We start from the raw sequence: 70,906 nt of genomic DNA on the forward strand, positions 1-70,906 counted from the left end.
AGGGCTCTGTGGACAAGGGTGAATGACCTGGCGGCTCCCAAACTGGTGCTGGAGAGGAGGCGCAGAGCCCTTCAGCAGGTTTCTGGCTGTCTTAGCAAAAAAAGCTTCTGAGCGAGGGCTGAGCAGCATCCACTGATTTGCAGGGTTGTTGTGAGTGCCGACAGATTTCCTTGGAGGGAGCGTGAGCTCTGTTGGCCAGCCCCTGTCCCCGCGTGGTGGCAGACAGCAGGGCATCTGCCAGCCTGAAGCATGTCAGGATTGCTGGCTGGCTGACATCCAGGGCTGGAAGCAACAGGCTGCTCCCTGCCAGCGTGGGCCAACATCAGCCTCGATACTGCTGCCCTCCTCTTTGCAGGGAGTGGGTGCTGGTGGGTGGGAGCAAGCACAGAGAGGTCTCTGCTCTCGTACCTGTAGCAAATGGGACAATTCTGCTGCTTCTAGAGAAAAAAAGGTCTTAAACTGTCCTTGCAGTGATGCAAGGACCAACACTAAGATGAAGAGGAGGAAGACCACCAACAAAAATAACAGCAAGTGGATAGAACTGAGCGCCTGCCCTTTCCTACCACAGAGGAAAAATAAATAAATAAATAGATTTCTAGGCTAAAAATGGGTGGAAGCTGGGATTATTGCCAGACTAGAAGTTTTAATACTTAAAGGAGGTAGGGAGGAGGTAGGGAGGAGGAAGGTATAGTGAGTTCAGAGTGTCTGGATGATGGAAAGAAAAGGAGAGTAAAACTGCCACGGTGATTTCCACGTGCAGCCTCCCCAGTGCTGTCCTGTCTTGTTCCACAGGTCGATTTGTGACAGGTGAGGAGCTCCAGGATGAATCCAGCGTTCATCCACGGCATATGTGTGAGTATGACAGTAAGGGCTAACCTGTTCCTGAGCCCGTGGCAAAAGACAGACCTGCACATTCTAACCATGAGCAGCCTGCACTTTTGCCTGAAAAGGATAGCTGGGGGTTTCGTTTGTTTTGTTTTTCAATATTAAAACGATGGCTTAGCTCTCTTGAAGTCTTATCAGCACAGATACAGAGCATGCCATTCGTTACTGCAGCACAGCCAAAGTAAACTACCCCAGTGCCGTATCAAGTTGTGCAAAGGGAGTGGGAAATGCTCTGATGTGGAGTGGAAAATGCTGTGACACGGTAGGTTTACCCAGAGCAAATGGCTGCTTGCCAGTAAAGGAGGAACCGACAATCGCACGGAGGCAGAACGTACCCTAAAGGTAGCAAACAAAGAACACAACCTGGAAATGTGTGACCTAGGGTTTATGAAGATCTGAGCAAGTGTGGATGTGGAAAGCAATTTTTTTTGCAAGTAAATGCGTGAAAGTTAATGACAATTTCTGTACCTGCTGGTGTAACAAGCCAGCCACAATGTCAGGTTTCAATGTAGGGAAGTAGTAGCCCCCTGGAGAATACCTGCAGCCTTTTATCACTTCACCAATACATTTATCCCTCTCAAGGCGATGCAGACATCAGAGCACACGCTTGGTTTTGCTCTGTAACAACATCAACATCACAGAGGAGTGTATCCATGCAAAATCTTTATTTGGAGAACGTCTCCTGTGGGACAGCAGCACCCCTCCAGTTTACAGGTAAGCATAGAAGCACGGTATTTGCATTGTGCAGAAAAAATAATACAAAGAAAATTCTTAAAACGCATTCATCTGCTGACATAATATAAACACTATTGAAACTGCTTGCCTCCGTTTTCTCTTTATCCCTCCAGCTCCCTGCCCTTGGGCTACCTAGCGCAGAAAGTTGTGGAAATGAGCTGGTATTAGTTTTGGAGATAGGCCACAGCAGCTTGAAAGTCAGTATGGAGAGTTATCCACAATGTGTAAGGAAAAAGGCATGAGGATACTCTGCCTGTTTTCCTTACAGGTTAGGAACAGCTTTTGGAGTAGTTCTGATTATTTTCTCTGCCAGTCCAGATCTGGAAGGAAGGCTGAGATTGCTGCTGCTCGCGGTGGAAAGTTCCTCCTTCGTTTTATAATCTGTATGTTATTGTGGTTTCTCCTGGCTGGGAAACTTCATTTTTATTTCTAATCTCAGCCATGTGTCAGTCAGTTCTAACTTAAGTTCCCTTCACCCTCTCCCTGCTGAGCAGCTCTGCAAGCCATATTGCAAACATATTTTTCAGCATGGGTGGGAGGTAGCATTGTGGTTTGGGGCTTTGCTATTGATATCAGGATTTCCCTTTTTCTTTGTTTCAAACATTTTTTTCCTTTTAAAATAGAGTTGATGGTAAACAGCTTTCGTTTAGCTCCCAGGGGGAGGCAGAGTGAACACTTTTTCATGCAAGTTTGAATGAAAACACGAAGTCACAATTTCCCAACTCTTCTAAGGGATTCAATGGCATAATCATCTCATGAAATCTCCAGCTTCATTCTTTACTGGGACTGTGCAGAAGAATACAACTTTAAACTCCGTGGTCTACACCTGTAAGTAAATCTCACTCCAGTAAATTAGGACTGCAGCATCGTGGCTTATTGCCCGGGGAATGGAATTAGGGGGGTGTTGATCCTTAACCAAGAAAATATCAGCGTCCTGCAAAAGGACAGCTTTACAGGAAACATTCAAAGGGCCAACAATTAAAAAGCTCATTTATTTCATCTGATGGATCCTGTCAAGTAAAGATGTGCTTCTCAGATACACTTGCCTCAGTCAGATTGTGAGCTTGGACAAAATGCCTACCTTGCAATTGCAAGAACTGCTATTTAAAATGCAAGAACATCTCACTTGTACTTTTCTCCCAATTGCTTTTCTTTTGAAAAGGGGCAGTGAAGAAAATATCAACACTTTAACCAGCCCAGAAAGTCCACTATTGTAAAACTAACATTCAGCTGGCTGGCTGTGTGCTAAAGGCAACAGAGTATTGACCCAAGATATTAATACTGATTTATGATATTAAACAGAAATATTTCACTAAACTCAAATATTTATATAAATAAGCTCTATGGGACTGGTTATTTTTAAAGGGTGCCCACTTGACAGATTAATTGTATTACTTGACCACTTTAAGCACATATTGTCCTTTTTTTATTTTTATTTCCCAGCAGTTGTTGGCTGTTTCAGCGTATAGAAGCTCCCACCATCCTTTCATTTTTACGTGTTCCATCAGGAGCGGAGACAAGGGAGCTCGATGGGTTTGATGCAGTTTGCAGTTGTTTGCAGTAAAGACTAATCTGTGGCACGAAACACAAGTCTTTCCTACGCCTAAGGAAAGCTTTTTTGAGTCAGTAGCTGACCAGTGGTGCTTGTTCAGGCCTCCTGCTGGGCATTTCAACTACCGATGATTGTGAGTCATGCGAAGGGATTTCCCTCCTTTGCCTCTCTCGTCCCACCCTATTTGTCAGTGATGACAGTGGGATTTCAGAGACAGGAGCATTTCTCATTGCACTCTTCTGTCTAGTTCAAAATGCCTCTAGCAAGGCCTGGGGTGGGATCAGGGAACCGTGGCTCTTCCTGCAGACCAACTCCTGACTCGTGCTCAGGGGAACCACACGAGGGAGCACTCTCACCTTCCAAAAATGACATTCCCATCAGGGAGTCCCTGAATACCTTCTTGCTTAGCACCTCTCTGCTCCAAACCCGAGGGGACTGGCTTTTCTTGGTCAGCAGCTGCGAGCAATGCTGGAGACTGGTGTGACTCTTCTTTCTCAGACAGAAGATGAGAGCCTCAGGCTGCGGGTTCACCATGTCCCTCCCTGGCACCAGCACTGGTACCGTAGCACAGCCACCAGGTGCTGTTATCTCACTAACCCCATAAATTGGCTTTTTACCCTAGGAACAGGCTCCACATCCTCCTCCTCCTCTGCATCCACTCAGCCCTGAGCTCCTGCCCTGGCCACTGCCAGTGACAGCTGTTGCCATGACAGCTTTATTGAAACAGGCACTGAAAATCACCATTAACTATTTTTTAACTGCATCTGGTGCAGAAGGAGCTTTCTGATGACTATTTGCAACTGCCAAAGGGCTTCTAGAAAGGTGTTAATCTATGGTATCATCCCCCAAGCCCATTCAGATAGCTGATATGGCACAGGTGCCATAGAAACACTAAGTCATAGTCATTCCTATGTCACAGTAGGAATATCTAGTGTGGTTAAACTAGCACACCATGTTTAAAGCAGTGCTAACTCTAGTCTTCCATTCATTGGTCAGCCACATTGCTGCAAAATAAAGCTTATTAATGTTTTAAGTTTTAATTTCTCATTGTTGGCCAGTAAAACCAATTCTTCTTGTTGCCTTTTTTTTTAAAAAAAAAAAAAAAAAAAAAAAGATTTTGGCTGTTCACATGTTTTGGAAAAGTAATTACTTGACATGAGTGGTGAAACAGACGCTGAAGAATCAGTTAACCCCTCCCCATCAGAAAGAAAAAAAAAAAAGCACAAAAACTTCATGTTCCACACAGACATGAACTGAAGGTAGCAGGACCAGAGATATGTGACATTTACAGTTCTCCAGAAATCCAGGGTAAATTAAATCCCTCAAGTTATTGCCAGGCATCTCAGCTTTGCTAGTAAGTGGGATGGTAAGAACTGGAGCAATTCTTTTTAGGAAGTGGCTCTTTATGGACGGAATTAGCAGTGGGAAACATGTTTTACAGCCACTTACCAGCCCCCAGATGTGCTAGATGGAGATAGACGATTATTTTGAAACAAAGGTGATTATAATAAGGATGGTAGGAACAGCTTGTCAACAAGCATTGCTAGACAGCATGCACAAGAGTTAATAAAATAAATTATACACCAGTTTCTTTTCAAACAAGCTTTAAATAGTCCATATGTAACAGAATCGTGTTACAGACAAGAAATTCTTTCTGCCAAAACACAGGATGAGTGTTCCTTCCAAAGTACAGACTTAGGAAAACATATTTCAAGAAATCAGATTTTAGAAAATAAAATTATGCTACAAAACCAAAAAAAAAAAAAAAAAAAAGGATAGTAGAATAGACCAGTGATGTACATGAACAAGTCACCTGAAGAATGTTAATGACCAGATACTTACAAAAACTGCACAGGAGTGGACATAAAGGCTTTAAAGACACAGATCCTATGCAGGCTAATTCAGTATCAAAGAGCAGAATGCATAGGCTTTATTATAAACTCTGTAAGTCATGCATTTGTGTGTGCAGATAAAATACATTAAAGCCATGTATTTGAATGCCTCAAAGAAGACATCTGAACTCCTCCCCGGCACCATCAGTGAGCTGCAGGGAAGAACTGAACCCGGGTTTATTTATTTTCATACACTGGCCCAATCCAAAACCACAATGTGCAAAAAGAAGTTAAGTGAAAGAAAGAAACCAGGTATTTCATCTGAGCTGCTCAAGGACACTGGGATGAAGATCCAAACCCTTTTTTTTTTTTGGTAATCACAGTCACTGGAATGTTATGGCAGCAACACCAGCCCAGACGGTTCTCAGCTGCGCTTCAGAAAGTTGCTCCAAGCAGAGCGATCCAAGGGTTGAGTGGGGAAAAAACAGAAATTAACCCTGTAGTACATACACACATACATACATGGATGGCTCTTTTCCCAACAAAATAAGGGAGCACTACTGGATCTGTGGCAATACGGCGTGTGCATTAAGATACACAAGTGAAATCTGCTTGGGTCACCTTCACTCAGACGGATAAGTCTTCTTAAAATATAATAATAATAATAATAATACTTCTTTATACTTGCCACTTGTTAGCAATTGTTTACATCGTAGAAAAATAGATAGTATTCTGTAACAAGAAATATAGTTACTTTGTTAAAATGGGCTATTTTAAACCAGCTACTATTCTTTCATATAAAGAATTTCTAAACAGCAAAACAAAAATAGGTAATACTGAGTGCAAAACAGCCAGTGGTATACTTTGCATTGGTCTGAAACACTAGTTGCCAGCTACTATAATTACACGTTCTGTACATTGTACTACAAAAGTCTCCATCTTTTAGAAGCTTTGGGGTTTTTGCTTTTCTTCTCTCTAGGTGGCAAGTAAGTATTTAATCCGAGTAAATTCAAACTCTGGAAGTCAGAAATAATTTCACAATCAGCCTTCGCTCCCATTGTCTCACATTCCTTCCCCCACTTTGTGCAGCAGCACTTTCTACTTATGGCCAAAAATCCCTTAAGTTAAACAAAGTTTAGACTATAGAGACTGAGAAGTTTAGCTTATAAATTCACATTCTTTTCAAAATCATTTCACTAATCTCCCACGTTTACATTTACACCAAAGAGAAAGCTCAAAAGCCTCGCTTTATGCACTTCATCATCCCTGCTGAAGACTGAAATGCTGCTCAGACAAAAACGCTTTGCCAACTGTAGGCATTAAGTCTTAATGCTACAAAGCCAGATGGTCCCAATGTAGAAGTCAGACTTTTCTGCGCTCTCCGCAACAGTTTCAGACACAAATAGCTAATTCCTAGTGCCAGTGGTAAAGGCATTACCAGTACACCATGAACACCACGAATGGAGGCAACTTCCAAGCATCAAAGAACAAAAACATACAAAAAGCACCCAGCAAAAAAAAAAAAAAAAAAAAAATCAGTGAAACATTCTTAGTAGAGCAGGAACCTCTGTTCTCCTCTCCGTTCATCTCACACCTTTTCAACTTTGGTGGGGTCATACGTGTCTGAAAAAGAGAAGAAAACACCATCAATAAGGTACTGTGAATCTTATTTAACACTGATAGGTACAGCAAGCCATGGAAATATGTAATCTTTTTCCTAATTTTAATACAAAAAGGGAAGCTAAAACTACTACATTCCTGACCCAAATTCTGTATTTACACCGGTGTAACCTGGGAGCAACTCAGCTCAAATGCATCGAGGTAAAATTTGGGAAGCCTTGGGTAGGTAGGAGCAAGCTCACTGGCTGCTAAATGATTACATCTGTTTTTCAGATGCTTCGAGAGGGAAGGACATAAGATTTGCCCTCCTTGTATTGAAGACTCAGGACAGGCAGATGCTGCAAGCTCTTTTCATCAAGATCTTTTCGTCTGATTGTGTGTCCCCAGCCCAAGGTTCACTCAGTGGTGTAGCAGAAAGCACTGCTCTTACATCCCTGTGGTCAGACCGACCTGCTTCAGCCTGCACAACCGCAGCTCACGGTTCGAATGTTACTCACTGAAGTGAGAACTGGTTCACTAACACTGGTCTTGGCTTTTAGCCTACCTCTCCTCAGGTCACAGGACACGCCTCACTTTGCATTTCTTCTCTGAATGCCCAAGGACGCTCTTCCATCTTTTATGTTGATGTGAGGGAATGTTTTCATTCCAACGGGCATAGAAATCCTCAGAGGGGGATTTCTGCTTTAGGTGCAAGTGTCCATCTGCAGCACCCAGACCCACGCCAAGGCTAAGAAGGAGCTTCTGGGTATGGCCCTAGTGGGTGGATTCGTGGGGAGGGATCTGTGATTGTTTTTCTTGCCTTCTCTCCTCAAATTGCTAGGCCAGCTAAGAAAGGAGCCTGTGCTGTGCCAGCACTACCTCTGTTTTCTGAAGTGCTTATCACTATGCAGCCTCTTCTGGTATTTCCAGACTTCAAGGACAGACACCACATGAATAATAAAAAAAAAAAACTCAAGGGGAAAATAGTGTTCGAGGGCCAGTGCACTCCAGGACAATGCTTGAAGCATCTTTCTAAGCTTCAGGCATTGATGGTGCGAGAGGATGTCTCCAAAGCAGCAATACTTTTTCAATTGCAAGTGTTTTTTCCCACCTAACCTACAAGAACATCCACAACTTCTCAACTGCTCTGCATGAGGTTGACCTAAGGATAAAAATGGATTCACATTTCAGAAGTCTGATTTTCCTAAGGCCTCCACGGCCCCATTTTCACACACGTTCACGCTGTGAGGGCTCACCACAACACGGAGGTGCTGCCCGTTTGGGGGAGAGGAAATCAGGCCACAAGATTTGGAACTGCGTGGCCCAATTTATTCCCTGATAGCTTACCCAGATCTTCAGCATCTAAACCAAGGCCACAAAAGGCCCAGACTGCCAGGAAGACTCTTGGCTGCCTCAGACTGTATCTGAGGGGCAAATACAGGAACTCCTGCACTGCTGCACAAACATTTATTCAACATTTGGTTAAGCTAACTCGAAATACTCTCTACAGAAACAAAGCCAGATCATTAGCCTCACAGAAGCAGTCTTCAAACAGCAAAGGAGAAAAGACATCGAGTGCATTTGGGAACATTTGGAGATCAGATTGTAAGACCAGCTTCTTGCACTGAGTTTCAGGAGAGGTCTTACTCTGAGATGACTGTTGGAGCAGGAGTTAACTACGACAAACATCAGGCTAAAAAATCTGTGATTTTCTACACAGAAATCTTCAGGCCTGCCTCACTCAGGTCAGACAAACACCTCGTGGCTGTTGCAGCTGCAAGGGAACTGCTGCAATGGGAGCACGCTGTAGAATGCACGCCTGGCATTGTCAGCAGGAAGGATAAAATTAGACCTCATTTACTGCAGAATAACTCCAAGACTCCAATAAAACACACACAATCTGTTTTGGTACATCCCTGAAGTCATGTCACCACAAGAGTTATTTTCTTTACGCCGGCAGAAACCCCCCGGGAGGAAAGCGTATGGGAGGCGTGTGGGGCGTGCTCGCCCTGATGGATACGAGGAAGCTGAAGGAACCCACTTGGAAAATTGGGTCTAGAGAATACAATTCAGAGCAGAAAGAGCTGCAGATCTGAGGGATAAGGAGAAAGACATGGAGGAAAAGGCTGCAAGACTGCAGGAGTCAATGCTCTGAACTCATAAAAACACATTTTTTTGTCAGAAAGAAAGAAATACTTGCACTTTGAAGTATGCTCAGTTTAGTTTCAGTCCCTCTGTACTGGAAAACTGTGAACAGATTTGCATCGATGGGGTTTAATGAACAACCTGGGCAAATTTCAAGGCAGAGTGTCAGCTGTTGCAGACGGGATGGAAGAATGGAGGAGGAGATTAACAGTGATTGAACACTCTTCGCACCATACACTTGCTCACTCCAATTCATTTCATGTAGCAGACAGGTGGCCTGGGACATTTGTCCCTTCGTGCAGATCTATGGCAACGACTGGTTTTCAGTTGCTCACATGCCATATGAAAACTGCTTTGGAGAGAGAACAGCTCGTGCTGCTCTGGGGATGCATATGGACTACACAAGTTTATATGCTCTTGAGAGATGAGGAACATCAGAAAAAAAGAAGAAAAAAAAAGGTGTTCACTGAAAAAGACAACTTTCCTTTTGACCTAGGAGTAACAGCTATTCTCAACATATGATCTGGAAAATATTCATGAGAGAGAGAGAGAATTTTCCAGGCCCCTTAATGCAGCCTTTTCCCAGAGGCTTCCCAGAGGAACATCAGATTTTTATTTTTAGTTTCTCTTGAGCTCTGATATGGTATGCGTCTACTGAAGTATCAGAGAGGGAAAAAACGTGTATTCAGGGAGAGGCTGTGAGTAACTCACCACGTGTTCCCAAGCACTGGCACAAGAGTGGCTGTCTTTGAACCCCGCTGGTTGAAGCTGGCAGCTCCCTGAAACAATTCGACGGAGAACAGACCGCAGGGAGCGCGCCCGTCGCGGTGAATGAGCTTCAGCGTCACAAGTTGGCTTTACAGCAACTTGTCCTAAAATAGGCTCCCTCCTTACCTCTTCCGCAGGGGGTGGCAGCCAGATGGGGACAGTACCACCTACAGCCTGTTGCTATTTGAGCCTCGTTACGTGGGCACAGGCAGAGCGACGGTGCCCCTTACATAAAGCAGCTCCCCCTTGGCTCTCCAACAAGAGGGTCTTACCTAAAGAAAAATCTCTGTCCATCTTCTTCTTGTCCACTCCAGCTAAATAGCCGTTTTCGCCGAGGGAGATGACACGCTTGGACACAGCTCCGGAGTTTGCCACTTTGCTTCCTCTCTCCTCTGGTGCCCTCGACAGCTTCTCCTCGTCCACCTCCTCTCCCGAGTCCGCGCTTTTAATGCTCAGGCGCCGCATCCGGGACACGGAGTCCACTTCCTTCATGCGCACCAAGCGCTCCATGGCAGTCCGGCTCGGGGGAGACGTGAGCTTGCCTTGGAGCGTCTCGATCACTTTTGAGGTGCTCCTCACTCTCTTCTCCGAATGCTGAGACACCGATGGCTTGGGCACTGAGTTTTGGTCTTCGTTTTGGCTGGGACTCGCAGGTTGTTCAAACGCTTGCTCCCTCACCAATGTTTTAGGGCCGCCTTCGCGGTGCGTGGCCTGGCATTCATCAAGGTACCTCTCTCGGTTCCTCTCTCCAACAAAGAGCGCGCTCTCTGTCCACCCACACTTACGCCTGCCTTCGTAAGAATCATCTTTTTTTCCTTCTTTGCCACTTTCTGTGCTCTCCGCTGATGACTCAAAGTCCTGGGCACCGTTCGCAGGGCTCGCGCCTGGATGGGGCCCACCGTGGTCATCTGGAAGGAGAGACTCCACTGCTATCTCTATGCCTAAAATTCTTGCAGCTCTCGCCTGCAAGGACTCATTCACGGGGATTTCCACTGCGTTCGCATTTGAAGAGTGATCAGAATTGTTAGCACCTGGTCCTGGGGCTACATCAAGTCCCACCGACCTCAAATCCGGCTCAGAGCGCCCTTGGCTCCTCTTCGTTAAGGACAAGCGTACCACTGAGCCTCTCTCTAATACTGGATCGTTTTGAGGAGCTGCCCCTTTGCTGAGTTTCACAAAGTCCAAGTAATTTTGGTCTTCGCTCATCTCCTGTAAAAGGGGATTATTGAAAGGATTGCCATGGTAGCAACTGCTTGGGCTGCTGGACAAGAATCTCTTGATAGGTCCCGCGCGAACGGGCTGCTTGTTTGCTCTGCTCTTGGCTTCCTCTGCCCTCATTTCTGTTATCAGGCTTCCATCTGCTGGCCTGACTCCTTCACTGCTCCCTCCTGGCTGCGAAGAGCGTTGAGAGCCAACGCAGCCCGGCTCGCCACCGTGCTCGGTCGCCACGCTCCAACTTTCAGACTTGCTTTTAACTCTCCCTGACTTCAACACGGGCACCTCTGGCACACCCGTTTCCAACCTCCCACCACGTTTTGGCTCCTGGTTCTCATTCTTGGACGCCCTTCTCTGCGGAAGGGCATGTGCCAGCGGAGAAGCCGCGGCGCTTTCCAAGTCTTCTTCACTGCTCGTGCTCTCCTCCTGCCCCTGCAGCTCCTTGTTGAAACTCTCCAGCTCGCTTATCGCGTCCCAGGGGCGGCGACTGACGGGCTTCAGAAGGAACTGCCCAAACAGCTCCTTACTGTTGCAGGGAGCGCCTGCTTCTCCCTTAACCACATCGCCCTTGGGAAGAAGGCCGTTCTCCCTCTCCTGGGCGTGCAGGGGCTGGCTCTGGTGGCCCTTTGGCGAGGAGGCCTGCAGGATGGAGGTGGCAGTCCTGGAAAAGGCGCTGTTGCTGGACTGGCTGAGGTACGTCTGGCCCTTCATGCCGTAAGAGCTCTGCCTGCAGCCCCTCTCGTCGGAGGGCGACCCCGATTGTTTCGACCTTGTGGTGGATGCTGCACATCCCAGCTGCTTCGGAGACAGCAGCCTGGTGCTGTCGGGCTGCCCAGGCTTTGTACCACGGCAAACCTGCGGGCTCTGAGGTTCTTCGGAAAAACTGGTCTGTGTCTGCTGGTCTTTGTACTGATCACCTGGCCAGGAGCCAGAGTATTTGAGCTCTCTGTGTTTTGCAGGCTGAATAAATCTGAGGTCATTCATTTGTTTGAACTCTTCTGGTCTCCACAGCTCTTGTTTTTGTAACTCATTTTTATTGGTCATGCTTCCTGTAAGCGCCTGTAACTCCAAGTCCGTCGAAGACATACTTAAGAGACTTTGTTCTTGCAAAGCCCCATTGTTATCAAACCCGTTCTTATCAGGGCTCTGGGTTATGTTGTTGTTCCTATCTGTATCTGGCAGATTTGACTCTGATTTAACTGGGATGGAGACCAAACAAAATATAGTTTCATTCATTTTTTTCTTTGAACTCTTTTTGCTCTGCATCCCAGTTCCAGGTTCAAACTTCTTCACTTTCGTAACGGTCTCGCAGGTGCTGTCCATATGTGAGCTCCTCGCAGAAAGCCTGCCTCTCGTGTACTCCGTGCCGGCTTCGTTACGGGGGCTGTGATTAGTTGAGCTACAACCGTCTCTTTGGTCCAGCAAGGCACAATGGTCCTGATCGCGGATGGACGGCGCCAACCACCTGCAGCTGGGAGTGGAGCTGTCCGAATTTCTTTCTCCCTTTGCAGAAGCCGGGGAGTGTGCTGCATCCAGAAAGGCACTGTGGTGCTGCGCGCCGAGATCTCGCTCCTGCGACGTGCCAGCACTGGGACTCCGCGCGTTTTCACCGCGCTTGGTGCTGTCCTGCAGCCCTTCGGGAGGGGGGGCGATTTTAATGTGCCGTATCCGAGGGTCGTCGAAGGGGATGTACTGCACAGAACGCAGGTGCTCGGCGGGGCGTCTCGGGTGGCTCTGCTTCCCGCGAGGAGGGTGGCTGTCTCTGCAGGGGTCGCCCCCTCTTTCGACGCTATTCGCAGGCGGTCGCTGGCAGGTGACAAGCCGCTCCGCCGCGTCCTGCGGGCTGCTGCTGGCATGCGTGGCATCGGTAGGCACTTCGCTGGGGGAATGTGGAGTCACGGCGTGGTGGGGAGGGGATTTGTAGGATGGGGGAGGTACATAGACCGGGGGCTCCAAACCCGGGTCTTGAACGCAGGCGTCTGGCCTCGGCTCGTGTGCTTTGGCTAAGTAGGGAGCGGGGTCGTCCTTCTGGGGGTGGTCCTGAAAGCCAGCGGTGTCAGCGGGTGCCCTGCTCTGTCGCTGCAGTTCGTAGGAGGGAGGCATCAGAGGCCTCCCGTACTTGGGTTTCACCAGGGGCAGGAAATGGCTCCCCGATTCGTGGTGTTTGGCCGATTCCACAGCCGGCCTGCTTGGGGGGTAGGACGGGGCTTTACTTGTGCTGAGGGAGCTGTTGCTGTTGGTCAGGGAGGGCATCTCCACGCACCTCATGCTGTCTGGAGACAGGACTCTGGGCAGGGACTGCGATTTGCCCTTGCTGTGGGCACTCAGCACGTCGTCTCGCAGGGTCAGCGCATACAGCTCCTGGAGCAGTTTCTCCCTCTCGCCGTCCGACATTTGCCTTCCGACTTTTTTCGGCTGGTTCCAGCTTTCCAGCCTCAAACCTTGCCAGCTGCAGTCGCCGGGCACCTCACAGTTCTCCGGCAGGCCACCTCTCCTGACGTACTCTGCTCCAAGCCCTGCCTTCAGCTGAGCGTCCTTGGGGTGCCGGGGCACCCCGTGGGCTGCCGCCAGCCCTTGCATTTCCACTCCTCCTTTCTGGGAGTAGCCCAGCAGCACGCTGAAGTCTTGTCCTCGCCGCCGCCAGTAGGCCAGGTCCTTGTCAGCCTTGGGCTGGGAAGGCCATGCTAGTTGAGGCCTGTCATAAGTCCTGAAAAAGAAAGGCAGTGTCACAGGCACGTTTCCACAGCCGCCCCTTCCTTCCCTCATGGGTGATCCCGTTAGGAGGTCGAATGCTGAGTTATGCCAATGGGGTTTCTGTAATTACTTTCAACCACGACACTTTATGATTTTAGTGAGAGGATTTAGGTCAGTCGTTAGCACGAGCAGAGGAATGGCGAAGGAACTGATGCTCTGCTGGCATGTTGTTAGCTGTGCAAAGCTGTTAGAAAGAGACACGAGTGCACACGGTTACACGCTCTGCGAACACGTACAGCCCTCCTCGACTGGCAGACAGAAATAATTACGTTGAGTTTACTTCTGCACTCTGTTACACCAAAACCTAGAAACTTTAAGGGGACTACTGGGATAGGTGAGTTTAATAGGGATCTAAAACTAAAAAGTAGAGGGTAGGGGGCTATTTCTTAAGATACATTCTGTAAGAAGCACGATTTGCATCCTAGTGCAAGAGCTGAAATTAAACATGTCATCTCCTGCACTGATTCTCGTTCATCTTGCTGAGGAAACAAATCTCTTTAAAGGGCTTTGGACGAAAGGATACATGCCACAACCGTGGTGACATATTAGCACAGCTCTGAGTAAGGTGGAACCACTCTTTAAACCTAAAACACACCAAAAGAAGTATAACTTTTTTATTTTTTAACAAAAGAGGGATGACCTTCAACAATCCATTACTGAAATACGAAACATGTCACACATTTTATTGCAAATTACAGATTCAGAACACAGGTTTCCATGAACAGACCATTTTTTTCATGTGTTCTGAACAGACTGCAAACTATTTTGTATATTACTGCTGAACAAAATTGGTATCCTTTCATATAAATAATTAAGCTTCTACTTGAACCATGTCCTGCTATCCTTGTGCCTAAGGTGTCCAACAGTGTAGCTGCTATTACACTCCATAGCTGCCACCAGCATACGACTAGAATGAAAAATCAAAATTGACATAAATAGGACAAGGATGTAGAGAGAACCCAAGAATTTCTTCCTCTTCCCTCAACCTCAAGGTACATAAACACTGTCATCTAGCTCGTTTTTCTACTAAAAGCACCCTATTTGAGTAGTAGTTTGTGAAAAGATAATATAATTTAAAATTCAGAATGAGAATTGCATCATCCATCTCCACAGTAATTTTCTTTTATGTAGATTAACTTCATGCTCTGACTACAAAAGTTTAAAACTAAGCTGGGATAAGGAGCATCTTGTTCACATTAACTCAACCGAATTAAGACTTAACATCTGAGCAAAGCGTTTTGCTTCTGAAGCACAAAGCACAGCTCAGTTGCTGAGCCCCACGAAGTAATAAATGTCTTAATTAATCAATGAGATATAACGGGACGCCTCCTATACTGGAAAGTTGATTGCAGTACCAACAAACATTTCTATGCATTTCAGCGTGTAAAAACATGCAGCTGAACAAAAGCTGCCTTCTTCTGAAATTGGTCACGAGGGGATGGGCAGCTTGCTCTTTCGGTTCCGTCAGATCTGCTAGGAACACAAAATACCTGGTCTGATTTCACCATTCATCATTAAAGGGACTATAAAAAAAATCCCAGAAAGTACAGAGTCATAGATTCCGAGACCAGAAGAGACTGTTACGATTATCTGGCTTGACATCCTGTTCAATGCAGGCCAGCAGAACTCCCTGAAATGGTTTCTGCTTCGCTGGCAGCAGGTCTTCTAGAAAAGCATCTAAAGTCTGGATCTTTAAATTTCCGGAGATGGCGAATCTATCACAATTATTGCAAAGGTTAATTCAGAGTTAAAAACAAACAAACAGGAAACAAAACAAAATGAAACATTGAATATAAAGTGCAAACAAGTTCTTATCAACCTAACTATGAGAACACTGGGGGAAGGAGGTATGGGGGACAATAATGCTGCGATTTGCAACAACTGCAGCTAACACTACAGGAACGAGGTGGGCTGCCTGTTTAAAGGATTTAATGGGAAATTGGGAATAGGGAAGGAAGCATTACTCAACCCTTTCCTAGGAAACCACTGAAAGAACAGTTTGGGTTAGTTTGCTTTTTTAAAGACAAACAAAACCCAAGCTCGGATATTCGTTGAAGTAAATTTGCTCTAAGTTAGGACAGCTTCAGTTACAGAAAGGATGTTCCTCCATTTATTAAAGCTATTTGAAAGATTTAATTTATTTTTAAAGAGGAAAAGATTAACAGCTAGGCTCCGTAATAAATTTCTGAGCACGATACAAACCACCACGTGACCACCACTGCAGCATGAGTGCAGAAAAGACGTTTAAAAGGCTGTATTTAGGGCATTTTAAAGCTGATCTTTCCTATGGTCTATTCATTCACGAGGCAGAGAATCTCATTCTCTCCAGTGCCTGACCCAAGGAGCTGGGGATGGTTACACACAGCCTGCTTCCCAGGCCCTGTAAGCCTCTGGAGAGGATGGCACCACACTGTGCAGGGTAAGGGGACACTCCACAGCCTCCTGATGGGCCTCCAGCCTAGCACAGCCTGAGGACACCTCTGCTCCTGAGGATTTAGGGGATCTATGGCACTGCTGGGTGATCTAATGAAGCGGTGGAAAGGGGAAGCATCCCCAAGTTGCCTCAAGTTCAAAATGCTGCCTCAGCAGTGCCACAGGTCGGGATGGTGAATGCCAGTCGTGCTGTGGTCTTTGCATCCAGGACATATCACCAACGAAGAGCTCTCACGGTACCTCTTATCACTCTCTGTCCATGCTGCTCCCAGTGCACAAGTCTGCCTTGCTCCGGGCTGCAGCCACGCTGGTGCACGAAGAAATGTGCTTCTGGCCACAGGGAGCTTCACAGCTGGCTCTCTGGTGGCAGCCAGGGACAGAGGGGTCCCACGGGACCAAGAGGAAGATTTAATCATTGGGAACTTTTTCTACAAGGCCTGCTTCTAACAGACATCACGACTGCTGTCATAAAGTGCTTTGAGCTGAATCTATATAAAATTAAGCTAATAAAGCATTCTAAAAGCATAAACTCGTGCTGGCTCTCTACGAATCTTGGGCCTCTGCAAGAAAGGAGGCTGTCAGCCCACCCTGTGCTGGCTGCACGACCACATCTCACCCAGCTGCTGCTCTCACCGCAGCAGGGCGAAGCTGCCCAGAGGCCGGAGCAGGACCCACCAGAAGTAAAGGAGCATGGCACAGAGTATTTAGTCAAAACCCTGCAGGATGAGGCCATTGTAGGGCCATCTAACAACAGCATGGCAGTTTCAGTCCTCGTTTTTTTGGCTTCTAGTGGGTAAACAGAAGGCATTAGGCACCCAGCTGCCCAGGGTGCATGAGATTTTTTCACCAGGACAGACTTTGTGCCCAGCAGGGAGGCACTGTGAAGAACTTATTTCCAGGATTTTGCCAGCAAGGTGGAAAAAATTCAGAGCTCTGTTCCGGACACTGGCAACTTCTGTTCTATTTTGGGCTCCTATCCTCACAGCATCTCATCCACGTTGCAACACCAGCACAGTTGTCTAAGTTTTGCAGCAGGTGATCTCATTAATGATGCTATCTGCTTATCTCTAAATTGGCTAGCTACCAACACAGTTCCTCCCACACAAGCAAGGAAGCGAAGTGCATCTCCTCCACGCTCAGATGAGATGCAGTTCTGCAAACCGTCTCGTCTCTACCCGTAGGGGCAGCTTCCTCGTTTTCTTTGCCTCACAGCCTCTTCCAAACCTTTCCCGCGTGGCCTCCTGATGCTTGGCTAAACCAGGACAGCCAGGACAGCACTCCCATCACCACATGGAGGTTATGCTCCCCCATAACCTGCCTGAAGAACACCAGGGTGGAGCAAAGCACGTCAGCAGAGCAGCGGAACAATCCCAATGTGTGGAGACAATAGCAGCACCTCCTGACCTCACAAAAGCTGGACAACACCCCATATTTCTGGGGTGCTTGGAGGCTCATCAGCTCTTCTACACCCAGCACTCTGAGCATGAGTTGGGACACACGCCTTTGCCACGTTACTGAAGGTCTTTGTCGGAGGACGAGGTCCCGAGGCGAGAGCCTTGCGTCCTGCTTTCAGTTTCAAGCCCGTTCCGCCAGAGGAAGGGGCTTTTCCTCACGAAGCACCCCCGTCACAGCTGGGCTGGCTTCCAGTCCTGCTCTCGCCCCTTTCCTTTGTTGATCGGGAGCACTCAAATAGCCACGAAACAATGCCCGAGCCGTGCTGTATACACACAGCTCTTCCTGCCCGGCCTGCCCCGGCCCCGCCGTGCACGTACTCGGCGGTGAGCACCCCGCGGCTGTGCAGGCACGGGGTATGGGGCGACGGCCAGAGCTCCCACTGGCTGTGAGCTGCTTTGAACAGAAACACACGGGCACCTTCGCCTGTTTACTCCACGAGAGCAGCCTTCGGAAAACCAGAAAGTGCCCTGTGCGTGGAGGAACCCACCAGATGGGTGAACCCACCACAAAACCAGGCCATGTACGTGGCAGAAGAAGCTGGGCTCTCTTTTTTTAAACTACTCACAAAAGGAAGAGCTTCTGCCTCTCTTTTTTATTTTTATTGCGCTTGGACCGAGCTTTCCCCAGCCCCTCAGCAAGGCCCTTCTGTGACAGACCACATGAGTAAATGGCATTTCCCCTCAGGTGGCCACTTCCCACCACCCCGGTACCCTCAGGGGCCTCCCCGAGCAGGAGGCGAGCAGACGTGGACCTGCGGGCATGGAAATGGTCACTAGCAGGAAAGGATCACAGGAAGACGGTGTCACGGGTTAGGGACATGCTCAGTTACCCGCCCGGAACCCCAAAGGAAGAGAAAGCAAAGCCATGGCATGATGCTGAAACTTACCCCCCTTCTGAAGTATGAAAAGTGGACAAACCCTGAAGGCCATGGTGGTAACCAGGACCCGCTCGCCTCCCGTGGCTCCCATGGCTGCCCTCGGTGCTGCTTGAGTTGGTTTTCACCAAAGGCTTCTTGCTGTAAGCTCTCGAGTCTGCTTCGAACCCGTTCAGCGGCCTCTGAGCAGGCCTGGTGCCCGCGCTTTCACGCCGGTATCCATCGTATCTGTCCTCGTAGGAAGCAGGGGGGTTTCTAGACAATTTGTATCCATGGGAAATCAGGAGGTCCTCCACACTGAACATATTGCGCTGCTTTCACTCACAGCTGCGCCATCAGGGAGCTCTCTCCAGCAGGACCCATCACTGGAAGAAAAAAAAATCACACAAACTGCTTTAAGCACGGGAAGGCATCCTTCATCAGCCGGTGGGCTGCTGGCTCAGGCCGGCTCACCGACGGATCCAGCACTCATTGCAGCTTTCAGATCTCCTCCAAACCCTTGCACCAGAGGTAAACCCACTGTTTGACTCAGGCGTCTGCTTCAAAACCAGCTTTCCTCTGGCGTGCTCTGTAAGCCAGGAGGAGGAGACGGGTTAGAAGGCAAGCCGCCTCTCCCAGCAGCTCTGCATATTCCAATTAAGAAGAAATGTTCACATGGAGGACAATGTATGCATGAGAACAAAAAGTCATTAAGCGACCACATGAGAAACCCAGGTAATGTCATGCAATACCTTAAATAGCCTATTTTACAGATTATTTTCTATTTGGCCTAGGCTGACCTGCTGGAAACCAGTAATTCTCAGCTAGAATGACACGAAGCCTAAAGTTTCGAGCGTGCTCTATTTTTACAGCAGGCTTTCCCTGCAAAAAACGACTGAAATCAAGCTGAGGTGCCTGTGTCTGTTGTGTCTCAGTGATTCCCAATCCAAGATTTTTCTCTCCGGTGACAGTCCTCAGTTCAGGACTCCAGCGGAGCTTCAGCAAACTGCATTAGCTGGCCAGAAACAATCTCTGTTGTCCGTGCCCCCCTCGCTGCTAGTTATGGCGATTACAGAAAACCCATTCTTCCGTAGTTTTAAAATGCCCGGGAGGTGTTCGTCTATTCTGCAGGTCGTGCCCAGCAAGGGACTGACCTGGAGATACTCCTCTGGGCTTGAACTGCGTTACCAAAAAGAAAAAGTGCACAAATGAGAAGTGAAACACGCAGAAATAGACTTGTTATGTAAAACATAAACCACTCCAGAGGGTTTTTGCTGCGTAAGGACTTCATCTGGCACACCTGGTGAGCGGTGTGCGTCCTTCAGAGCAGCAGGCCCACCTGAGGGACAGGAGCCCAGCGTTAGCAGCCACCCAAAAGGAGATCATCTCTGCAAAGATCACGAAAAACAAAGCGTGTTTTATACACAGGGCTCTAATGCTCTTCTTGGGCGAGAGGTAAGGGAGAGCCCTCTTCACTGCTATTAACAATAATTTGGATGGAGCAACTACCGGGGTGGCTGCTGCGCATTTATTAGGGCTAAACCTCTCGGGCTGCCTACCCACAGAAGCCGATGGGTTGCCTTAGTACCTAAACCAGTTTCTGTGGCACAGTGCTCCACGTACTGCAGCCACCCTGCAGCTCTCCAGCTTTATCCCCATCCCCTTATTGCTCACGCCCTGTCTGCTGGATGCCCTGGGGCCATGGGTCCAGCCCCCTACGTGGCTCCAGGCGTGTGGAGAGCCCCTGGAGAGCACCAGGGCAGCCCACGGTGTGGAAAAGCAGTGTTTTAAGGCAGAAAAACATGCACGTTTTAAATGCAGAGCCACGATTTAGCCGGTAACCTGCAAGGCTGCAGAAGTGGCTTTGCAGCCTGCGAGCCTGCTTAGCATTGAAACCGGTTTGTCTCTGGAGCTTAATGAATCTCTTCCCTTTTCACGCAGGCAGCGCTACACACCCTTTAAAAACAGAGGAATAAAGCTCTGCGCCGAAAATATTTGAGGAGTCTCCCTTGCTAGGACAGGACTCCAAATTCTCAGTGAGTGCTCCGGGTATCGGAGCCAGCAAGCAGGCAGAAAGCAGGGAGGAGCAGGACCCTTCCCTGCTGGAGGGGAGGGAAGGCTTTGTGGTTTATTTTTGAGTGCTGACCTAAAAAGCTGATTTTCCATCCTCCCCCTGCCCTGGACCGTGCGAGGAGCCAGGTAGGAGCAGAGCAAGGGGAACAGCTGGCTGCTAGAGCTGCTCAGCCTCTAACGAGAGGAAGATCCGATGTGACTACCAGGGACGGCAGAAAGCCCATCGCAGGTGCAAGGAAGAAATGTGCTTTTCCTGCTATTATTGTCAGGCTGGAGCACGGCTTAACCCCCTCGCTGCCTCCTGCTGCAGCCACAGGGACATCGGGGAGGCAAAGGCAAAGGGACAAGGCACCCCCAGCCGTGGGGCTCACTCTGATCCCTTTTGGTGAGGAGGAGCAAAGCCCACAGGACATCAACCCTGTCAGCACCCGATGCCCACAGGGACACCGGGCATCTTTCCAAAACTGGCTGCAGCGCTGGGACACTCTTCCCACCCTCCTTTAGATAAATAAATCTAAAAAAAAAGCTAAAATCAAAGGGATCGGACCGGCAGGAGTAGCAAAACCATGGCTGCGGTGCCGTCCTGTAAATAATCCGTGAGACTGGGCCAAAGAGTAAAGGCTGCGCAGAGCTTCTAATTCGAGGCAAGATCAACAAGGCTGCAAAACAGTTTGTTTTTCCAGCGCTCGGTTGTTTTGTTTGCCAATGACATCAGTGCTTTTCTGATAGGGTTTGCTTCCTGAGGATGCCTGCTATCTTGCCAGGGTTTCCGACTTGTCCCCGTCAGCCGGTACAGCCCCGCACCGAGCTGCAAACCGGGGCCAAGCTTTTCTCTGGAAACTTCTTCACGGTGCTGTCAGATGGAGAGGAGCGAGCGCGGGCTGAGCTGCGGAAATCTGCGTGGCCTGTGTGCCACTGAGCCCTCTGTGGCCTTCAGGGCAGGCTCTCGGCGTGCTCCTTCGCTTGGTGCTGATCCTGGGGGAGCACCCATGCAGTTCAGCGGGATGCCAGAAGGGACAGGGAAGTGGCCCGGTGCTGGCTGCCCTCTGTCACACCTCTCCCTCCCTCCGTTACTTCAAGTGGAAGGTGGCAACCCTCAAACTGTTCGAACACCACCCCTGGAAGTCCTTCTTGCACCCAACTCTCCCTATTCCACCTCTGCGTCACTATTTATACTATTTTGCAAGCAATTCTGTGCAACTTGACAGAAAGGACAGTAACCTAGGGGCATTGCTCACGTTGCAAAACGAAGTGCTCAACCATCACGAATTGCCAAAATCAAGGCACCCTGAACAACCCAACGGCTTGCTGCTGGCTGTGATTTCGTGCCTCCGGGCTGCTGAAGTCTGCAGGACTCCTGCCTCTGCTGATGCACGGGGCAGGTGATGCTGTTCTTCACGGGCTTTATCCACAGCAGCTATCCAGACGCTGCTCTGAAGACGGAGCTACTAACAGGCATCTGAATTACAAAGCGTATTATCTAGATGGGTCACACATTAAGCTAGCTTATCTTCACTCACTTCTCTTAGCGTGCGCAGTGATTTTATTCTCATTTTATATCAGACACGTGCCAGACAGCAGTATTTATGTAGACAGACTAAAGTGAAAACAGCCCTCTCTGTTCTAGGAGCCCAGCCTGAAGTGGCTGCAAGCAGATTTTTCTGAAGCACAGTGTTAAAACGGAACGAGGTATGTTGAAAGCAACAAGCAAGAGGCCAAGGGGCTGCAAGTTGTGCCACGTGTGGCCAGCCAGGTGCCCACACAATGAAGGAAACCATGGGGTGACCCAACAAGCTGGTTGCAGTAATTTGTCTAACTCCATCCCTCTGCCCACCTAATCCAGCACCAACACATCTCCCTCCCACCCCAGTAGTTTCTCACCTCTCTGCACACCGCTGCCTTCATTCCCGGTTCCTTGGGAAACCGAGGAAAAGTTTCCCTGGGCAAAGCTGGGGCTACGCAGGCACACTCTGCTCACACATCCATGGGAGCAACGAGGGCACCAGCACTGCACCAGAGGCTGTGAGATGCTGATGGATGTGAGGAAAAAAACTTGGGAAAACGGAGCAGCTGGAATCAGAGACAGGTCTGCTGAGAACAACACGCAGACGTCTCTGAGCCTTGTAACCATAGATCCTGCTCCTGAGCGTGATGGCACCACAGCTCTCAACCAAGAAGCTGGAAGGTTTCTTTTCTTTCCCCGTTTTAATGTGGGCAAAACAACATTCCTCCTCTCCTTCCTCCTCTCCCTAGTTTTTCTTGGAAATGGTTGAATTGGTTTGGCTGACGCTATTAGAATAAATTTAGCCTGAGAGAGACACACAACCTGAAAGTCTCAGATGAAGCGATAAAAGCCCGACAGAATACAGCAATGGAGAACAGGTTCTTGGAGTTGAAGTTACAATACTAGATGGTACTACGAGCTCAGACTAAATATAACCCTGAGCTACATCCCAGGAGAATATCCAAGCCTTTGTCCATTGTAATCTCTCCTGTTTTCTCACTCCGGTTTTGCATGTGTGCATACAAGACAGCTTATCAAAACCACACACACTCCGTGAGACGTTTACCTTGATCCTTTTGGAGAGAGATGGAGCTGCAAAGGGCAGGCTGCTTCACAGCTGAACCTGGCGTGCCGAGCCCCTGCCCTCTGCTCAGAACCACGGGTGATGTGGAAAGAGCTGGCACCATGTTTGCTTGCCGACAGACAGACGTTCAGATGGTAAAGAAGAAATTCATTAATGGAAGTCGGATGCATTCAGCTCAGTGGGCCCTAATTAAGTGCAAGCCTGGAGTAAGGAGGGAGCAGGGATGTAGGCAGAGCAGCCTCCAAGCCATTAGCAAATACCTCCTAGAAGCTCTCAGAGGATGGGCGAAGGGCGAGCATTATCTAACTTCAAACAAAACGGGGAAACAGACAGATCTGAGGTATCGTAGACCAAACAGCCTGGCTTTGATACCAACTCAGACAGATTATTCAAGCCACTTGTAAATACTTCTGGTAGGTGTTGATTTATCACGGAGCAGGAGGGAGAGGGGACGAGCGTGCGGCCCAGCAGGAGCAGTGCGATTTCCAGCTCCCTGCAACCCTGCAGCTGCATCCACTCCCACATGATAAAGTTGTAAGAAAACAGAAAACACAGACTTGTCAAGAGCAAATTAAGTCTAATCAATGTAATTTTCTTCTTCAGCAGAGTTGGTAGCGTAGTGACTAGGGGGAAAATACAGAAGTTGCACGTTGGAAGGAGGAAAACTTTTGACGGATGCATGTGACAGTTTTATATGCAAAGCAGGTGAATACGATTTATGTATAATATATTATCGTAGGTGGATATACAAATGTTCCAAATCTGCACTCAAGGAATAGTGAGTAAATTAAATGTCAGCCTGAAAAGACACACAAGGGCTCTGCCGGGGGTTTTGCTCTATTCAGTATTTCCATTAATAACTTGTAAATTAGAATAAGGATTACAATTACAAATCAGTAGGGAGTGCTACGAGCATTTTCAGAGATTACAATTAGAATAAAATCTTAATAAATTAGAGAACCTATCCGAAGCGAATGACAGATTCAATACAGGCAGGTGCAAAGCACCACGCCGAAGAAGGAAGATGTGTAAGTACAAAACGGAGCGGTACTGCAGGAGGGTCTCCGGGCCTAGAGCCACACAGAAAAAAGGCATCAAGAGCAGTGCAGGATTTGGCACCCAGAGGCGAGTACATCTGGAAATACCCCAGGAGGAGCACCTCATGTCAGGCTGTCCTGCTCCTCTCTGTGCCCGGCCCCGCACCCAGTCCTGGGCCCTGCCTCCAGCTGCTCCCTGCCAGCCGCTGGCAGGAGTGATAAAAGGGTTACGGAGTGCGACCCCTGGAGAAAAGGCTACAAGAAGCGGCCTTGTTTAGCCAGAGGACAAGGGAGGAGGGATTGGGGTGAGAGAACGAGACGCGATAACAGGTTTCAGAGATGTCAGGCTGCTAGCAGGCAGCGATAATCTTGTCCCGCTCCCTGCTGATGTAGGAACCTGAAGGAATTGCCTCAGCAGGCAGCATGGGAGGTTTGGGTTAGGCATCAGGAGAGACTGTCTAGCCCTGAGGATAGTCAGACACTGGAAAGCTACAAATCTCTACCAACAATGGTCTTCGAGAACAGGCTGAAGGGACATCTATCAGCAACAGTGGAAATAAAGCAGATCCTGACCTAGACACCAGGGATTGGGACAGACACTAAACAGTTTGACATTCCTCCACCCTCCCCCCCATCCCCAAAGGTATTGTTTTGTTGAAATGCCCCACACCTGTAATTCTGAATATTTGACTAGACGACGTATTTCTTGTTTCCCTCTTGATTCCTCAGCTGCAGCTTGCTGGCCTCCACGCTCTCCTAGGGGCCTACCCTCACACGAGCGCCATTGTGCCTCCACCACGAGCCTCATGCAGATGAGGAGGACCAGCACACGGCTCTTTGGGACGTGAAGTCCCAAAACGAGCACAAGGCACAAGAAACACCACACGCTGAAGGAGCTTGCACACAGAAGAGGCAGCAGATGACCTGAGAAGAGGCACAAGGACGGTACCCGACCAGAGGACTGGGGTCAGATCTGGACACACAGCACCAGACAGAGCTTCAAGGCCGTTCCCACTACAGCCAACACCACACCAAGGGTTTCAAAGCCACTCGTGCTAAATGCATGATCAGCTCTGCTGACCACACGTGAAGACGTGCCACAGTCATTGCTGGGAGATAATTCAGTGTTAGGGCGGCTCCACAGGCCTTCCCAAGCGAGTCTCTCTCATTCACCTCACAGAAACGAAAAAGAAATCTGTGAATTTTGTGTTTAATCCTCATTACCTATGGGCAGGAGGGTTCACATTTTTTTTCTGTAACACAGAGGTTCACAGAAAGGGAAAATTATAGCTCACGTCCTCTCTGCAGTCTTCGAGCAAGAAGTCCTCACTGAAATCACCAAGGAGCCGAGCCAGAGAATAAATGAATGATCCAAGGTGGCTCCAATAAAATTAGGAAGTGGGAAGGAGGAGAGGAGTGAGCGTTAAAGAGTTTATCTATCTGGAAGAAGGTAGTTATTCCTGTCTTTTATCTCACTGGCACAGATGTATCAGCAAACCCACCAGGGCATGAGAGAGAGCACCGAGCGCCTCCTCTGCTGGGGGAGGCCGTAATGAGTGACTGCTGCTCTCCCCCTCTGCTGGGTTTCAGGTCAGGTTTTGAGGCTTGCCTTCTTGGATTTGCCAAGAAAAAATGGCACAGAGCTTGATTTATTTTTTTTAAGTGCTATGGGTGTTTGAGTATTGGGTTCACATGATGATGAAATACGTGTCTGATGGTGCGTGGCTGGGAGGTTGGAGCTGAGCTAGTGCTGATTTTTAAATTTGCTGTAGCCTAACCCAGCGCTGACTGAGCATTCATTTGCTCAGGCTCCGAAGCATCCGAAGAGAAATAAAGGCAGAAACGGGGAGAGGAAACGTCCAGGCATGCACAGACACCACTGCTCGTGTTAGCTGGTTTTCAAAACGTCAACAGCTCGCTCCCACCGAGGACAGAGCAGCACACTGCTGCACTGAAATCCGTCCAGATTTTCTTCAGAGAAGGAGCAATTGTTAAAGAGCACTCGCTGCTACTCTGCACGGCAGATATAACGAGTTCTTAGACCAATTGGCAGCATATGGTATATTTCCCCAAATGACAGCTTTTGTTTGTCGCAAGAAGAGAACAAAATAGTACATTTATTAAACAAAGCGTAATTAGCTAACTCTTTCCCTGCCCAAAAGGAGCAATAGAGAATATTTTTTAAAACCCAGACGAATGTTTCCGTGCAGTTATGACGCTTCTGTACGGCAAGATCCATCAGGGTTGTGGTGGAACAAAGCAAATGTAATCACATTTGTTGTTCACATCCTAAAATCAGGCTGCTAGGGGCTAATCATCTCACCTCAAATACCTGTGGGCAAAGTGCTAATAAGCAACTCCCACACTAAGACTGCGTGAGCTTTTTTTTTTTTTGTAATTGTTTTTTTAACAGAAACACTCTCATTTGTATAAAGCAAAAAAAAAAAAAAAAAAAAAGGATGTCAATAATAACTGTATTGAATGTTTATAAGTAAAAATTTCTAATAAGGGATCCATCACGGGGCCGAATGTCTTTGAGGTGACGGTGACATGACTTACAGAGCCTGGGCTTTGTGATCAAAAGGATTACGCACATTAGCATCCTACTAATCACAGCAGGACGGGCCGGCCCATCAGGCCAGGGCTCACGGAGGAGCGATCCGCAAACAAACACTTTCTCCCGCTCACAACCGAGGCTGGGAGCGGAGGCGCTCCAAGCTTGGCATGGTCTTCTCCTCTTTCAAAGAGATAAGGATTGTGTCTGCTGGGGTAAATAAATTCTCAGCGTAGCCTTATACGTCTGTTTGTTTACTCATTTTCAGACATTACCATCCTCTCCTGTGCTGTTATCCCTTTTATATTACCCTTGTATGTATAATTGAGTGCCCTCTCTTCTGGATTGACCCTTTGCTTCTTCCTGTATTATAGACATCTTTGATCTTTCTTTCTTGCGTCTGTGTGTCCTGCCTTGTAGTCTCAGCAGGATTTCCCCCCGACCCTTTGCACTACTAGAAAATAAAAGCCAAGTAGCACTTGAGAGCATTAGTGTTAGAAAAAAAGTAAGACAGGCACCTCTCCTGTACACTGGTAGGGTACATACAGAGGGGTGAAAGGTGGCACAGATCCTGAGCACAGAGCCCCAGGGACCAAAAAGTCCAGCAGCAAGCAGCGTGGTGGGGTAAGAGGACCTATCCTAAAGCTTCAGAAATGGCTGGTAAATTTTCCCTTCCCTTGCCCCACCATCTGAGATGGTCCAAGTTACGGCTGACAACTTCTATTAATATCCCAACTGCAATACACTTGGGCGACAAAGAGTCTGCTGCCCATTTTTGTTCTCTGCAGGCACTGCCAGTACCAGAAGAACAGCGGGTTATCTCTACGTAGATGTGAAAAGATGCCATCCGTTCACATAGAGACCTTAACGACCACATCAAGACCACTGGAAGGCTGACCAGCCCCTTCCTTTGTCGCTGGAACCGGTGAGTAAGCTTCCCCAGCAAGCCCCAGTCCACTGGCTCTTAAAACAAAGCACAATAGCAAGGTTGCAGAAAGTGAGATAACCCTTTCCACTCAAGCAGTGAAAAACAACATCTGTTAAAAAACAAATAAACTGGTGTAATGGCTTCAGCAAGAGACCCAGAGGATTTTAGAGATGCAGCGCTTGTTTGGGTCGACACATTGTGAAAAGCAAATTACAAGAGAACAATTGTTTCATACCAAGCTCTCCCACCCCTGAACTCCCTCAAGGTTAATTAGGATGGCCTTTGGCCAAATTAATTAGAAGATCTGGACAGGACTTTGCTCTGCACTCACAACTAGTTCCAAGGTGACCGAGAAGTTCAGAAATGCATCACCTCCCAAATAAAGTCTGCTTGGCAAAAACCAAGCCCACATGTGCCATGTCATTTCTCTGGCAATCAGGAGCAACGCTTAAAAGTAACCTTTTCCTAACCAGGCGGTGAAGGGCAGAAGATTTTCTGCACCCTTCCCACTGAACAATATGCCCTTGTTTATTTTCTGTGTGCTTTTTAGGTCACAAGAGGCCAGTGAAATTATGCATCGAAAGAACAATATACCAGTGTGACATGCCACTTGACACACACGGCCAGGCAGGCTCTGAACGAGCAGTATTTTCCAGGAGCTGACGAACACATGCTGCAGCAAGGAGAGAGCATGAACATCACCAGGCAGAGGATGCAGAAATGGGGCCGAACCTTTGAAACAACAGCCTGAGCTGGCATTTTGCAGCACGCTGTGCCTGGTGGGACACCCTAGGGAGCATCCTGCCTCCAGGGCTAGGAGCTGCCCGGTGCAGCAGCCTGCCTTGGTCCTCTCCTTACTCCTGCTGCCCTCAGCATCCTCAGCAAAGGGGCTAGCTGGCAGGACCACACTTTTTCCTCCACGTACCTGGGCGTGCTGTATAACTGCAAGAACATGACAGGGTAGGGCAGGTCTGGCCTCGGTGATTACAAACTGGAAATGTTGGGACAAACTAAGGCTCTTGCGGCGGCTGCATCCCTTAACTGCACAGCCCTTCTCTGTCATTAATCCCATCGTTTTCGGTCTGAAGCTGGAAGGTTGCTATTTTCCCCGTGCCTGCTCCCCACGAGCAGCAGCAGCCCTTCCGGGCAGAACCAGAACTTTTGAAGCAATGAGAAGAAAACGCTGCAGCTCACGGGAAGAAGCAGAGCTGAATGCTTCTCGCAGGGCACAATTCTCACCGTCACCGGCCAAGGTTTAACGCCTTGCCTGTGCGGATCAGCCTGAGCGCTCAGTTAGATCATATCTGCACTTGGGGTAACCCAACATGCAGGGTCCCCGACACAAAAAAAAAAAAAAAGCTATTATTCTCAACTCTTGACAAAACAGGGAAAACAAATTAAAAAATAAAAAAAATAAAAAGGAAAAAAAATATATTTAATAGATGCAAGAGCCCACTGGCATGGACCTAGGGGCAGAGTGAGGCCGCCCCTTGTAATCCTGAGCCCATACCCAAGTGCCATACGGGCGCAGACCCCTTCTGACACTGCAGCGCTGATCCCCTCCGTCACAGCAAGCGCTTTGGGACACGGAAAAGGGAAACAAACCACCAGACCCCAACAACTGCCGTGCAGACACGAGCACAGACCCCCAAAGGGGAGCCTGCTGCTGCTCCCCCCCCCCCCTGCAGCCACCCCGCACCGCGGGGACCCCTGCGGGCTGCTCCAGCCGCGCCCCCCCCCCAAACCTCCCCGGGGGAGCTGGGGGGCTGCCGGCGGACCCCCCTTTCACCGAGGGGTCCCAGCAGGTGCAGGGCGACCCCACAGGCTCCTGCAGCTCGTCCCCGAGCCCCCCCGACCCCATGCCCATTCCCCCCCCCCCCGGCACTCACCGCTCCGCGGCAGCCGGGAGGCGCCGAGCCTGCGGGGCCCGCCACCCGCGGCGGGGCGGGACGGGGCGGGACGGGCTGGGATGGGCTGGGACGGACTGGGACGGACTGGGATGGGCTGGGATGGGCTGGGACGGGCTGGGATGGGACGGGAGGAGCGGGGCGGAGCGGCCGCGGGAGGCCTGTGAGGAGCGGCTGAGGGAGCTGGGGGGGTTTGGGCTGGGGAAGGGGAGGCTGAGGGGAGAGCTCATTGCTCTCTGCTGCTGCCTGAAGGGAAGGGTGGGGAGCTGGGGTCGGGCTCTTCTCACAGATAACCAGTGATGGGACTAGAGGGAATGGCCTCAAGTTGCGCCAGGGGAGGTTTAGATTGGAAATGAGGAGATATTTCTGCTCAGAAGGAGCAGTCAGGCACCGGGACGGGTTGCCCAGGGAGGTGGTGGAGGCACCGTCCCTGGGGGTGTTCAAGGAAAGGTTGGACCTGGTGCTCAGGGACATGGTTTAGTGGCTGACCGTGGTGGTAGAGGGATGGTTGGACCAGACGATCTTGGAGGTCTTTTCCAACCTTAATGTTTCCCTGGTTCTATGACTGCAGCCCACCCGGCACAAGCCCGCTCACAGGGAGCTGGGGACACGTCCAGCACCTGTGTGTCCCTCCAGGAAGGTGACACAGAAGGGCCTGGCCCCGGAGCCCTGCAGGGAGCACACTCCCGTGTGGGCACTTGATGGAAAATATCAACTTTCCCCACACGGGGATGAGCTGCAGAAAGAGTCTAGCAAAGAGGGAGAGGGATCAGAGCGCGTCCTTCTTCAGCTGCCATGTCTGCTGGCCTGGGCAGACCGCATGCCCAAAGGGCTCGTCCTTGCCATGGTTTTCACTGTCACATTTGGGAGCATCTTTGAAGCATTATTGGGTGCCTGCTTCCCCACCTCTCCACTCCCCGTCATTTAGTCAGCCTTGAGAAACAGGTGAATCATTTGAAAATCTACTTCAGTTTAATGATGCTCTGGAAAGGGTATGTTTGTGAATCATTTACTTCAGCAATTCCTTGGGCCCGCCAACTGCTCACCATGTCTTAATTGACTTTTACCCTAGGCCATCAAAGCGCTTTACACATGTTCACGAACAGAGCCCTGTTCAATACGTGCTCTGGCGAAGAGTGAGAAAACAGGGGCTGGAAGTTCAGCGATAACTCCAGGAGCTGGGCAGGAGAGCCCAGAACCAAGTGCAGGTTCCTGGTGCCCTGCTTTCGATGTAATCATCATTGTCCTGCTTTTCTTCAGGCGTCTCCTTTCAACTTCCAGCAGCGAGGCTCTGTGCCTGCAGCCACTGGCACACGAAGCATCCCCAAGGGCAGCACCGCTGGTGGCAGGGGGACCTGCAGAAGGACCCCGTGCAGCACCACCTCACCCCCCAGCCCTGTGGGGCACCCGTGCAGCTCCCGCAGCTTTGCTGGTCAGGTAGCCCTGTATTTTGCCCACAGCAAAGCCTTGTGGCTGGCAGTAAATGAGCAGAAAGACTGGGTTTTGTCAGAGCACAGCTTCATGTGGGCGTGATGGTAGCACAGGTTTCTGTCAAAGAGGCCTTGCTGGCACTAGTTAAGGTTATTTATTATTTAAATATCTTGACGCTGACAGGCAAATTGGGAGGTTTTTTTTTAATACCTGTCTCTACTGTCTTGTATGAAAAAATAAATAAAAATTCAGGATGATTTCCTCATCTGCATGGCTGCAGCTCGGGGCTGTTTGCTTGGCTGTAAGAGACAGTCCTGCTGACATCCCTCCTTCCCGAGCCCAAACCTCCCTGTTGGGGGTTAGGACACAGTGCAAGTGCTGTAGCACTGGGAGCTGGTGGGGGGCACCAGCTGGAGCGGCCCCTCTGGAGGAGGAAGCCTGTGTCATGTTCTGAACAATGTCAACGTGAAGGGAAGGGTCATGTCCTTGCCCTCGGGAGTTCACTGCCTGCAGAGAGCACGATAAAAGCACACAACGCAGCACACCCCAAAGCCAGGTGCTGTTTGCATCTCTGCGTTTGGGGGTATTTTTGTTGTTCCTCTTCTCAGGGTACGTGGTGGGCTGCAAAGGGAGGTGCAGCCCTTGAAAGAAGGCACTTCTGCAAACTTGTTAGGAGTCCTGCACTCTCTGGAGGTTGCCTTAAAGTCAAAAGGCCTTGAAATGAGAAACAGCTTTCCTCCTAAAACAAAGAGAACAGCCACCTGTGCTTCTGGCTCTACTGTTACAGAGAAAAGCCTGAAAACACGACCTGGACGTAGCCCTGCGGCCTGACACCAGAAAGCAAATCGCATCGTTTTCAAGATGATCTGGGCATTCTCTCAGGCTGGATTCACAATTAGCGACTGTGAACAGCTGCAGCCCCAAATCCCACGTAAGGGGGGCTGAGCAGAGGATTGGTGTGTGGCATGAAGACACGGGACTGTGTCTCGTGTCTCGAGCTGGGGAGCTCCGAGTGCTGTGCTGGGCTCTGCCTCTCCACGGAAATGTGGCTTTTGGGGACTTCTTTGCCCCTCCTGCATCTTGCCCTCAGCCTGCTAGCGAGGAGACTCTTGGAGCAGATGGAGCTTCTGGTTTTTCCCCAGCTCAGTGCCCAGATTGGTGGGGTCATGGTCTCACTCAGGTGGAGAAGGGTAAGGATGCTTGGAGAAAGGCAAAGATGAGGAAAAGCAGAGGAGGGAGGAAAGCAATTCTGCTTTTTTTGTGTGTGATGGCAGTAAATGTGCATGGCTGGTGGAGCACTGCTCCCCTGCAAAGCCCATGGTCCTGTGGAGATGTTCCTATCCTGGCTCTTTCTGGAGAAGGGGACCACAGTCGGACCTTCTTCTGTTTGGCACTCCCAACCTAAAACAGCTGTAAGAACTAAATGTGCCTGTGAGAGAAACACACATGTACAATTGGGGGCTGCAGAAGAGAAAAGAGCCCTGAAGCCTCTGGCACAGGGCTCGGCCACTGAGGGCTCTTGAGGTGGGTGAAAATCATGGAAAACAGGAATGTACAAACACGGGAGAGGCAGGCCAGATGGGGGAAATACAGATGGATTCATGTGCAGGGAGGGGAAAAGGAAAAACACGGCGCACGCTGCACACCGGCCAGCTCCTCAGCCCCAGCGCTGCTGCTGGCCGTGGCTGTGTGATGAGTGAATGGGAAGTTCTGGTCTGCTCGGTGCAAGTTATTGCTGCTTTATGCCTTTATAATTTGCCCTGGCCTGAACGCCTCCCTCGCCAGGACTCCTCTGTGCTTTGTGTCCCATCATCAGCCCTGCTGCTCAGGGCCAGGGCTGTCCTGCCATCCCTACCTAGCTTGCTGCAAGCTTCCAGCCTTGTATCTTTAAATGATCTTGTGTCAGTGATTTTTACCTCGAGGTCAACCAGATTCCATCAGATTTTGGTGTGGTTTTAAGTGACTAGGTACATTAATTATTCCCTGAAACGCAGTAACAGCATTTGTCTTAGGTCCAGTTGCTGGGGATGTATTTAGGAACACACGCTGAAATCACCACATACCTGAAGTTTACCATAACTAACTAGCCACAGATGTGCTATTAAAACCCTGCTTATTTTTTTCCTCTTGTCCGTCCTATAGGGCACGTTACAGCCATGATATACGAAACTTTCTTAGAACAGATGCTATTCATAAACAGAACAGATATTACACTTTTGCAAGAAAACACAAGTAATGTCACATTACTCCTCCCGCCAGTAATCACCTGTTTATAGAATTGGCACCTCTTCAGTTTGGAACAGAGGAGCTTCAGATATTTTATAGCTCCATCAAGGGAAACACTAAGCATTGCCATGGAGAGGAGAATGTTTTTGTTTGTCCTCTGTACTTCTTTAGCTGTATTTTGAGCTGATATTTGGGGATTCAATTCCTTAACTACTTCACCACTTCCTAAGTGTCCCAGAGCAGTGGTTCAGTGCACTGCTGGCATGTAGTTTCCTTTAGATGTAAGGACTAAGTGAGCATCTGTATGACACCCAAATGTATGTTGGAGGTTAGAAAACATGGATAAAAAAATAAAAATAAAAAAGTAATTAACTCAGAAGAACCATACACACACACTGTGTGTGAAGACACCTGAACGTTGAGAAGGCTGCTGAAGAGGTTGAGGCGTGGCACGCAAATTACCCTTCAAATTTTAGCTGTTTTACATTTGGGAAAATTAGGTAGTGTTTCTAAAACTTTTGAAGTGCTAAGTATTGTTAAAACAATCCTTGCAGCTCTTTCATTCAAGGACTTGGCTCGGGGTGCTCAGGAAATATGAATGAGCTTCTCATCACAACACCCCGGAGAGGTGGGAAGTTCTGACAGGAATTGCTCCCATCACCCAGACGGGGAACACAACTGCTAGGCCTAATTTTTCAGAAGAGCCTTCTGACTAAAATATTTGTACAGTCGTTCAGCTGAAAAGCTCTTAAGAAAGGCTGGGAGCTCTAGCAGGCCTCCTGGGAAAGTGTTGGGGATGGAGAAGAGGCCGGAGAAAGCAGGGGTGGATAGAAGGGGAATAGTTGTGTGATAGCAAAGAATATTGGTGCAGGATCCGGCCTACTTTTCCTAGTTTAAAATTTGGATGCCCACTGCCCTACCGAAGGCTGATCCTTGCCTTAGTTCAATATAAGTAATAGGGATTTGATGTCTTAAGTACAAGGGTATACAAACAGTACACTACAGACACTATTGCATCTCTGCTGATGCTCACAAGGGCTTTGATGGCCACATCATCGTTTCTGCTAATGATCCACGTGTCGCTCATTAGGGAGTGAAGTCTTGCAGATGAGGTCACGGCTGAGAACAGACATTTGAGATGCGTACAACAGAGAAGTGGTCTTTTCGCAAGCATGGGACAGGTTTTAGCTGTATTTCTCTAGTCAAAAAGCAGGGGTTAGCAAGGGCTGTGATGCCACTGACATCACCGTGGAATATTCTGATGAAAGCACGCTCTTTGGGCTCTGGTTGGATCTCATATTTTACCACAAGATCTTGATGGTCTAAATGCCTGCTTCACTGTTACTTGGGGTGCTTGGCTGCTCCCAGCCACACTCAGCAGCCCCCAGGGTTATGCCTGATATCCAGTGCTGGTCTGGGCAAGCAGTTGGGTGCACCCTGTCCTCTCACGGAGTTTTTCACCACAGCACTGTCCAACTGTGACACCAGATTCACTGAGGGGAGGTCAGATGGTGACCTATTGGCTTCATGGGGAAGGCTGAGAGCAAATTCAGGTCGCCCACAGGCATCGGCTGAAGATCCTTCGCCTTTTCATGAAGCTAATTACAAAGCTACCTTGAAAAAAACAAAAACAAAAACAAAAACAACTTCATCTTCAGAACAGCTGCAAAATTGTTCTTAGCAGCATAAATAATTTAACTCACAAGGACACAGCGTGTGTGTGCTGAGCAGCTCTTTATCTGGGAGAGCGGAGGCTGAAGTAGTGGGGCACCTGATGGAAGGGACGCACACGAGCTGGGGTGAAAAAAACACGCAAAATAACATAGAAACAGGACAGGTAGTTTGGGAATGTCTCCTCCCTTTCCTGAACATACACATATAAACAGTTAGCTGGAAGATGGCAAATCCCGTACTGATGTAGGGATTTGGACGTATTTCTGCTGCATGTAGTTACGCTGCGGCAGTCACTGCTCAAAGATACAACCGAAGCCCTGGGGTTCGTAAGGAGCAAATGAAAAACACATACAGGCAACAAAAGAACCCATGGTTGCAGCAGTAAATATCAAGAAGCAGAGTCTGGAGGGGCTGCGCTCTGCCGTAAGCCCTTCCCCAAGGACCACAGGTTCACACTGGGGAACATCACAGAAATAGTGCATTTTAATACCAAACCACAGCACACAATAAAACGGCTCTTGCTGTAAATGTTCTGCGGCATCGTTCCTATTAGTTCCATAAGGATTTAAATAATAGCTATTTAACTTCAGCTCACCAACTCCAGCCTTCAGCTGTGGCAGCATTACATTTTCAAAGGGCAGCACTGCCCTTTCTGAAATACTGCCTCCCTGCCACGGAGCTACACGAGCTCGTTTTATGAGATACCAAGGGCAGAAAACTGGGCTATTTTATTTTATTTTATTTTATTTTATTTTATTTTATTTTACTGTAGAAGAAGCTTGGCATGGTGGCAGGGGCGGGAGCATGACGCCGGGCTGCCTGTAAGGGGACGACTCACAGAGTTCAGCAAGAGTTTGCAAGACCCCTTCGTGCCAGGCCGTTCCCACAAAAAGCCTCACCCAAAAAGCTGAAATTACAGTCTGTTAAAGAGAAAAATATATATATATTTGAGAATGGCTTGTAATTTTTGAGCCAGAAGAGCTATGTTTATCTCCCAGAGAACAGCCCCTTGAAGGCACGAGTGTCGCTCGGGGTTGAAGGCCCAGCAGAAAGGCCGCGGAGGGATGGATTTTGGACATGGAGCACAAGGAATCTGTCTCCTTGGGGCAGGCCACTGTGGTTATCTAGCTGATATACTCCAGGATGGTGCGGCTTTCTGTATCCAAACACATCTTGACACGGGAGATTACACAGATCCCCGGGCTCTGGAGGGCGGCCAGGGCAGCGCAGCCGCCCCACGCAGCTCTCTGTGAGGGGAGCAGGCAGGGGCACGGTGGGGGTTTGTTATCAGGGAGCAGGGACCTGTCACTCTGATGTGCCGGGGGGTAAAGGGATTAGGGCTCAAATCCATTCTTAATAGAAAAATCTTTTCCAAGCGCCTGCCTTGAAGCTGTGAAATCACCTCAGGAGAGTGCTGTTATCTGTGGGGGCAGCACGGGCCCACCTCTGCGTCAAGTGCAGGTCCGAAATAGAAAAACATAGCTGCATAAAGCATCCCCGTGGCACAGAGGCATGCTCAACAAGCTGCTTTCCTTCCCCCTCACTCCCACCGGGGTACAGGTTTAGATGTGAGTGGGGTCTGTAGACCCACAGTGATAAACTTGCCTTGTGCTTGTGTAGTTTGTTCCTGCAGCTAACTCTTACTCACTCTCGTATTGTTTTGCAGGAGAGTTCGCACTTACTCAAATACTGCTCTCATCCCCGTTTCCTAACTGGTGTCCACTTGCATTGGACTGGAGAGGAGACGCTTCTTCAAAGAAAGTATTCATGCCCAGAACTTTCTGAGCAACATTATGGAAACACAATTTGGCTTGATAACCTGCTAAATTACAACAACCGTGCAAAAGCATCACAGCACCAGCAGCAGAACATACGCCTGCACCATAAAGGATTGCAGGTGTGTAGGGGATGTATTGTAGCATGGAAGTCTTTGAAGTCTATTAATTTCTTACGCAGTCTTGTGGAAGCTGATACTGATATTACAAATAAGTCTTGTTTGGAAGGTGGGGAAGTCCAAGCTCTCATGCTAAATGCTTTTCTTGTTGAGCCGAACTCTCCGTCTGTCCAGCACCAGAGGGAAAATGGAGCCAGGCACCAAAATAATAAAAAAACATTAATTGGGCAAAGCCTCATTTAGATTAATCAAAAGGCATCCGTGTGCATTTTACTAGGTTGTTTTGGCTTGAGGCTGCCTCCTGAACAACTTATGCAGCCTGTCTGAGTCACCAGAGGGCTTTTAGACTCATCAGTGGAGATTACACCTATACTTACGCTGTATTTTCTCTATTGCTGATCAGAAACAACCACCACAGAAGCCTTAATTTGTTACATCCTGCCTTCCACGGGCTGAAGCTTCACCCCCTGTATTTTGGCAGGCCGCAGGGCAGCACAGAAGTGTCACACAGCCTCGCATCAGGAGGCAGGCCGTGCAAAGACTGGGTCCAGTTATACCACACACCCTTCAATCACACTGCCAGCCTGTCCCAACCCGGTCATCCCCACAGACAAGTCCCCGCTCTGGGGGGTCCCATGTCCCCTTCCCAGACAGCGGGGACCTCACAAGACCTCGCTTCACCTCCCAAGTATTGCAAAGACCTGGATCTAGAAGGAGACCCTTAGTTCAGGCTGGTTTTGAGAGCCTTGTTTGTCCGCAGCGGGCTCTGGGAGAAAAGCAGCCAGTCGGCCTCTGAATGAGCTGTCTGAAAGGAGACTAAGCACTCCCGGGCACATGCAGCTATAGTGGGGCAGACAACATCGGGCAGAGCTGAATCGCATCCACTACAATGAGAAAATTTAAATGGAAATGAGTCGTCTTACTTCAGCTCTGCCTTTTGTTGTGCCCCGCAGGCAGCGTGCACCTGTGACCATGTGTCCTCCAAAGTCAGCGTACACGCGTCCCGAGTGACAGAAGGTAAGCTTTGCCATCTATTTCCCCTCTTTACCAGAAGATTTTCTGTTCTCTTTCTGCTTAATGTGAGCTCTGTGGTCATGAGCAGCACCACAAACCCTGTAAGCATTTGACAGGCCTCGGGAGGGAGGTGTAAGAGCGAGTCCCAAAGCTCAGGGCATAGCTCAGCTCCTTCCAAGTGACCTCTCTATATTTAAGGAAGGAGGCACACAATCACTACAGAAGCAATGCTGCTTTACACTGCTGTCCTCTACCTGCTCACCAATTTCAGCACAAAGTCAGCGGGAGCTTTCTGGAGCGCTCCGGGCTGACGGTGTGGCAGCGAAGGCAGCAAGGAAAGCGCTGCTGAGGGGAGTTTCCTCGTAGAAGCGATGAAGGAAACGGCTTGGGGCAATGGCACCATAACTCAGGGCAGCTGGTTCTGCACCAATCGTTTGTTCGCAACCTAGGATGCGTTAGAAGGGCAGCTCGGAGCATTTGTGCTGCTGCTTATCCCCTGACTGGGCTGTTGTTAAAGCTAATGCAGTGCTCACTCAGTGAAGTGTTTGGGACAAGGTCCAAAAAAGCACTTAGGTGCCTAAATCCAAGACAGCAATTCGCAGCTGCCTAAGGACTTAGGTTCTCCCTTTTGTACGCCCCTTCCCAGAACTCCTTTAAAAACCTGGACTTCTGCAAGGGGGTGGCTGTAGGTGCTGCTGTCTTAGCAGGGCTTGGCCACCACAACCTGCCTCTCCAGGGGAAGGTTGGCTTCAGGGGCTCTCTGATGCCCTATGGGCTCTGAGTCCAAGCTGCTTTTGCTCAAACCTTGGCTGGTGCTGCTCATCCCTGTAGGTGTCCAAACCAACCTCCAACTCCCTGTGCGGGATCCAAATAGAAGTCCTTCTGATGTTGCCCTCTTTACTGAGGGCTTGGAAGGAGAAGTTGGAGCCAGGTGGACTCTGCAGTCCAGTGTGCGTGGAGGCTGCATGGAGGTCATGGGATGCCAGGCTCAAAGCCACTTGTACCACAACCCATCAATAAAGCTATACAAGAACAGCATAAAGTCACTCTTAACAAGATATAAAAATCCCCCATTAACAAACTCTTCTACTACGCTGCCAAGTATGTCTGTCCACGTGCCTCTTTCCTCAAGACAGGGCTTGAAATAGCAACAGAAATTTGGTTATTGAACTCCAGTGACTGACAGGGAGCACAAGAGACCGTAGCTGCTATTCTGCTACGCTGTATTCATTCTGCTCCCGAAAAAGTCAATTAAATCTCAGGAAACTCTTTGGAGAAATAGAGAGCCGAGCTGCTTGTGCTGCGAACTCATTAGCGGGGATGGCAGCACGCCGTCCCGCAGCCCGAGTATCTGTTTGGGTGATCTGACAGAAACCTCTCAGCCTCGTTCATGTCTTTTGCTGTGAGATCGTTAAGCTTTGCCAGGTTTCTCCTCTCATCTGATAAAGCAGTTAGGGTCTGTGTAGCAGACGCTCACACGTTTCAGATCTGTGTCTCAGGTAGGGCTCGACACGCAGAAGCTGGTTTTCTCATTAAGCCCTTCAGTTAACGCAGTTTACTTAAACCCACGTTGGACTGTAAAAGGCATAATCGATATAACACATTGACTCCTGATGAGGTAAGGGAGGGGCTGTAAGAACCTAGCAGATGAGCTGATCTGATAGCTCGTAAATTTGGGATGGCAAGCAAGGTTTATCGCGTTAAACCGGATACTGCCAGCACGCTTGAGTCCTGCAAAAATGCTTCAATTCTTCATAAAGCTATGACTGAGACATGAAAAGAAAGCTTGAGATCTGAGCTTCTGCTCCAGTCTTCTTCACCTTGCTCCTCTTGCTACTGCCAGGGCAGCCCAACGTGGTGGCATGTTTCTGAAAGGATTTCAAAGATCAGAGTTGCTGTCTTCTCTGCCTCCAGTGCCCTCAGCAGAAGGGTGAAGATGAGGAAAACGGGTTGTCTGTAGGTCTGTCCATGCACGTGTATCTCGCTGGGCCCCGTTCTCCAGTCACACTGCAGTCCGTATTTCAAAGGGACCATCATTCCTTCTCAAGTTACTGCTGCTGGCAGAGCAGCAGAGCTGGCAAGTGAGCTTTCAGGAATGTCTTTATCCTTTGCAATCCATATGAACTAGGTCCAAGTAGTAATATTCTTGGAGAGCCAGATACACGGATTTTGCAAAGGTTGGGAACAGCAAAGCACACTTATTAATAAAACAGTCTCAGCGCTCTTGGTTTTGTTCTGAATGTAATAATTGCAAGCAGAAGTTTTCTTTTATCTAGTTCAAAGTCTCTGTTTGCTTCAAGCCTAAAGCTGTTGGCAGCTGAATAAGAGGGCTATGATCGATGGACGGGAGTTTCTGATCCAGAAAGGGCCATCTGCCTACTTTGGTAAGTTTAGCAGGAGCATGAGGAGGAAAGATTGTCTGAAGGCTCATTCCCCCATCCGCTGTTAGCATGACTGAAGCTCAGAGTAGCTTACCAAAGGTGTCTTGGCTTACACCTGGACACGTATCCATAACTACATATAATGGCAAAACCCAGTATCACATCAACTGCTGTATGTGTTATTCTGATAATGCTGGCTTATTTTAACAAAGTACCTTCAACAGGGACCAAAAAAAGAGGACCTGTTCTAAAAATACTGGGAACCAGACACAAGAATGATGCTGCTTATAAGTGGTTTTTTTTTGTATCCTTAGTGGAACAAAACTAGTGCCTTCTAATGGTACAAGCCTACTTAGGAGAGAAGATTTTGCTGATAGTCAATAAATTTTCCCTGCACATCTTCAAAAGGCAAGGCTCAATAGCTGCCATTAAGAATCAAAGTCTTGGTGCTCCAGAGGCCAAAGTACCCAACATTTCACCTCATCTGCAATTTCACAGGTTTATCATTTACACTGTGTTGTCTCTCATGAAGGAAATCCCAGTGGAATTAACCAATATTAGATTTCAGGTGCAGCAGGAAAATGTGCAGTGAAGCACGTTTGTGCTAGAGACAGACTTTGGTGCCTGGGTACACTGCAGTGGATATTGCTGAAAAGGGCAGCTTTTCTGCAAAGTTCTGTTAGATCCCCTCAGCAGGAAACAATTATCTGTAATACCAATTTCCTGCAGAATTTCGCAAATCCTTCCCTACAGGGATTTCACCTTTCATTGTTTCCCCTGTACAGTACAGAAAATCTAACTGCAGTGGTAGAAAATCAGATCTAAGCCGTATTTTTCAGCCTCTGTCAGCTGGAGGGAACAATCTCATCTTGGTCAGGAAGAAGATGGACAAACAAGGCGATGGCTGGTGACTGGAGTCCCAAGACGACCTCTGCAAGTCCCTTCCCACCTCGCCTGTTTCGTGGTGCTGTGATTCTGTGGCTGCCTGCACCCAAAAAGAGAGGGGTGGAGGGCAGGGTGGCAGACCCATGCACTTCACCCATTCTTTTTTCATTCAGATGTGGCAGTGCAGTGTTGCCAGGCAGGATTACAGCCATGGCAACCACGAATCACGTTTTTGGTGCGTTTTCTGTGTTTTTTTGGCCTTGTCCCTGACCCCTTTTCCAAACCAAGATATCTTGGACACGTGCATGGACACAACCGTGACTGAGCAGTTTTGCAGAAACAACCCAAGGCACTGGAGAGAAACTCTGGGATTGGTGTTTGTTTGTGCAAACCCTGAAATGGGCAGCACCCTGCCCATGGCCCGGAGAAAATAGATCTTGTGAGATGCTGCTGGGGACAGGGTACTTCTCTCTTGGGATAGCGGGGATTCTCTCTTGGAGCAGTTTGGCATATTTGGAGCTACCATGCACCAAGGTTTCCTCGCAGAATCCACCTTTTTCCACCTCTCCAGGCATTTCTATAGGGACAAAACCCAAGGACTCTGGCTATGTGTGTAGGGTTTCTAGCTGCATTTTCCACCACCAAAGCCTGACCCGTTCTGTCTGTTCACCTGCCTGTGCCAATGTGTGGCTCTGCCAGCCTATTTCACCCAGTTCCTGATAGAGGAGACATCTCGAGGCCATGAAGACCCCACAGGTTTGGGACATGCTCTGAGCCGGGGTCCTCAGCACCAGCCACTGCTCGCCCCCTCCCAGGAGGAGCCGCAGGATGGCGTGAAGGGCCAGACCCTGCAGCAAATGAGGCTCCTACGTGCACAGAGCAGCTCCCTCACTGTTTGTCCACCTTCATCCCGAGCTATTTATTAACTCCAGCCCAGATGACCTGACATTCAGGTAAGCCGGATCCAATTTTCTGGCTGAGGGAGCCCTCAGATCTTTACCGCTCCCAACCAGATTTCATCAGGGAAAGCACATTACCCTCCAGAGTCTGAGCTTCAGTGCCAATAGCAGCAAGTACCGAGTGTGTGCAGCTGCTGGCAAAAGGGAAACTTAAACCCTTGCTAAGCCCTAGCTGAAAAGGGGAGGAGAAGGAGCACTGGAATAGCTGCTGGACGCAGTGCCAGGCCTGGGGTTGTACCCAGTGTCCCCATCTGCGCTGGCAGGAGGCACCCAGGCAGCTGCAGAGGGACAGAAAAAGGAAAAAAGAAAACAAACAAACAAACAAACAAACAAACAAAAAATAGAAAGAACCTTCTGTGATATTTTTTTGAGATGTGATGGGATGGAAAAAAATCTAATTTCTCAGGATATTTTGCTCTTCAGAAATTAGAAACTTAAACTTCAGGTGTCATTTTTTAAACCATTTGGAAAATACTTGCTGAAAAGCAGAGCTTTTGTGCAACAAGTGACTTTGAAAAAGCCATGACAAGATCTGTTATTTTAGGAGGAACATCTTTAAGTCCCAAAAGTCCGAGTAGCCCTGCTTGGCTTGAAGCACACCCAGGGCATGTCCATGTCCACACGGAGCTGCAGCCTGCTCTTCTTTGGGGTCCTGGCTGCTGGCCTGGAAGCTGTGGGGCAGCTGCCTCATTTTCTTTTCAGCAGAAAGTGGTACAAATCACGATGCTACCATCCGAGCAGTGTGAGCCAAGCTGTGAAGGCACACAGACCCACAGCACCGAGCTCTAAGGCTCTGGAGCATTTCTGCAGTGCTGTTAATATCCTTTGATATTCCTCCCAAGCCGTCCATTTGTATTCATGATCTTTTTACTTGCTGGAGTTCTCTAGCAACCTTCAATCCCCCCAAAAAAATTCATTTCCCACTTGAGATCTCAGAAGAAGAGGGTAAAAATGTAATTTACATGATAATCAAGGTCTTTTTCAAGGAAAGCGTGGGATAAATTGGCTGCAACGCAGAAGGAGTGAGAATATCCATCAGAAGTTTGTTTGCTTAATTCCAAAGCCCGGGTGGTTGCAACAAGTCTGGTTTGTAAAAACTAAGAGAACAACAACCAGAGGAAAATGATTTGTTACAGAGAGGTCCAGAAACCCTTCTGAGGTGGTCGCAGATGGCAAATTGCAGGCTGTCCCCACTGCGCGGGGAAGGCAGGAGGGGAAGCACACCTGATGTTCATCCCCGATATTTAGTTCTTAATTTTAAGCCAGATGTTCTTGCTTCAGTCATGACATAGCCGTAATGTCCCCTGACATGCCACAGCGTTTACAAAAATCGAGAGTGGTCCAAGGGCAAATAGTGCCCTCCTTGACCAGAAGCACTGTTTCTGAGGGTAATGGGAGAAGCAGCAGGCGCGGGACCCTGGCGCTCCCCAGCAACGGATGCTCAAGGAGCAGGTAATCACCCACTTGCATTTTGCAGCCTTTCTGCTGTCTGACTGACAGCTCAGGCTGACCCGTGCTCCCCTCACTCATCACAAGGGCAGCTTATCTGACCGCAGTGCCAATAAAAATAAATCATCTGCTGGCCTCGTGTTCTGCGCGGGGGAAAGCAGAGCCACCAGCGGGCCACGGACTTCCACGCTAACTTTACGCCTCCGGCATTTTTTTTCACATCAGATCGCAGGGCTTCGAAGAGACTGCTGTGTGCTGGAGAGGATCAGGGGGCCGAGCCTCAGCATGTGCAAACGAGGGGGCTACAATACTGCCATTGTTCAGTCTAGATAATGGGTTCTCAAATTAGGTTCGCGAGTATGAGTTTAATGCTCTCATTGAGGAGCAGGGTGCACAATGGGCCACCCACCATCTGGGAGAGCGCTACGAGTTTGTCCCCCTGTAGGCGGGCATCACTGAGCTCTCCATCCCCGTTCTGTCAGTGTATCCTTAGCCTGGCTTTAGTCATTCATGCTGGAGGAGCCGCAGGCGTATCTGGATCACACAATTTTCCACGGGGGCTTTGTGCACACTTAAACGCTGACTTGGACTGATGATTCAACAACGAGCTGAGGGGGCTCGAAGCCTGGAGAGCTGAGAGCTGTGCCAATGATCCCAAATCCAGCACTTGCCACTCATTCAGGGTATGAGTAAACCAGGAGTCATTCTTCTGAGGCTGGAGATGTACCACCTCAAAGCAGGGATGAGCAACATCCCTCACCTGCCAAGGGGGAGCCAGGTAGCAGGTGAAGTTTTTCTGTCACATTTTGGGAGTGCTCTTGGCTTTGTCGTTGCTCCTATTCTCACTCCTTTAGTTGCGTTCTTTAGAAGTGTGTAAGCTGTCAAGCAGGACACAGCTTGTGAAGGAATCCCTCCCACCCGGATCAAATCTGAGGTAAAATGAGATAAATTGAAGCCGCTGTGGGAACGGACCCTGGCGGTGTTTCTCTCTGTGTCCTCTCCACTTCTCCCAGTGCCGGCGGGGGAGATGCTGGGGCAGGTTACTGGTGTCAGCACATGCTGGTGGTACCAGCCGTGTCTCGGCAGCGGGGAAGTGTTGGTACCGGCAGCCTTGCACAGCATTTGTGTGTGATGAGCTAATGGACATCTGGCACCAAGCGGCTACCGGGACCCTGTAAATCCCTTGTTTTGTGAGTTTTGTGCAGAAAAGCTACCTCCAGCCCTGTGTGTGACTGTATAGTCTGCAGTAATACATTAAAGATGGTGTTGGTCCTTGTAAAGCACCGAGCTGTGCAAGGCTGGTTCCAGATCCCCAGCTCAGCACCTGTGCCTGGACAACCCCAAGGATGCCGGTGCCTGAAGAGGGACTCGAGGAGCTCTCAGGTGTCTGTGGGCTGGTTTGTGAGTCCCTGAGGTTTGCTTTTTGTCCTCTCATCCCATCATTTTGGCTGGGCCAAGTGTCTCAGTAGCAGCTGGATGGATGCATCCCACCTGAGCCCCCCAAGCCTTCACACATGGGTTCACAGTCCCCAGCACCCCATATTGCTCCCCGATCCCTATCAGTGCTCACAGCCTGGGGCACAGGAAGCCTGGTGTCACCCTCCCTGGGCCTGAACAAGTACAGATGCCAGATTTCCCACTTCTGGGAGCGAGGCACACCCCTGGGCAAGGCGGGGTGGCTGTTGAGGTCTCTCTCTGCTGCAGGCACACGTTGCGCACTGCATCCGATTACTGTTTAGGATAAACACCCTGAAAGCCCCTGCTATTAACTCGAGGCTAACATATAGTTAATCTCATTCCAAATCAAGGAAATTACAAATTCCATTAACACGCTCTGTTGTTGAGAAACACGAGCGTAAACAATTCATTAGGGAGAGCTGCGATTAGGGGGAGCCCGCTGCAGAGCACACAGCGCGTTCAGCTCCGTGCTGAGGCATTTCCAGCCCCAAATCCCTCGGGATGGGTACGGGACCAAACTCAGCTCTCACTCGCGCTGCCCTATGGCTAAAGCGACTTCAGTTTGCTCGGCAGCTTGCGGCCCTGTGGCTTTTTGTGGTAAGCTGGTGGGATATTTGAGCTCCGGCACCAAGAGCAGGAACGATTCCTGCGCGTGGTGTCCTGTAAATATCTGTGTGAGGAGCCAGGGCCGAGGGAAAAAAGAAATCAAACAGAGGGATGTGGAAAAATCTCTTTATGCCTATAAAAGGATCACTTCAAAACCACAGGATTTTGTATAGGAACATTTTCCCTTAAATAGTAGGAACAGTTCCTGGTTGCGTTTTGCTGTCTCCTACCAGGAGGGGGAATAAAGCCCAAAGCTCTCCTGTGGTTCCCGCAGGAGGGCGGTGGGCCAAATCCTGCCATGCAAAGCCCTGCTGACATCACGGGGATTAGGCGGGCTGCTAATTGGGACAGCGGGATTTGTGTCAATCTCTTACTTTGGATACGATGCCGAGTCTCCCGGTGGTTAGAAACCTGGTGAGTGTGAGAGAGAAAAAAAACCTTTTTTGGGGGGTTTCAGAACCAGAGTCATGTTCTCTGTAAGAGCTTTATCAGAGGAGTCTCGTGCTGGGGTCAGTACTCTGGAAGTATCATGCAGAAGGTCCCGAGGCTGCCCTCAGCCCATCCCTGCACCCTGTGCCTAGGCCACGGCCTGCAGGTATATGGAGAGCCTGCCCCTGAAAGCCTCTGACAGAACCTCCACAGCCTCCTGAGATGAAGAGTCTCAGAGTTTTTCTGTTCTTAGTGTTCATTTCTTAAACCTGAACATTTCTTAAACCTGTCTTAAATCTGTATTAGACCTTTCTTACCTCCCTCCTGGCCAGACGAAGCACACACCCCCACTGAAATTTTAGCACATGGCTCCTACCTACAGTACTGACAGAGAACGGTTTATTTGCTTTCCTTTTGCTCACTCTCTTACAAGAAATATGTTATAATATGTCATTTCACCATTCAGCCCTCTCTTCTCCAATCCACACCACTTTCTTCAGCCTACCTGCCCGCCTATACCCGTATAGACATTGTCTGAGGGACTCTGCTGTGGCACGGCGAAGCTCACAAGGGGCTGGAAGCACGGGATAGGAGCAAGTGGCCTCCCTTTGGGTGCCTGCAACTCATTTCTGTTACCATCAAAAACACAAGCAACCCCACAGCGGTATGGCTGGCCACCTCCCAAGTGTCCGGGTTTCCACTTCGTGGAGCTTCTGGGGGTCCTACCCTCTGCAGAGGGCTCAGACCTTGTGCTGCGCATCCACAGATCTCTAGTAAAATTGTTAGAGCTATTAGAAAAGGATAAAAAAGGTACTTTTGGAGCAGTTGCTCAGCCTCCTTTCCAGAGAACAGCACAGCATACAGCTGGAGACACGCTGCTGGAGCAAGCACGCTCGATGTACTGGTCTAGCAAACACCTCCTGAACATTTTTTAATGTGACCTGGCAGCAGACCAGGATAAATGGCATGTTCTTTTTCCAGTGCTTTGGCCCAAAGTGTGTATTTCAGAGGCTCAAAAGAACAGTCAGTCAATTAAATGTGATAAACGAGGCCATTTGTCACCAGCATTTTAGCTTCTCTTTTAAAGTATGAAAGGAGATAATGAGCAGGGCTTGAAGAAATCCTTTGTGGTGTTGGGAGCCAAGGGCACATGATATATGGGACGGATTTTCTGCCTCTCCCATCATGCGAATGAGATCTGACAATACTCCCCCTCATGACACAGAAATCAGAGACGATGTTAAGAGAAAAAAAAAATCACTAATGGATGAAAAAACAGTGACATGTTCCAGCGAAGATAAGAAAAGAAAAGCACTTAGTTAAAGGCAAATCTACCCCCATTTGCATTCTTTAAGGTCCCATCTTAGAGGCTGGTCAAGAGGAACACAGAGACAGCTACAAAGCACCTTTAGCTTACAAAAAATAATAATAATAATAATAAAAAGCCTCAGGTAGCACAGATAATGACACTACAGCTACTTAGAGATCAGCAGGGTATATGCCCATGAGCAGGCAGTGACTGATGGAAGAGATCATCAGCCTTTCCTTTCCTTTCCTTTCCTTTCCTTTCCTTTCCTTTCCTTTCCTTTCCTTTCCTTTCCTTTCCTTTCCTTTCCTTTCCTTTCCTTTCCTTTCCTTTCCTTTCCTTTCCTTTCCTTTCCTTTCCTTTCCTTTCCTTTCCTTTCCTTTCCTTTCCTTTCCTTTCCTTTCCTTTCTTTTTTTTTCCCCACACACACATTACACAGCACACATACACATTATGCTGGTGGCACTCAGTTAATTTCCAAATTTGGGGTTTGTATCTACTGCTGGAAGCTAGACCTGGAGCTGGATCCAGAGCTGGAGCATTTCCAGCTCTCTTTTAAAAAATAACACCTTTATTTCTGGCAGATTCCCTGAATGCGTTTCACTCGGTGCCTTCATTTCCCACTTCTAGGAATTAGAAAACTTTTACTACAGCAGGCGAAACCTCTCCACGCTTGCAGGACATGAACATATCCCCTGGGCCGACTGCATTTCACACAGGGGTGTGCACCAGCTCGATGGTGCTTCTGCATCCTCTTCCCCTCTGCATCTACCCACCTGTAAGGAATTACTCGTACTTCACCTGTTTTCCCATACCAGCCACCACTGAGGACGTCAAGGCTGGAGAGTCAGTGTGGTGGTGCACAAACCTGAGCAGGCATTTCAGGGGGTGAGAGCCGCTGCCAGTCTCTGCAAGCTATCTTTTATTTATGCCCACACTGCGCTGTCTTGGCAGCGTTTGGTTCAGTCCTGGGATGAAGCCCTGCCTTCTTGTAAACACGGGCAGCCTCACACAGGCCTCCGACACTAAATAAGTAATACACACCAGGCACGGAAACATGCTTTTAGGGAAACTTCCCCTCGGCACCAGCATAATCAGGAGGTATGGAAGAGATATCCTGAGACATCTCCAGAGAGAAAGGATCAAAATCTTTCTAAAGGAATTGGATGGAAGTAGGTCCCGGTCATAAATCTAAGGAGTAAACACCAAAGATGCAGCTTGGCCGATGGCTCAGCATCAGGTTATCCTCGAGTCAGTGAGTTATGAAGTTTTCAGCTCTTAATGAACTTTGTGCATGGCCTTCGGTGAGTTTTGGTGGAGGACTGTCCCCCTCAGCCACCCTGCGACTTGTGAGCAGTCCTAACACGTTTCCCTTCCTCACGCCCATGGTACTACCCCTGAGGTGGCTTTGTAGAGGCCCTGCCACCATCTATCACCACCAACCCGTGTGAGAAACCAGCTTCTGTGGTCTCTAAACATGGCCCGAGGAGGGGACTGCCCGTCCCTCCTGCTGTAGAAGCCTGCTGGCCTCCACCTCATCTGCCTGGGTAAGCGAGGAGGAGGTGGAGAAGAAGGGGTGCCCTCCGGCTCCCCCAAATGCTGATTGACAAATCCAGGAGGATGGTTTCTTTGTAAGCACTTGCCACGGTTTCCTCCTCTTGTTGGCTTCACAGAAAGTGGAGCGTCCTTAAAACTGCATCCGCCTCCCTCGGGGGGTGGTTCTCAGATCCCTGCTCAACCCGATTTGGAGCAGGGACGTCAAAAAAAAGGCAGTGCTGGTCCCCTGTTAAACTGGGTCCATCTGGAGCTGCTCTGGGCAGTTGGGGCTGGTGCTGATCTTCACAGTCTCGTGAAATATTTACTTATCTGACTGACAAGAGAGTTATTCAGTAAGTTATGAGGCCTGCAGCTCTGTGTAAACAGTTTACAGCGCCGGGACTGAGGCTGGGCACTGTTTGGAGAGCGGCAGGACCGATTGTATACACTGGGCCTCGGCTTGGAAAGTTCAGCCCCGGGACTGGGCAGCATCATGCCTCATAAATAACAACAGTTAATCATCGGGACTCACGCTGCTTTCAGCGCTCAGAAAGCCACATGAGCACGGCTGAACTGAAACAAGGTTAATTTGTGCAGCCCTTGGCCATGCAAGAGCCAGGGACCCCGCAGAGGTGCCCAGCAGGGTGGTCACGGAGCCCAGCTCCACTCCTGCCTCTGCCCCCCGTGCCTGTGATCTCCATAACCCTTATTAGAGGTTTGGGTTCAGTTCAAGCCATAAACGAGTCATTTCAGCTCTGAACCACCATCATGCCTTGTTTCCGGCATTACGTGACCTGTACATTTCTGAGGCAGTATTTTAGGGCCACGCAATTGCCTCAGATTTTCTGTAACTTGACTTCCTGACCTGGCTGTGTACAAAGACAAGGGTATGACTGCCAGGAGGTCCCATGAAATGGAAAGCAGGGCAGCGATGTGCAGTGCAGGAGCCATGGAGAGCTACCACTGGAAGGAGAGGAAGAAAAAGCCCTTTCGTGCTATCATGTGGCTGCTCAGATCGACTATTACAGGCAAGAAATTTTTAAAAAAGATGTAAGGACTTTATTCTGGAAATACTCTTTCAGGCACATTGACAGTCAAAGGTCCATGCCAGATGCTGTGAATAAATTTGGGAGGAAATTAAAGGAGGGAATTGACCCTGACGCCAACATGAGGTGACTGGGTGGATGTAAGCAAGGGCTGGATAAAAGCCCTTCCTACCCACCTGGGGAAAAATGTGCTTCATCTTAACACAGCAGAGTAATGAAGTATTGATTTGAATTTATTAAAGCACGATGCTACGTCCATGCTGCTGGAGATGGCCTCGTGTGGTGGGGAGGAAAGTACAAGGAGGGCTTTCCAGTTCAGACTGAAAAAAAGGCAAAGGCTGTCTGAGGCAGACTTTCCACGTGCTGCCTTCACCATGGGAGGAAAGTAACACTCAGTGCCATCCTGATCTTCAAATCTGTTCCTGCAATCATCCCCAGCCACCGGGAAAGCCTAATTGATCCCCCAGCTTCACCAACAGCACTCTCTCTCTAACGGGACGTGTCTTTTTATTTAGCCTGTTGAAATTTAGGCTCAGTACAAGGGGGATCTCGATCAAAACGCGACCTGCCTCTTCCTCCCCAGGGCCCTGCTGGAGGAGCACTGCACTTAGAAAAGCAAGTGGAGGTGCCAGGGGGACCGGAGGGACTGCGGGCTGATGGCACTGCTCTCGGTCTCCATGGAAATGTGCCTTGATGTAATTAGCGATAAGGAACCAGGATGAGAATAAAAATGATTCAGAGAGGCTGTGGTGCTTCTCCCCTGCACAGCTCCCCCGGTTAAACCCACATAGAGCCCAGAATGGGAAGCCGAGGCTCGATTATCGCCGAGGAACAGCATAACGAATTACCTCCTTTGCACTTGCTTATGTGGGTGAGTAATCCAATTCCTACCCAAACGCACACTGGCTGGGGAGATTTTGCCAGCGCATGAATCATCGAGGTGCTGGAATACTGTGGAATTGGAAACACAGAAGGAGGACTGCAGTTCTCCACCACTTAGATACTGATTATTCCAGGCAAACTTTTTAACAGATAGCATGAAAATAACGTAATGATTTGCTGAACTCGCACCCTTAGCTAAAATTACACAGAAGCAAAGTGAAGCCTCTTTTTTTTACGTGCAATACCAAAATCTTTGTGTGGCGAGTGGTGGGTCCGTCTCAGATCTGAGGCCTCCAGCTGAATAGCACAGAATGTTTTATGTGTCTTGAAGGTCTGCTGCTCAGAAAATGCCCAGAACTGCAGGTTTTATACAAAAAATCAGCCGGCTGTAGATGCCGGCACTTTCAGCCTCAACTGCTGTGCGTGTGCAATGGTAGGAAGAGCGGCTTTCAAAGCAGCTTTCCTGCCTATTCCTGGAAGTTATGGGGCTGTTGTGTTCCTGGGACAGAAACAATATGTGTGCTGAAACCCTGCCCTGCGGCTCTGGAGCCCTTGGCAGGGTTTGAGGATGGGTCTGTGAGCCCCAAGGAGCAGGCACCGGCTTTCTGAGCAGGAGGTGGTGCTGCCCCCAGTGTGGCTGTGAGGTGGGGAAGCAGACCAAGGAAATTTAAAATTAAAAAAAAAAAAAAAAAATCTGGGGTCTTTTATAAAAGGCAGTCTTGTACAGCAATTTATAAAGAGCTCAAGGGATGTTATAGTTTAAGTAAATATTTAAGGGAGATTCCTCTGAATTTAAACACAGCGAGCTGTAGCATGTGGAGAGCAGCGATGTTTGATTACATACGTGAAAGAGGCCAAAAGCAAGGCGACACGAACAAAGGCGGCGGCGAGGAAAGCAATTGCTTTGGGTTCTATTTCTCCACCATAGGTCATCGACAACCCCGTTTCTGCTCGGTGCTGGGCGCAGCAGGGGTAACCGGTCCTTGCAGTCACAGCAGGGGACGCGTTGCCTTCTGCGAGCCCTTTGGGCACAAACACAGCCTTGGTGGTGGAGGCTGCAAATTGCAACGTGGGTTCATCTTAAAATGCTGCTTAATTTGGTTGCGCTCAGGGATGGAAACACTGAGGAGATTTTATCAGGGGCTGGAGCCACCCCGTGCGGTGAGCTCAGCACAGCCAAAATTCGGCGCTGCTGTCAGAGGTTTGCTACAAGCAGGCGCCTCCTGCCCTGCAGGTGGAAAACGCCGAGGGCACAAACAAACAACCGGCAGGAGCAGGAAAGAAGAGAAAACCAGAGAAATTCACCACTGAGGGACAAGGCATCTAAATAAAAGTGAAAATGTGATAAAAGGCTGTAAGCAGTTAAAGAACTCCCTCAGAGAGCTTGGAGTTATTAGGAACTTGTGTGTGGCATGGTTTCATACCTACACTTAGACGATGGGATTCACAAGGGCATTGTAAATGATAGGGAAGGACTTAGGGGATCAATGACACTTGACTTGGGGTGGGAGACCTGAATTTACATCTGGGTAGGGGTTACCCTGGTGGTCTTTGCCAGTGCAAGAAGCTGAAGTGCTCGTCTTCCTCACCCTATGCAAGTTTCTCTTGAAAAAGGTAAATCCTTTCCTTATCCTTGCACCTGAAGACGTGGCAGAGCACCCATACAGAGTAGGGTGTGATTTGCACGGGGCCGGGATGAGCCTGACTGTCTCCAGCCACGGGATTTGGGGACCTCGAAGGTGCGACACGACCACCTTCAGAAACACAAGACCTGGTGTGGCTCCAGACAGAGGACCCAGCTCATGCAACCTGCAGGCTCCGGGAGTCTGCAGAGCAGATCAAAGAAGATCATTTGGAAAACAGCATTAATTCCCGGGACTGAACAGTTCGTAACTCATGACTATTTGGAAACATATGAGAAATGGGAATTACACAAAAGCCTCGCTTTGTCCATTGAGGAGCTGCAGAACGAATTTCATGAACTTTAATTTCCAGCAAAGAGCGTGTCCCAAGGCGTGGGGCTGTGGCTGTTGAGCTAGTCCTGTCCTACAGCCTGCTTTAATTCAACCAGACCTGCAGGAAGAGCATGAAGGGACAAAGCCAGCTGCTAGCCGTGAGTAGAGCTGGGGTAGGAGCAGGGTCTGGGTTTAGAGCAGGTCGCAAACAATGAAGGTTTGGGGTTTGCACCTGAACTCCAACTGAGTCCTTGTGCGAGCTCCAAGGAGCTGACGAAGCATCACTGCCTGCCTTTGTGAAAGCAGAGGCTGTACGGGATGCTCCGTGGCTCACAGCCCTAAAAGAAGCGAAAGGAGCCGCCACTTCTGCAGCTCCAGCGGGAGCGGGGTTGAGCAGACTGCCGCTCTCTGCCTTTCGCCGTGGGAATCGCGTCAAGTGGCAAAATGGAAACCCTGACATTTCGCCATCTGTCTGAGAGCGCCGCAGACGCGCTGCACACAGAAATAGGCCGCAAGGATACCTTCAAGACTGAAAAACCCACGAGGAAAGAGCTTGCAGAACTAGGACTCCCTTTTGCCACGCGTTGCTCATTAGATGATCTCGCAGCGTTTTGCTAGAGGTCCCAGCTTTACCCCACGGGGCAGGGTGGACAGAGGACTGATCTTCCCAACAGTGGCACACCTCCCACAGGCTCTGGGTGCTTCACAAGCATTTCTGAGCTCTGGTACCCGTCAGGGTTGGGGTATTGCTTTATCCCCTTGTCCCTGCAGAGCCGTGGGCAGGCAGCAGCAGCAGCAGGAGCTCGAGTGCCCGGGAGCATCGGGGGCAGTGCCGGGAGCTGCTGGGACATTAGGCTGGGCTCGCTCACGCGGGAAGAAATCTCAGCAGATTTTGACTACTGAGCACTTGCATGTCCTTAATAAGTTGCTATTTTTTCCCTTCAAAGTCTATCACGAGGCCAAATTGGAAGAGATTTACAAAGTTAAAAAAAAAATAAATTACACCAACCCACAGTCCTGACAGAAAGCTCAGCTCCTGCCAAATTTCAGATCTCTGCTCCAAAGTGCAGAGGGATAAGAACTATCCAAAGAAAGATCACCAGGTCCCCCCCCTCCTGCTTCTTCCTTTCTGCTTTTTCCAGTTGGACAACAACGCCTTTTCCCCCTATGTTCATTCTTGGAAATAGCTGGACAGTTTTGGCTGAAATTTTCCAGAAAAGATCTTAGCCCGAGGCAGACAAACAAGTTGGAAAAATTCAGTCTAAATGCCTCAAGTCTGGCAAAGTTATAAGGGACTGTGAATGCGGTCCTATAGCGAGGCAAGTACGAGAAATCTTAATCAGAGGAGTCACACGCAATCCCACCCTGGCACATCCAGCCTTATACAAGCTGGTGACGCTGTTCCATTCAGGTGTGTCTTATCACGATTCAGATTTGTCACTAGTTAAAAAAGCTTTCGTGCAGCCATCCCACTGAGCCTTCCCACTCCCCTTCCTACTCGAACAGCTCTTCCCATCTGACAACCGCTCGTACAGAAAACCACGCTTCCCTCCCTCACCTCCAGCGGTTGCATGAGAGCTTCTGACTCTTGGATGGGGGCAGCTGATGCTAAAACGGGACCGCTTTCCGAACTAACGTACTCAGAATTAATAAAAGAAATAAAGCAACACACTCCTCTGGCAGATTCCCATGCATATTTTCCATGAAAGTTCATTTTTCCACATGAACAAATTGTGAGTATGCGGGGGATTTTCACTGAATCTTGATACGGAGCTCAGGATTCTTGGCACCGCTCTGGGAAGTTGCAATGACATCAGCTTGACTTTCTATATGGAAATTTTACACTCGCTGCCTGACCACATCTCTTTGTTCTGTGCATATTCCCTCTCCTCCGAGCTGCCTCCCCGCCACGGCGTGCTGTACACAATGTGCTGTCGTGAAGAACTCTGCGTTTGTCTTCCTTGCAGCCTCGCTTCCCCCTCCCCACGCCAGGCGCCCAGATGATAAAACCACACTTCCCCCGCCAGGACAAAGTGGTGGCTGGAGGGACGAGGTTACCTCTGCCAGGAGGGAGCTTCCCCACAGCACGGCAGCTCAGCGCTGTGAGGGACCTGGCACGCAGAGCATCCTCCTCCTCCTCCTCCCTCCGGAGCAGCAGAGGAGTTGGGTGCGTGCTGCCAGGCTGCCAGAGCTTTGGGACAGCGGGGACCAGGGGAGGGCAGCTGTGGCAGGCAGGAGGTGCACCCCAAAGGGCTGTGAGGAAGCACCCTGCCTCGCTCAAGGCGATGCTTTTCCTACATCCCCTGGGACTCGGAAAGCAGTAAGAGCAAATAAAAGCAGCCAGTTATCTGGCATGCAGCATCCCAACACTTCTGAGCGCCCCGTGCTGTCGCTGCCATAGGAGCCTCAGCGCATCCCCTGCTCCCAGACCCGCTGCCCCCTCCGGCACCGCGCTGCCTCCTGCGTGGAGCCCCCCTCGAGGGGCTGCACCCTGGGGTCAGCCCCACGCCTGCTGTGCTGCAGGCTGCCCGGACCACGGGGGTGCCCGCTTCTGTTATTTGCTGCCTTCCCCACATGTTCAGCCTCTCTACTGTGCGGCGGGGAATTGCTGCTGCTAGCCCCGCCGTGGCAGATTATCATTTCATCCTTGCTCTGCTGTATGGGAGCAGCCTCCAGAGCAGATTAACAGTTAAAGATTGTGAAGCCATTTCCCAAACGCTTCTCGCTATGTGAGCAGCAACATTTGCACAGCCACATTTGCATTTTTACAGGCACATTTACAGGCTCCTTTACGTACACACGCAGTCGCACACAGAACGCAGAAAATCTTTACCTTGCTCGCACGCAGGAGAGCCCCTGCCTTCCTCGCATGGATCAGAAGTAGGATGGGAAACAAACCCGGGAGAGACCCTTCAACAGCTTCATCTGTGGAGAGTTGTCTAAATCCCGAGCCTGCTCCCGCTAGCAGCTCTAAGTTTGTGCTCTGAATAGAGGCTGTGTTATTTTAACCACAGGATTTCTGGTCGTGGGGGAGGAGAGATGGATTAGGTACGTTTGCAATCTAATGCTTCACATCTACCTCGGCTGAAACGGACTACTTTAAGCCTGATGTAAATAAGTGCTGCTAAGATATAAATTTCAAGAGCCCACTCACCAATTATGCCTAAACTAACATGTTAAATAACTGCGGAAAATTCCAGAGGAATAAGATAACATACTTTTGTGTTCTTTCCTAAATAAAAGGCATGTGTGGAATTTCATGCTAGATACTGAGACAAGTGGGAGACAGCAGATGAACTGTGCAGACCGACCTCTGTAAGGTGCTGTGCCTCGTAAAACTGTATTCCCAGCACCTGTTAGCGTGGATTTCATCAGACATCAGCACAAATGGGTTTTCGTGGTTTGTGAATAGTACAACTTTGGGGGATTTTAATATAGTCTTTCAAACAACATCAACAAAAACAAACAAATAAAGCTGTTTAAGGTAAAAAGGCAATATCTGAAAAGGCCATCATGTCTGTAGCTGTACAAGATCACAGGTATTAGCACGCTGAAGAAGTGCCATCTCCAGGAGGGCTGCAAGCCTGATAGCCTCCCTGCAGCTCAGATATTACTACAGAGATTGTCAAACACAGGCAAAATATTGTCCCCAGGAAACTGGTTGGGTGGTTTTCATTATTATTTTTTTTAATCCAGCTCAAAACCTGCCTTCATTTCCTGTTGTGTGACACTTTGGTGCTGCAGCTGCTGTCACTGCACGGCACAGCCACAGTCCAGGCTCCCAGGTCCACCTCCCAGCTGATGGCTTAGGAAAATAGATGTAGTAACTGCCAGAGGGTGTTAAAACAGAGTTTTGTGAATAAAGCACACCCTTAAAGTTCAGGCTGAACTGAGGAAGGAGAACAATTTGGATGCAAAATGCTAGAGGAAAGGAGGACAAGTTCCAATTTGTTGTTGACAGCAGAGGCTTCATGAGCCCAAGTTTAATTCCATTTTAAATAAAACCTGGCTCTATAAATAACATCGCCTTACCCTTACATAATGCTTTTCATCCCAAAGCGTTCCCAAGTGCTTTGCAGACATAATCAGCCCATCTGAAAACCGCAGGCAGGCATCCCGCCCCGGCGTGGGGGGGAGCTGGAAGCTGTCCTGCACCTCTCAGCCAGCACCCTGCCCCCAGGGTGATGCCTCCTGAGGCCACCACTGGCCTCAGGAGAGCCCACCCTGATTTACGGGCCCAGCATCTTCAATGAGCAGCGTGGGCAAGAGTGGGTTTGTCTGTCAGGAAGGACTGGGGCACCTGCTTGGTTCTCCTGCTGCAGGACGAGTGCCACCTCTGGGGACACCGAGCTGCTTCTCTGAGATAAAGCTGAGCTCCCTGAGGTCCCCACAATGCCTGGCCCAGCCCGGCTCTGAGAGCTTATTATTTTGGCCCTGGGAGCAGGGAGGTGACTGGGATCTCTCTTCAGCATCACTGTGACTGCCATCAGATCATCCCTGCTGGCCACTTTAATCTACAGGTCACACCTTGTCCTCACGTGGGTCCCCACCAGGACAGCAGGCACAAGCACTGCTCCCAGGGCAGGGCCAAAAGTTACAGCCCTCCTGGGGAAGCACCAGTGCCTCCCAGTTTGCAGAGGTACTGGTATATCAGTCACCAGACCAGTCAGAGCAGGTGTGCCAGCCACCAGGCCACGTATGTCAGCATGGACACTGCAAGTCGCTGGAGAGCCCTGGGGGAAGAAAATGGCACTTCCCCTTTTCTTGTGCTTCGTGCTCCACTTGGAGAGGGGAGTTTTGCTTGCACAAAGGACGTTTCTGTGCTGCAGAGGAATACATTTTCCATTTTTGCTTAGCTGGCAAGATAGGAAACAGTGGGAGGAAGAGAGGCCAACAGAAGTTGCTCTGCAGGTTGACCTGAAAAGAGCCCATTTTTCCACAGAAACTCAAAAAAAAAAAAAAAAAAAAAAAAGAGTGGGGGGTGGGAAAAAACAAAAATAATTTTGAATCTAGTGAAAGCATTTGATCCTAATATGTGGTTTCATTTTCTAATTTATCTCTTAGGCCAGACTGTACTTAATTTATAAAGAAACAGCACATTAAAAACAAACATAAAGAAAACGAAGACTTTCATTTCTACAAATGTCAAGGCAAGAAATGTCATCTTTCCAAACTGCTGCTGCTTGTTAGCAGTGGGTTCAATGTCAGCTTCCTTTCACCTCCCAAGTAAGTCATTGAATTTGCCCCGGATTTGACTGTTTTGTTCAAGTCTGTGTATTTTTGAAAAAAAAAAAAAAAGGGGGGGGGGGGGGGGGGAAGGGGGGGGAGGGAGGGTGTCTGAAACCTGTGCCAGATTTCGGCCCTGACACAGCAGTTTGGAAGTCAAACACCTGCCTATTGATGAAGCTTGGTGTTTTATTTTCCCCACACGCCTGAAGGCAGGTCGGGCCTGCTGCTCCGGCTGCAGAGCAGGCCACAAGCGTGCCTGCTGCCTCCAAAGCCAAGTCGGCTCCACGTAGTTTCCTAGAGCTGCTTCATCCAACCCTAACAGCAAATGCCAACAAACTCTTCCCAGTCCAAGAGGAACCTCCCCTTTCAGTGTCCTTTGCACACCGCTGGGTATTTCTGCTCCATGACCCCACCAGGCCGAGGCCTGCAGGCAGTGGGTCTCACCTGACATCTCCTAAATTTTCTCTTTCTTTTGAATTTGGAAGCTGCTTCTAGAAGTGATGTTGCCAATCCACCCAGCTAAAAAAAAAAAAATCTTCAGTTAAGATCGCACAAAACTGTAAGATCGATCTAGAAAACACAAGCTTTTGGGAAAAAAGCCCACTGGGAATGGTAGCAGGACACATTTTCACACTTCAGCTCTGTAGTTTTGACATCTGGTGCTTGCTTCTGTTGCAAAATAAAGCAAACGTTTTCTTCAATCAAAGCATGGAGGAGCTGCGGCCCTGAACCAGCCCCTCCCAGAAGCAAGTACCAAAAGACACACAATGGCGACGGTTGCTTAAAAAAGGAATTTAAAAAAAATAAATAAATCAAAAAGTGATTTTAAGCTGCTAACTCTTGAATTACATTCATTCTTAAGCATGACGCTGTTCTAAAATTATGTCAATCACAACCTGATGGTGAATTAAAAAAGGAACTAGTGACGTGACAAAGAGAACAAGCTCACAGTAAGTGCAGGTTAACCCATAGGATTACATTGAGGCATTTCCCACTCAGTGAAGTGTGTGAAGCTCAGCTGCAAGCCCAGGATAAGGCAGGCAGGTGTGTGGTTTGGGGGACGGAGGCCCTGACCCCCTATGGGCATGGCTTCCCCTCTCCAAAAGCAGCAGGTCTCACCCTGCATCTCCCAGCTTATGGCAGTAGGGTCCTGGTCCCCAGCTTGGGGTTAGGATGGTCACTGCTCTGGTGTCCTGGGCAAAGGATTAAATGTGTGAGCCACCAGGGACCAGATGTGAGCTCCTGAGCCATGCCAGGGACCTACAGGGATTCCAGCGGAGGTGGAGAGCTGTGCCCAGCACTTGGTAAGGAAAGCTACAGTCATCTTCAGGCCTGGGGAGCCCCACAGATGTCCCCTGAAAGGTCTTCTGGTGATGCCTTGCCACGAGGCTCACTCAGAGTAGGGTAGGAATTTTTATTGCTTAGTAAATTCTTTTGGCTAAATTAACAAATTTAGAGGAAATAAAGACAATAAACTTGCTCTTCTCCCTGGATGCTTGGAGGTGAACCGTGGTTCTCACTTGGGTGTATCCTTAGCTCTTCTCCCTCTCACACCACAACCAGGATGCCTGCCTTTGGTGGTGCTTCAAAGCTTCCCCAGAGCAGGTATGGGCTTCAGTTCAGGAGTTTCCTTTGTAAAAGAACACCCTGCTTGCAAAGGTGATGAAACCTAAATCATTCAGCTGCTGGGGGGCTCCCACTATCTCCCCACATGCCTAGAAGGAGCTGGGAAGCATGCTTTCCCCAGCATGCCTAGAAGGCCAAATACTTTTGAAATGACTTACTAGGCAGGTGCCACAGAACAGCTCACCTCCTAGCAGGGCGAAGCGTTCTGGGAGAAAATCTGGGACCCACATGGGCGAGGGCAGCATTACAAGAGCATAGTAAGGTCAGTTTCTGGGGTGGGAGGATTTCAGTCAATAGATCATGATTGGAAAATTCCTGTCTGGCTAGAAGTATATTATTACAATATTAGAAAGATGCATTATGATCTGACTATGACTTATTTAAGCTTTCTTAAAAAAAAGCCCTTCTATCTGTCCCTATTCTACAGCCCATCGCCCAGCCATTTATAATTTGCTGGTGAGTATGGCAGGTGGCAGGCAAAGATGTGATGAAATGACCCACATGGATCTCGGAAGGAAGAACACGCGTTTCCTGTAAGCAGCTTTAGGGTGAGAAAGCTGAAAACCAGGTTCCACAGACAGCTAAACTTCAGTGGGGGCAGCCCTGAAAACACTCCTAGAGAAGAGCCAGCTTTGCTCAGCAATAGAGAGGTGCCAGCAGCAGTGCCCAGCCAGTGGACCTTCCACTCAGGAAAGGTTATCCTCATCCCCAGTCCCCTTCGACGGGCAAATGTGATTGCTGCTGCTGCAGGCATACTCAGTTAGAGGTGCCTTCTGAGGCCCATGGGCATATTAAATCTCAATTGGCAGGCTCATCCATCAGCAGGGACCACTCGTGCGAGTTATGTGACTGCTATGAAGTGGAATTTCTGCCTTGGAGAACTTGCCTTATTAGAAAGCTCTGCTGCTGCAGGAGTTCTTTACATCTCCTGCAATGTTTATACACCCATCCTTAGTGTGGAAACGAAGATTACTTGATGTGACATTCAGAATAGACAATCAAGGCAGCTGAGTCCTGATTTATAAGATTAAGGGGTTTCTTTACATTAACAAAGGATTCACATTTTTGCATTCAGGTTTGCATCTCTTTAAAGCTGTATTACCCAATGATACCCAAACCAAAGTAATTTTGACTGCAGCAGGCAGTTTTACAAATGTCAGCTCCTGCTTTGCTTTGCAATACCTGTTCAAGCCCTGTCCCATACCCCACATGAGCTGCTCGGTAGATGCAAAAGAAATCACTACAGCACTCTTGTCAAGGACCAGAAAGGACCAAGCCAAACCATAGCAGTTCAAGGCCTCTCATACTCTTTTCTGAACTCCCTAACGGCATGGACAAGGGCTGTAGGCACTGCTGCAGCAGCGATGCCTTGTCCAGCTGCAAGGTGATGGGCTAAAGGCCTTGGTTGAAGCACATTCAATGAGACAGGAGTGAACAGCAGAGGCCCTTGTTCAGCTGGAGGTTTCAGGGCACGCTGTGGAGAAAATGAAGGAACAGCAGGCTTAGGGAAAAGGATTTTGGAGTGGGAACCTCTGAGGTCCTGGAAATAGAGGCTGATCAGGAAAACAGAGGTAGCAGAGCTCTGTCAGCAGAGCTGAGAAAATTACATTCAGGCAGAGCGTGAGGGTTGTCAGGAGGTAGTAACAGCATGTCTTCTTTCCTCTCACACTTCTGATGGCAGGAACACAGGGACCTCTTGCACCAAGGACCATGAAATGAGCTGTGCTGCTGGAAGGTGCCATCGGCTTGTTACACTTTATTCCTCCACATGAAAGCAAACTGAGAGTCGCACAGTGAGGGAGACTCTCCCTGGGAGGCATAGGCAATGGGGAAGGACCATGCCGAAATACAGCAGCAGGTTTTCCTTGCTTCATGGAGAGCCAGCCCCTGGCATGGACCCAGCAGCTGCTCCCTGGGGAAAGGAGTAGCTGATGATGATGACAGCGAGGGCACGACTGACACGGGATGTGCCCAAACCCGGCCGTTCAGCTCCTGTGCTGTAATTGCTGCAGTTTTCTCTTCCAGTTTGCTTGAACCAACACCTCTCACCCATCCTAACAGCCTAGATCAGTGGCAAGGACCGGGCTCGGCCTGGGTGCCTCAAGCCCCCATGGCTGGTCCCTCAGCACCCGCTAGGCCCTCCTGGCACACTCCTCGCATGGCCTGGCCCTGCCCTGTGGCTTTTGGCTCAGCTGTTTCATGGTTCTTGGTGCTTTTAGCAAGGAGGAGGCCTCCAGGTAGATGGGGCGTTTAGGATTAGTCTCTTTTTAATACATTCAGAATTGCAACCTGCATCTCTAAGAAGGCCTCTGTTTACACACCTTGCCTTTAGGCTGTAATCATTTCAATTAGCCAAATGGTTGCCCAGGCTGCAGCATGAAGTCCTGTCTGAAGGAAACACTGAGCTGAAGACCCTAGTGAATAACAAGGCAGGTCGTGAAAACGTGGAAGGCCTAGCACCACACCAGCCCTTTCCCCTCGCACTGTGTGTGGAGCAGTGTTTGGGTTGCATCTTTGTTGTTTTTTTGCAACAAAATTTGCCTGGCAGATGACACTGTAAGGCTCCGTGAAGGATGCTTCAACAACCTGCTGATGGGCATTCCCCAAGCCTGCATTGTGCCCAGCAGCACTGCAGGAATTTGTCCAAAACTTGCATGGCAGAGCTACAATGCTGCTGAGCCCCAGGCCCTGAGCATTGCTGAGGGTGCCCAGGGCGAGGTGGGGCTGCCCCAGCGTCCCCACAGCCAGGCCAGCCCTGGGGACATGGCCCTGCAGAGGGCTCAGGTCCTTGCTGCAGCTCCCCAGGGAATGCAGAAATGCTCCTGGGGCATCACACCATCTGCCACGAGCAGTTCTGGGTGAAGCAAGGCAGCAAAGCCGAGGCCAGGCCCTGTACTTCCCAGACGAGCCAGAGGCCTGAACGTCCTCTGACTCGGAGAGCAGGACCGGATCCCCCAGACACGTTGCAGGCTCGCTGTATCACTCTGGCAAGTCACTCTGTGATGGATTTTCATACACTTGGCACCAAAGCCGAGCTGCTACAATAACTATATAAGGCAAGATCCCCAGAAGAGCTCATTTCCCCTTGTCCGGAGTTCTTTGGAAGAATTTGCCCATTACTTTACTGACTAGAGGGGAGCTCAGCTCTTCTGAGAACTGCTCTTGCTTGGCAGCACCGACTTCTTGAGAAACTTCACGCCCACACCTCTCTGCCTCCATCCCCGTCTGTATGTTGAAAGAAACCATCTTTCCTCAGCATCCTTACCCTGGCTTTGCTACCCCGACCATGAGATCCCTGTGGTGAAGCTCCCTTGTATTTAGGGGTCCCTCCGGCACAGTGGGGCATGGAGCTTTGGTGCTGCTTCTGCTACACCAATGCACACCACTAAGTAAAAGGAATCGGAATTAAAGAAGCAAACTGCACAGAGAAATGGACACTGAAAAGGGAAAAGAAATATCATGTGAGATTCCTCTTTGACCCACTTTAATCTGTTTTTTTTTTCTTGTAAGATGCTGGGTGTTTCGGACTATTTCTGCTTCATTCACTTGGACGATTAGAGGGCAGTTTTTCTGGGAAATGCACCGTAAACCCTCTTCAGGTGTTTAATGATGAAGATGAATAAGGATGAGCATGCTCTGTCTAGAGTGAACATCAGCAGGAGCAAAACACCAGGAAGTATAATGAAACAGACCTTAAGGTCGGAGTAAGCTGAACTTTCCTCAATTTTATGGCCACATTAACTCTACTTGATTTTTTTTCTGAAACTGGTATTTAGCATATGACTTCCCAGATGCTGGAACTGCTCCTTAGAGCCACAGAAACTCACTCACAAGCAAGGCTGTAAAGGGAGTTGCACTCAAATTATACAGTGTCCCTAGGAGATCAAAACTCATTCAAAACTACCTGCTGCTATTCCAGAGAAAACAAGCCTCACACTGTCGATGTGGGTCACTCGCTGTGTGGAGAAAAACAAGGCTATTTTTGGCAAAGTTCTGATAATCAGACTCAGATTTATGCTGCGACCGAATTGCTCACTGAAACCTTTCCCACCAAAAATCACAATCACAATCAAAAGCATGACAAAATTAAGAAAAATACCACAGAGGCTGGCAGATGAGCTCCTGGCTCCATCCTTCAGGGATACAACCTATAGGGCTGGTGGGGTGATATTTTTGAAATATCGAGCACCTTGTAGGAAGTGGTAAATGCCAGCAGCCTCTTCTGAAGCCAGAGCACGGGGCACCCTGTGGGCCAGGGCATGAGGGGTGAGGGTCAGCCCTGTCTCATTGCCTGCCCTTTCCACCTGCCCACAGCAAGGCAGGATGCTCATAGCAGGCCACAAGTCTTGCTCTGGGCACTGGTCAGTACAGCTCAGGGAAAATATCCCTTCAGATCTGCAAATGCATCTAAATTTTGTATCATAATATAGCCCAGAGCTGCACTCTGGTGTTTGCCCCATCACTGCCACTGCAGTGCAAGTTTTCATGCTTAATTACCATTCACGGTGCAGTCAGGGATGTCTCCTGGGACAGTGATGAGGATGCAGTGAAATTTCCCACAGCATGAAAGGATTGATGGATACAGGAGTGGGAGCATTTCCCTGAGCAAAAACTGAGTGCAAATATTCCTTTATTCTTGAAGTAACAAGAGGTCTGGGTCTCTTCCCTTACCACCCCCTTTGCAATACATCTCAGCTCTTTGCAAAAAAAAAGCAGCATCAGATTATGTTGGGCTGTACCCAGGGAGCAGCTGGGATAAGGAGTCCTTCGTTTTTTGCTAATCTCTCCCAATCTGAGACAGCAGCAGTTTGAAGCTCACACCCTCTGGGAACCATTTGGCAGCTCAAATTAAATGAATCCACCCGGGCTCTGGGAGATGTGACAGTGGGGTCAGCAGCAGCCCTGCCCAGCATCACCATGGAGCAAAAAGCAATAAAGCCTCATCCACTGCCACACGAGGACAAGTGAGACACCTTGGGTGGCTGTGGGGAGGACAGCAAGGTCACAGCAGAAATCAGGGCCCAAGTAGCATTTCCTGCTACTAGTTGAGTTTGTGTCCTGGACCTCATTACGATTTTTATTTTCCTTTTGCACCCTAATTTGCAGCAGATATGGTTGTTCTTGTTAGCAGTGCTCAGAAGCCAAGCGGTTAATCAGGTCATTGGCAAAGCAGTTCAACAGTGGCTATTCCAGTTCATCGCTGTGTGTGTTGATAGTCCAGAAAGGACAGAAAGCCTACAAAATGCTTTTTTTTTTTTTTTTTTCCCAAGGTCAAGAATTCTTATTTGAGGCAGGGGAAAAAAAAAAAAAAAAAAGTAAAAAAAGAAGAAGAAAAAAAAGCACCTTCCATCCTAGGAAAATCTGGTGTAAGCAAAAGCTCAGGAAAGCTCTGCTGTGAGGGAGCAGAGGTGCTGCCTGCTCTGCCAGGAGTCCAGGCTGCCCTCGGACGGCTGCTTGGAGGAAAACGCATTCTCCTGGTGCAAAACCAATGGTTTTTAGCTCCCCCAGCTGCTGCAACCTGTCAAAATCAACACACTCCTGTGAACATTCCCATTTTGATGAACTGGCATTTTCAAATGGGAAACCAAACTGAAAGGAAACAACAATAAAAAGACCATTCAGCTGGAAATCCCCCAACCCGCCCTAGCCCTCGTGATGCCCGGTGCCAGCCCACGTTGTGCCGCATGGGTCGGCGAGGCTGTCACACGGAGGTGAATCCGTGTGGCCCAACTCCAAGGCCCATGGCAGTCCAGGTGCCTGGGAATGAAGCCACTCCTTCTCCTCCCATTCAGACCTGCCTGCTAAGCAAAAAGGCAGAAAGAAACTGCATGAATTAGGCACCTGGAGCCCCTTGTACTCTTCAGTGCCCCTTCAGAAAGGCAGCGTAGCATTATCTGTGTCAATCTGAAGATAAAAATAAATTTTGGATTTCTCCAACCAAAGCCCAGAGAACATTTTGTTTATGTTCATTTCCTGCATACTTGCAGGCACGAGGTGGATCGTTAGCACTGCTTTCCTGTTATGCCACACAAACATGATTTTCAGGCTTTCTGAGTGTAATACTTCATTCTTTTCCATTTTACAGATAAAGAAAGAGACACACGGGTGGTTGAATCACTCACTTTGATACCCGCTGTGGGTTGTAGTTGGGCCGATGCCTCAGAGAACAGCTCCTGACCTGAGCTTAATTCACCTGACTCTGCTACCCCGAGGAAAGGGCCTGAGCTTCCCAGCAGAATAACTTCATTCACAGCAGCGTTCAGGCCATTCATCTGGTGGGGGGCTTCCCACTGGCCCTACAAAGAGCCCCCGCTCTTTTTACAGCTTTATTCCTCCATCTCCTGCAGCCCAGTGCTGCCACGGTGCCCTGCTCCCACCAGCAATCCCCTGAGGCTCTGAGAAAACTGCCGTGGGGCTGCGACATCTCCAGGAAGCAAACTGGATCAGAGTGCAAATTCTATAAAGGAAGGAGAGCTCCCACCCCCTGCAAAAATGTGCCTCCTGTGCCAAGAGGCAGCACTGCGATGCTCGGGGAACCCTGTGTTCACACCTCCCTAGCAGGCTCTGGCTTTGCTGTAAGGTTCCTGGAAGAACGCGGTTCTGTGAAAACGCCTGAGTTTATTTAAAGAAAACGTTCGTAGCTCTCTCCTCTGGGGAGAAAAGCTTGAAAATATGACACCGACGGAATCAAAATCCCAAAGTTAAAAAGCTGCTTGCAGATTTCTTTGAGCTCCCGACTTGCCTCCCCCTCGCTGCTGGAGGTGGTGGGCACGGCGCAGGGGGGTGGAGAAGCACGAGCTGCCCACACGTACGGCGATGCTGCTCCCATCTCAGTGTCCCACTGAGATGTCAGCTGAATACCTGTCCCCAGATGTGAAAGGACGGGCTGATGCTGCAGGAGCATGTGTTCTGTAACTATCCTTCTTTTCCCATTTCAACCAGACTAAAACAGCTTGCCCTTTGGTATTCTGCTGGGACATTTGCTTCTGTGAGCCCCACCAGTGGTTCCTGCAGGGAAGAGTGGCAGAGGCAGTGCGAGTGATGTCCCTGCGGACATGGGGCTCAGCAGCCAAGCTTCTTCAACTTCAGCAGCTCTGGTGAGTTGCCTATCAGCCAGCAAGAAGCACCTCACTGTAGATAGTAAAACCCTAAATCGATTCTTTCACAGAGTTGTTTTTTTTGCATGAGGTTCCCTTGCGTGAGGCCCAGCCCTCGCTCCAGTCCTGCAGGGTCAGGATTAGCTGACCCGCGGGGCATGCTGCACGGCACGTTCACTGCCAGGGCTTTTTCTGCCCTGGAGATAACGGAGGCTTGATGAGAAGGTGATCTGCAGCGTGTCTGGTGACGGGAAGGCAGTGCTGATCAGCAGCACTAATTAGTTGCTGTGGGAGCGCTTGGTGCTGTGGATGGAGGCAGCTGCTCCCATGCAGAGGGGTGCTGAGCCTCCCCATGGCCAGGCAGCCTGAATCCACCCCCAAAATCACAGACCCTCAGCATCTTCTGCTGCTCCCAGAGCCCAGCTGGAGTGGGAAAGGCTGGAGAAAGTCCCTGAAAGCCAGAACTGGGAAGTGCCCTGTCCCCCTTCAGCCTCTGTTCATTAATGGTGCTGAACCTCCAACCTCTGAGCACCTCCTGAATGCTTACGAAGCTGGCAGGCATCCCACCAGTCACGTCACCAGCTGATGAACAAGAAGGAATAGGAGACCCTGGAGGCATCTCCTCCTGATGTTCTTGGCCCCCAGGCCTGTATTTGGGGCTGTCCAAAGTAATACCTTTGCAAAATACACCTCCTTCTACCAATGCCAGCTTTTTAAACTACCTATTTTCCAAAAATATTGGAAAATATCAATATACTGACCAGGTATATGAGGACCAGGTAGATACTTTTGGCCTGGCTGTTAGATTTACCTGTGCTGAAGATCCATAGCATGATTGAGGTTTTATAGACAAGGTACCCATGCCATAAGGGTAGAGGGACATTTCACCACTCTACAGAGCTTTTACTTGCTCATACCGGAGGGCTGACAGCAAAGCAAGAAAGATTTTCTTTCCTCTTTCTTTCTTTCCCCTCCTAATTTAAACAGGAGGAAGCCGTCTTAAAATGATTCCACTTCAGTGTGAGCCTGGAAATTGTTTAAATGACTGCGGTGAGGGAAAAGAACAAAATAACAGAGAAAGGATACCAGGGGGAAATGGTGCAGATAGCGAGCCGAAGGGAAGGCAACGCTTTCGTTTTGCTGCTGGCGTGATTGCCAAATGACACGTGTGTGCTGCTGGTAGGGCTTCTGGAGACAGAAAAGCTCCGTCCAGCCAGGGGGTGCTGGAAGGAGGACGGGTGGGACGTGTCCGTGGGAGCAGGATCTCCTGCTCCTCGTTAGCTGAAGGACAGCAGAGGGCTGCCTCTGCCCCTTGTGCTCCTTCAGCTGGAGGTGCCCCCGCTCTACTGGGATCCAAGTCCCCATGGGAGGTGAGCAGGCACCTGGCCCCATCCTTGCCTCACCAGCTCCAAATTTCAATGGAGACAACGCTCGTGTCCTGGAGGCAGACAAACCTGGGGTCTAACACTAAGGTTCAGGGCCCACCCTCTCGCTGGCCATGTGGAGAGGATCTCTGGGGACCCCAGCAAGTGCTGGGGACCCGTCAGCCCCCTGGTGTGCAAGGAGTCCTCGTGTGTTTCAGGAGGTGAGTGGAGGGATCATCTATGAGGCATTCAGAAGATGTCAGGTGGTAAAATCAACTTTAATCACCACCAGTGCTTTCAGTACGTCTTCTTGAACCTACCAGTTAAGAGCTGCTCTCTGCAAGGGTTTGGCCAGTTGGAGGGGCTGAAGAAGAGTTTTTTTGGTGATTTTCTTCAGGCACTGGAAGATCCTGGAATAGACAAGCCCAAAGAGCTCGTCTTTAATTCTGAACAAGCATTTCTGGGGCACAAGGCAGGGATGTGTGGGGACTGCTGGGGGTGGTGCTGGCTGGGCTGGGCAGGCTGGCTGCAGGGCTGGTGCCCAGCTGGAGCCCCCGGTGAGAGCAGGGGCTGCAGGGACCCGAGCAGGGGCTGCAGCTTCACCCATGCAATGGTTCACCCATGGCACAGGGCTTCGTGGTGCCAGCTGGGAGCTGGGAGAGCTGCTGGGATAAGGGCTGAGGGCTCTAGGGCCTGTTCTGGCCAGGGAGGTTCATGATGTACTGACGTGGAGGAGAAAAAGCTACTTATCCGAAGCCATTATAAAAATTGAAAACAATTTAGCCCTAATTCCCAGATTTCACTTCTCTCTCTGCAGGGAAGATGGAGAAAAATGCTCTGTGTGCTCTCGGCTTTCTGTGTAAATGGGCAGGTTTCCTTGTGAGAAGCCTTTGACCTGCTAATAGCTGATGCAGAAACACTCCTCTTTCCCTCAGCTTTTTAAAGCTGGTCTTCATCTCTTCTTTTCTTTAGTTGGATATGCACGGGGACTTGAGGAATATCCTGCTGCAAAATGGTTGCTTAAACCTGGTATATTTCAAGACACTACACCCTTGCCTGAAGGAGGCTTTGCAAAAAATTTAGGTTCTGGCAAAGAGATATGCAGGAGATCCTTCATCAAGAGGGAGGATGCAAATATTACTACTCCACTGGAGAGTGAGCTTAAAGTCTTTTTTTTTTTTTTTTTTTTTTCCTCTATAAAATAAGAATTTAGCTAATCAAATCTGAGAAAAACGGGAAACCCAAGTTGGGAAGAAATCCAAAGATACCTGTATAGTTCAGTGAATCCCTCCAGAGTAGCAGGCATCCCAGAGGTCTTGCCATCATTGCACAAACTCGACAAACCCCATAAAGCCCATGCCAGGGAGGGTGACATCGAGTGCTACCGAGGTGGTGTGCCAGGTGCCAGATGAGCCTTTGCCAAGGGTCTCCTCTTGCACTGATGGATTGGATGGGGTAGAGCGGCTCTCCTACAGCTGCACGGGGCTCATGGCTCGGGATGAACAAAAGCACTGGCCGGAGAGGTGCTGCGAGACGTGCACCTGGGGATACCCGAGGAATTCGTGTAAAAGAGCCGGGGCCAGAATGAAGGGGATGCAGGAAGAAAATGGATCCTGAAATAAAAAAGGATGTAGGAAAAAAAAAATCAATGCTACTTCAGCACAAGGGGCCATGGAATAAAATAAAAATGTGGTTGCTTGTGTTTGGGTAGCAATACAGAGCACACACATGGAAAGAAGAGAAAGAATGAAGCAAAGTTCATCTCAGACTAGGAACTGTGTCCCCTGGAGGGCCTTCAAACTGTCCTGAGAGCTGGGCCAGCTCTGTGTGCTGCCTTGAGTGACAGTCCAGTAGCTCCCCTGGAGAAAATCCTTTTCCAGGAGGTGATTTTCAAGGCGACCTTGAACTGAAGTGTGTGAACTCTGGCCCAGGAGAGGCTTCCTCCAGTTTCTGGAAGGGCCGCGATGGGAAAGGCTGTGAGGCTGTCACAGACACTCAGGAAACCCCACTGGGGGACCTGGCATTTCCAGCCTTGGACCAAGGATTGGAAAAATGAGGTTTTATTCCCAGATCTGCCAGTAAACTGACGTGTGACCCTGGGGAAGGCAATCCACCCGTCTCTGTTTCACCTTCGCTTTATGCAATATGGGAATAATCTCTGCATTGAGCTTTTGGCTCTACTAATGAAAAAGAGCAGATAAGAGTTTGGTATTTATTATTAGCATTATTAAATAGGCAGTTAATTAGACAACAGCTCAGATCTTAAGAGCATTAAATCAAAGACACTGACTTGCTTTGCATGTGAGCTGGGGACCACCACCCCGACCTGGTCATGTCAGGCATGGGGAGCGTGCCCCCGTCGGTCACTGGAGGGAGGAAAATAGGGGCTGGTGTGCAGGGAACAGCCACAAACCAGCGGGACTGGCACACAGAGGCTGCCTTACCTGCAGTCATCTTATTTTGTGACGGACTGACGGGGATGGGCACAAAGAGAAGCAGTGTGACCGACCTGGTGGTGCTCTCGGTTTGGATTCTGCTCTCTTCCCGGTTATCTGAGGAGGTGTGACAGCTTTATAGGAACCCACATCAAGCCCTGATGGCTCGCTTTGAGGAAGACATGTGTAACTGACACAACAATGCGATTTACTTGGCAGAAATCATCCTTCTTTTGTTTTGCTTTGTATTTCAGGAACAGTTGTAATTACACACACCAGGAAATGACTGGGGGACTAAAGGTTCAAACCCAGGAGCTCTGTGCTCTGAGAAGACAGCCAGAGGAATGCATTTCCCCAGCCCCACGTTTTACTGCTTTGTTGTGCTGGTGGAGCTTCTCTGTGCAGGGGAAGCAGGTTTGCAAACATTTCACTGCCATCAGCTGAGGGAGAGGCAGGGTGGGATGATAAAGGTGGCAAAACTAATGGGGAAAAGTTCACCAGAAGCACAGGTGTCTGTCAAAACCAGGCAAGAAAGAAAAAATGATAATAATCAGCAGTTGCATGGCAATGACCTTCTGTTGTATTTATGTATATATCCCACTCTAATTTTGAAGCAATTCAGATTTGCAAACAGACTTTGGTCCCCACCTGCTCACCCCCACCTCTCACCAGGATTGTTCCACCACCAACCCAAGGAGCTAAAATAAGCTC

The 70,906-nt window shown here is 49.3% G+C and overlaps 1 protein-coding gene across 2 annotated transcripts; it reads right to left on the minus strand.

Annotated features, from left to right (window-relative positions):
* Nucleotides 1–1,594: 1,594 nt before the first annotated feature.
* Nucleotides 1,595–29,359, minus strand: JCAD (junctional cadherin 5 associated). 2 transcript variants are annotated; one of them, XM_084282533.1, is made up of 5 exons: nucleotides 29,296–29,359; nucleotides 18,260–18,612; nucleotides 10,974–13,438; nucleotides 9,789–10,838; nucleotides 1,595–6,627 (listed from the first exon to the last, which is right to left on the minus strand). In XM_084282533.1, the coding sequence occupies exons 2-5, from the start codon at nucleotides 18,550–18,552 to the stop codon at nucleotides 6,593–6,595; spliced, it is 3,843 nt and encodes a 1,280-aa protein (XP_084138659.1). In that variant the 5' UTR covers nucleotides 18,553–18,612; nucleotides 29,296–29,359; the 3' UTR covers nucleotides 1,595–6,592. The 2 variants fall into 2 exon arrangements, with proteins under 2 accessions (XP_084138659.1, XP_084138658.1); XM_084282532.1 differs by having other exon boundaries at nucleotides 9,789–13,438.
* Between the last annotated feature and the right edge of the window lie 41,547 nt (nucleotides 29,360–70,906).

Source organism: Netta rufina, assembly GCF_964035555.1.
Source record: "Netta rufina genome assembly, chromosome: 2".
Classification (NCBI taxonomy): Eukaryota; Metazoa; Chordata; class Aves; order Anseriformes; family Anatidae; genus Netta; species Netta rufina.

Excerpts from the sequence above, each read along its gene's own strand:
- JCAD (XM_084282532.1), bottom strand. The coding sequence starts at position 18,552 with ATGTTCAGTGTGGAGGACCTCCTGATTTCCCATGGATACAAATTGTCT. Across the intron at positions 13,439-18,259 it reads TTTCATACTTCAGAAGGGGG|GACTTATGACAGGCCTCAAC; the intron begins GTAAGTTTCAGC and ends TTTCTTTTTCAG. Across the intron at positions 6,628-9,788 it reads GGACAGAGATTTTTCTTTAG|ACACGTATGACCCCACCAAA; the intron begins GTAAGACCCTCT and ends TCTCTTTTTCAG.